This window comes from Ictalurus punctatus, chromosome 4, assembly GCF_001660625.3.
Source record: "Ictalurus punctatus breed USDA103 chromosome 4, Coco_2.0, whole genome shotgun sequence".
Taxonomy (NCBI): Eukaryota; Metazoa; Chordata; class Actinopteri; order Siluriformes; family Ictaluridae; genus Ictalurus; species Ictalurus punctatus.
Genome location: NC_071284.1, coordinates 12,443,236 through 12,515,324, shown reverse-complemented (window position 1 = coordinate 12,515,324; position 72,089 = coordinate 12,443,236).

The following is a 72,089-nucleotide window of genomic DNA, read 5'->3' as shown; positions in this document are numbered from 1 at the left end:
TAAGTCTCTTCATTTTCCATATATCACTACTGTCAAAGCTATGCCTCTCAAATACCTCCTCAAGGCTCTTGAAAATTTTCTTCACATTTGAACGGTTAAAGATTGAAGCTCGCGCCAGACTAGTTGCTTCCGTACATCTCATGGACAGTTTCATAAAGGCAGAGAATCAATATAGATATTTCATCTAAAGACTGGGGGTGTTTGAGGTTATACTCCACTGCTAGTAACCTTGACTAACACTGTCTGACCTTTTATCAAGATGTCAGCAGGCACACCCCTGTTTATGTTCCTTTTCCGCTGTGTATACCGTGTAGAGCTTGCTTATTGGCATGTGGAAAAATAAAGACGCTAGAAATGTCCTTCATCAGTGGGAATTAGTCGTCACACTGTTTTCAAAAGTGGTACAACTATTCCCACCCCTGTCAGATATTTTATTTGCCATTTAGTTTGTTTTTACTAGCTAGCTAACAAAGCTAACGACAGTACTGAAATAGTTTTGATTGTAATGCCATATTTTGGCAGGTGTAGCTACAGAGATAGTAGATACTTGTGCTAAGCTGTGACGCATTGTGCTGACATTTGTGACACATTCAAGCTAGCTTAATAGCATTATACCATTTATTAGAGTGTTTGCAGTTCACATACAGTATAGTATATTCAGAGATTGTGGCATTTTTAATCAAAACATAGAGATCGTGTTAGGACATTTTAGTAGTTTTGGGCCGTTCTTCTTTGAGGGAATAACAACATATCAAGCAATTTATTATTGCTCATAGGTTTTTTAAAATGGTTAAGCACCATGCAGCATTCCTACCAGCATGTTTTGGGAAGGTGGGAGGAAACCAGAGGACTTGGAGGAAAGGCACAGGGACATGTGGAGTACATGCAAAACTCCGCATAGACGGTAACCAGGATCAAACTGAGGACCGTGGAGATGTAAGACCTCTAAATTCCTCCTAGGTGTGAATGAGTGTGTGTGTGTGTGTGCGCGCGCGCAAGTGTGAATAGTGCAATGCAACCAACTGTTGTCTCGCCCTGAGTGTATTCCTACCTCACACCCAGTGTTCCCGAGAGGTTCTAGATCCACCTCTGCACTGACTAGGATAGAGCAGTTGCTGAACTTGACTGAATGAAATTTCCATGTGCAGTAGTACATTAAAGAGACAGTTTAATCATGGAAATATGAAATGGTATGGAGAGAAGCTGCAGGGATGGATTAGAAGTATATTTGCTCTGCTTTACTAAGGTCAAACTTACAACAAACTGCTTCATTCCCCTGTCTAACATTGCCCCATGGTGTGAATATCTGAATGAACAGCATGCGGTTAGTCTTGGTATGAGTCTAGCAGACTGAATAAGAAGACAAATTGAAGAGAGAGGTCTCTCTTTTTTTTTTGTTTTTTGCTCAGCCTCACTAGATGTCTAAACTAAGTGCATTCTGAGCATGTAAATAAGGAGAAACTGTGCAAGACTACACTATCTGCAGCCCAGTGGTGCATCAGTCTGCTCAATGTTGGCCAGCACTGCCTACTGTGACCCATGCTAGACCATCTGCCTATCTATATGTCAGGGGACAGGCTCTGAAGTGACTTCTACTTTGTGACATCTGACCCCTGCTGGATCAGGGAGTGCTGTATCAGCCTTCCCTGGCAGGGTGGAGGTTGAGCAGGGATCCTCAGGGGCTGACATAGCACTCACTAAACCATCAAATATGTTGTACATTGTACCTATCTGTTACCGTTTACTGCGTATTATTCAGAAATACAGTATGTATTTCATTTGATAAACATGAAGAAAAAACCCACATACCAGATTTGCAGACTGAGCAAGTGATAGAAGAGATATGAGGAAAAATATGGACTATGAAATATAATATAAAAGTTCAATCAGTGCAAGTGCTGCACAACAGTCTGGCTCAAGTTGAAATCGTCTGTTTTATATAATCGCTTGGAAAAAGGGACAGTTTTGTTCAGATCACAAATCATTCTTTATTATTCTGCAGATTCATAACCAATGGAAAATATTGTAATGAGTCGCAGCTTTTTTCCATACCTTGCAAGGAAGTGGGTGCTCATTTTTCAGCCATAAATTTGCATAAATTCCCATATATTTAAGCATGTCCTGCCAAAAGTGATAAAGAACACCCTTTGCAGTGTACCATAGGGTGGTGCTTAGGGATTGGGGGGGGGTGTTGCTTTGAGGAAAACTAGAAACAATGCAAAGTAAATTCAAGGGTGAGGACCAGCGTGTAACAGATCTAGATATGAAAAATATAGAAGGAGATGTGCGTTTAGAGTTGGGGAAGTCATAGTGACAAAGCTGGGCAGGGCAAGGGAGGGGAGGGCGATGACATGCAAGAGTGAGTGAATATGTGATAAAATAATGAACAGGAGGGCTTATCAGGAACAAGGAGGGAGAGACAGTGAAAGTGTGAAGCAGGTAGATTTACAAGGTGTAGACAGGGGAATGGGAGTGTTGGAGGGATAAGTGGAAGAATGAGTATGGCACTTGTTTTTACAGCAGCACTTAAATCGAAGCGCTTGAAGGCAGGACTTTAAATTTTACTGCAAACGTGTGTGTGTGTATGTGTGTGTGTAGGGGGAGTAATTTGTTAGTATGTATTATACATTTGGCCTTTAACCCTTTCATGCATGAATTATGAAATCCTGAGGAAAAAAAGATTTTTTTTTCTGTGTGTTTTTTACTCTTCTTTAGGCATAAAAAAAAATAATATTACCTTCATTTTACTTTTACATACATTTTTCAAAAAGTGTCTACAGTGGAATTAGTGTCCACTCTAGTGGCTGTTATGCAGTCGATCCCCCCCACACACACACACAAACAGGTCTATGATGCCGGTGTTGTGTTAGTATGTATCAGGATGGGTGGAGTGTCTTGGCTACATGTCTGTGTAGAGAAACACTCACTGGCCACTTTAATAGGAACACCTGCACAGTACAGTACCTACAAATATTCAATCGGCCAATCATGCAGCAGCAGCACGGTGCATAAATGTTTACATCAAACATCAGGATGTGAAAAAAGTGATTTCAGTGATGTTGACTGTTGGTGCTCCTGTGGGCATGGATTCACCAAAACCAAACATTTGAAAATATGTATAAAGACCAGGTGCCCATTTTTAGTGAAGCTGAAAGTGTTTTTTTTTTTTTTTTAAACTCTTCAAATTCTCAGAGCTCATCAGTAAGTCCATACTTACATTACACATTCTTATAACTACATACCTTACCTATTATTTTTTTCTGTAGCTACTAAATATTTGATCACAGTCACTGAATAACATGCTTTGAGATGATTTGAATAATAAGCTGAGATTTTATGGGGTTGACTCTTTTCTACATCTGCAATCAGTCTCTGCTATGCTTTACCAGCATAAATATATAACTATCCATTCCTCAATCTTTACATAGTGTATATTTAAATGGTTATTAACCCTTGTGCCAGTGTAGGTGGTATGCTGCTACATGCCCACTCTCTCCCTCCCTCCTTCTCTCTGTCCATCTCTCTATATGTGTTAGCTCTTTTCCCCCCATCCCATTCTGTAGATGCCTTTCGGTGTCTACGTGACCTGGACATTCGAGCGAGCTATCCCAGCATGGAGCCATTTCAAATCAGACTCCTCTCATCAAACAAAGAAGGGAGCAGCAGGAGAAGAGGAAGAAGGTCAGAGGGAAAAAAAGTGGGTACTGATGAGTATTTGATCCTCAAAGAAATATAACACAAAGAGGGAAGTAAGGGCCTACCACAGGAAAGAGAAGCCTGAGGAGGCACAGCAAAAAGAGTGAGAGAAGATACTCCTTTTAGATAAGTTGGACATTATCAAACTAATAGAGCTATCTCCATTTACATTTTAAGAGCCTCTAACCCTGGCTGGGAGAGCATGTCTAAGGAACTGTTCGTAGGCGACAGGAGACAGGTGACGTTTGAATTGCGAGTGTGAGACACAACTAAATTGCCCAGAGACACAAACTGTAACAACTAATAATCTCCTCCATTTAAAGTCTCGTCTCTTTCTGACTATGCCTGTCTAAAGTAGGTCTCCAGTGGGGTCTGGAGAACTCTCTTTTCCAGTCTGTAGACACACTTCCTGCTGCTCTGATGGAGACTGGCACTCTCACTGAGAGTACTGACGATGGCAGGTCCCTGTGTGTGGGTCAAGAGACGCCTCTGTTTTTCCTCCAGTCGTCCTGACAGGCAGGTGACAGAGATTAATAGCCCCCATATTGAATGAGTAACTTGCAGTTCCTTATCTCTGTCGAGCCCGAGCTTGGCCCGAGAGCATGCTGCTGTTATTAGAGGTATAATTGTGGAGACATTTAAAGCGTTTTCCCTCCGGGGACGGTGGAATCCAATAAAGCTTTCATAAGAGCTAAGGCAAAGCCAGCTGCTCCAGTGTGCTCTGAACGAACATTCGCGCACACACACACACACTCCAAGCAAAGGCACCTAAAGCTCAGAAAAAAGCCCACAGAGTCATTGGTACTGAGAAAATGAGTGATTTATGGTACGTCACACAACTTCAGATTACTTGTTTTATTAAAACCACATGAGGTGAGGCTATAGATATGACAGCAGATCTGCTCGTATTGCATCAAATAATCCCTTCAGAATACATGCTGTTACAGTGTATGCTTGATTGTATGTAATTTATGCTTTTATGATCTGCAAGTGGTTGTAAGCAAGTAAATGCATCCATAAAAATGGATGGATTCATATGAAAGTACAGACTAACACATAGAGTAGGGTCTGAGATGCATATTGTTTTATGAAACTGATACAAATGTACAATCTTTTTATTCAAAGTAAGCAAGTAGAAGCAATGATATGTGCGGACAGTACTATCAGATGATGGTTATTAAGAGAGGACAGCAATTTGTCTAAAATATATTGCATCATGACCTAGCATTGACCTGTGTCAGCATGATATTCAGAGATATCTTATTTTATTTATTTATTTATTTATTTTTACATATAGATAAACTCACCATGATTTGCTTCATGTGGGTTTTTTTTTCCCCCAAAATTATTTATTTATTTATTTTTAAAATGTTTCTTTGGATAGATTCTTAACTCCCTAAAATGTGTCTACTCATTTGTAAGGTTCTAGGTAGGAACATTTATGAGTTCTCTCAGATTGTAGGGATGTATATTGTAGGAGTGTGCATTGTAGGGGTGTGCATTGCAGGGGTGTACTTTGTAGGGGTGTATACTGTAGGGGTGTACTTTGTAGGGGTGTACATTGTAGGGGTGTACTTTGTAGGAGTGTATATTGTAGGGGTATACACTGTATAGGTGTACTTTGTAGGGGTGTACATTGTAGGGGTGTACTTTGTAAGGGTGTACATTGTAGGAGTGTACTATGTAGGGGTGTATATTGTAGGGGTGTACTTTGTAGGGGTGTATATTGTAGGGGTATACACTGTATAAGTGTACTTTGTAGGGGTGTACATTGTAGGAGTGTACTATGTAGGGGTGTATATTGTAGGGGTGTACTTTGTAGGGGTATAAACTGTATGGGTGTGCATTGTAGGGGTGTGCAATGTAGGGGTGTACTTTGTAGGGGTGTGCTTTGTAGGGGTGTACTTTGTAGGGGTGTGCATTGTAGGGGTGTGCATGGTGGCTTAGTATTTAGCACGAATGCCTCGCACCTCCAGGGTTGGGGGTTCGATTCCCGCCCTGTGTGCTTGGAGTTTGCATGTTCTCCCTGTACTTTGGGGGTTTCCTCCCAGAGTCCAAAGACATGTATTGTGGGCTGATTGGTGTCTCCAAATTGTCTGTAGGGTGGGTGTGCAATTGTGCCCTGTGATAGGATGGTACCCTGTCCAGGGTGCCCCCTGCCTCATGTCACAAGCCCCATGGAATAGGCTCCAGGCTCCCTGTGACCCTGTGTAGGATAAGTAATGCAAAAAAAGGATGGATGTAGTGCAGTTTTAATATAAATATATAATATTTATTATAAATATGAAACTCGGAATACCAAATGGTTTCAATGATTTATACAGACATAGAAACACGGGAAGCCTTTAATTGATACCATTAAAAAAAAGATAGTTGATTAAATTAGTGCTTGTGATGCTTAAGTTTAGGTTTAATTCATTCTCTTGTGCCTGTGATTAAAATGTATTTTATGTTGGTAACGGTGAAGACTATGGTGGCTATAGTCAACCAGATAAAGATTCAGATAAAGCTGTACAAAGACCAAGGTACGGAGCTCTAAATAATGCTTCATTAAGTAACTGACCTGGCAAAATATTGTATTCATTTTAAACAAATAATGATCATACTCTGCATGTATGACTTGTGTATTTCCATGTATTAATATGTGTTTGAACGTGACAGTTTCTCTCTCTGTTATTTGATGAGCATATGAGAGGATATGGACAGAGGGAAGGCTGCTGAATATGCAAAGCTACCTTGCTTGTGCATAAATTGAAGTTTGCTCTGTCAGGGCTAGAGAACCAGGGGTCAACATGATACCTGTTCCCACCATAAGCACCTAGGATAGCGGAAACAAAGTGGAGATTGTGGCCTTGTCTCCTTTCACCCATCAGCCAGGTGTATGATCACCTCTCTGACCAACCAGCTTACTAAACAGACATCCACACTTTGAGCTCATGATGAAATATCCAAAGAAAATCATTTTAAATTCTTCACAAGGTCACGTGTAGGACCGAATTTTCTAGTCTTCACAGAGACGTGCCTTCACCATACTCCACATTCACCTTGTGTTTGCGTGGAAAAAAACAAACAGTGAATGTAAAACATTGAAAAAGATAAGGTATGCATGTGTCTGTGATTGTGTGCTGCTCTTTGCTCTGATGAGTAAGACATAACAAAACAGAGGAAGAGAATGGAGACAGCGCAAGCATCCGACCCTGCAAAACAAGGCACCAAGATAAGGTACAAGAGTTACACTATATTCTTTCCTTACACAGCAAAGCACAGAAGGCTACTTACGCAAGCACTTATATTCATTCCATTAATTCAAAAACTCAGAGGGATAAATGTGTTATTGTCCCAGCTAACAGAGAACATAATAAGAATATTCAGTAATGTAGTCGACAGGTTCTAAGAAGGCTAGGATGCAACATTACATAAAAGGGGGTGTATCTGAGACCTATTACTGACTACTCAGACTGTATTCAGAGACAGGAAGGCATCATGGCATGTCTGATTTGAACGTTTTCATTGATGCTGCCTGCTGAGATCCCATTTATCTGGCTGATTATTGTAGACATGTATGTTTCACTTCTTCCTATATATCCACGACCCAGTGTATCAGCTCGGATGCAGCAGCACATCTGGTCTGTGAAGAGGGAGTGACAAATAGGTTATTTTTGTCACAGTATTTGGCTTAAAAACAAACCAATAAACAAACAAAAACCCTGACAAGGAACTGACATGTAAACATTATCTGACAAGCAATGTTCTGAAAGCAATTTCGGTTCTTCCCAGAATTTTCTGAAAATGTGTGACACAATTCTTTGAACGCTGCTCACACAAGCAGACAAAAACATTATAGAATCATTTGTTGTCCAAAATTGGAGGAAGATTATTTTATATATGTGGCTTAGAGGATAGAACATTTGTCTCGCACCTCTGGGATCCACCCTGCACCAATGGAGCTTATATGTTCTCCCCGTGCTTCAGGGGTTTCCTCCGAGTACACTGGTTTTCTTCTCCAGTCCAAAGGCATGCATTTTAGGCTGATTGATGTTTTCCAAATTGTCTATAGTGTGTGCATGAGTGTGCCACCCAAAACTCTGTGTAGGATAAGCGGTACAGAAAATGGATGAATGGATATATATATATATATATATATATATATATATAAATCAAAACTCAACACGTTGAATACTATAGAAACCTACAGTAAGAACTGTAATGTTCAGAAAATGTTCTGACAGACACCCACCCATCGACATACACACACACACAAACACACACACACAGTCTCATTGCCCCAAGGTTTAACAATCACTCTCCGTAGCTCATTTCCTAGGCAGTGATGGTGAAATGCATTGCTTCGTAATTTCTCTTTAATCTGGTTAGCCTGTGAGCTCTGCACTGACCTTGTGAAGCTCCTCACTGCTGTCATTCCAGTTCTGACAGAGGGTGAGGAGTCTGGCAGTAATGCAATAATCACTGTGTGTGTGAAGTGCAGAGAGGCAGAGCCATACATTAGGACAAGCAGTGTGCAAGTTTATTCCGGTGAGTGCCACCTCGTGTTTGAGCTAAGATAGACACAATCAATCAATCTGAGAATGTCAGCATTTGTAGTTTTGGCTGCTCCCTCTGTGCTCTGCCTGTCAGATCTTGTCTCATCTTCTCACACTGGCCTGATGTCAGAAACAGGTAAGGTTTGAAGGGGAGAAAGTGAGTAATTTGGGGTCAAGAACGATGATATTAGGAAGAAAAAAACTAACAAATGAGGCTCAGGCTCTGCACTGAAATGTCACAAGATTCGCCTGTATACTCTCTCTCGAAGACCCCCCCCCCCCCCCCCCCCCCCGACAAAATCAGATGTGACTGAGAAACCAGAAAGCACAAAATAAAGACTTTCCCATGTCAAGATACCTGCTGACTGTTACAAAGCACTGACACTTGAGACTCCTTCCATAAATGTCTTTATGAGTTGTTACTATTTGAACAATAACATTAATTATAAACCCATCATTTATGCTGTAGTCAGAACTGCTATCAGAGCTGTTATGAGTAGTGCAAACCTTCTGATCTGAGAATTCAGCCACGCTGTGGTATAATAGGAACTACCAGGTAATGTGTTCTTAACTGATACAAATGCAGAGCTGAATAGGAGGCCTTACTTTGGCTGAGACTAGAGGTGAGTGTCAGGACTAGAGCCCCAGAGAGCAGGAGGTTTTTACTTTCATGCAGGTGAGTGGTCAGATATGAAGTAAGTGTGACTAAGAAAGAAGAAAAGCCACATTCATTCACATCCCTGAATGTGAGTCACTGTATGATGCATTAAGTGTTCATTCATTCATCCTTAGTAACTGCCTGGTCAGGGTCATGGTGGTTTACATTAGGCTGCTAGTTTATTTATATTTAGGGAAATAGAACCAGCTAAATTCATTGGAACATATGAGCTAGTACAAACGAAAATAATAATCGTGTGAGCAGGATTACAAACAACCCCGTGTTCATCTCTCAGGTAACGTAGCCGAGGTTGAGAAACTGTCAGAGCTAGAATTTACAGGCTGTGCATAATGGTGTTGGCATTTCTACATATTGGTACGGTTAATTTTAGGGGCATAGTGGTAGGGTTAATATTTAATTTAGAAAATCCTTCAGGTTTAGGCCACTCCCACTTTGGGTTTAAATACAAATATAGTTACAGATATGAATATTTGGCACACTAAATAGATTCAAATACAGATTGTGGCATTGCATTACACGATACAAACATGCAAACCTGCATAGGCTGCCATCTTACCCATCTGATGTTTCAGGGCAATACTGTCAGATCTACACCAGAAAAAGCAGGACAATTTAAAATCTTACATACAGAGATGATAGGAGAAAAAGAGCTGTCATCACCACCTCCACATTTCTCAGAAAAGAAGGCACACACACACACACACACACACACACACACACACACACACACACACACACACACCTACCTGCTAGTGAGATACACACACTGGTGGTTCTGCTTGGGCAGTGACAGATGTGGAGATACATCAAGGCCAAAAATAGCCCAATTGTTGCTATACACCTGCTTTCCATAATATAAAAGCTGAGCTACACCAGTGTGGTCCTGATCATTGCTCTATTCTGAAAAGCACTTCCAAAATAATAGATTCCTCTGTTTCTGAAATTTCTGTGCTCTGGTAATACCTTAACTCACTGAGAAGAGGTGCTGTTATCACATCCATCCATCCATCTTCTACCGCTTACTCCTTTTCAGGTTCACGGGTAACCTGGAGCCTATCCCAGGTAGCATCGGGCACAAGGCAGGGTACACCCTGGACAGGGTGCCAGTCCATCGCAGGGCACAATCACATACACACTCATTCATACACTACGGACACTTTAGACACGCCAATCTGCCTACCATGCATGTCTTTGGACTGGGGGAGGAAACCTGAGTACCCGGAGGAAACCCCCGCAGCACGGGGAGAACATGCAAACTCCGCACACACATGGCCCTGGCGGGACTTGAACCCCGGACCCTGGAGTTGTGAGGTGAATGTGCTAACAACTAAACCACCGTGCGCCCTACTATTATCACAATTCACAGGAAAAATATTGGCAAGGTAAATATGAGCAAAAGTCTGAGTTTTACTGGGACCACAAGTTGTTTTTTTTCCCATCATGTCAACACTTTCAGGATGATTTTAAGCTGCTATAAGGTGTCAGGCAGACTTTTAAAACACTAAACAAGGAGACCTGTGTTTTACACAATTTAAAATGATTAATGCCAGCCGTAAGGAAATCAAAAAATGACATACGAGGAATGAGATTTACAGGAAAAAACGTGGAAATACTCGTGTCTTATTGGCTGACAGTCTCTCAATTCTGCCAAACGCTAGCTCGCACGGTCAATGTGAGGGAAAATGGATATACAGCGATTTTCTTTAAACCAGTAAAGGGGTTGAAACTGAAACAGTAACATCCTCTGATGCTGTGCAGGAAAACAAGGTGTGTAAATGTCTATACGATTCCAGTTTACATGAACATGATATGAGCAGAGCATAAGGAAAGATAACGCAAGATACTTTGCATGGCACTGTAGTAGCTAAACCCAGACAATGATAGTTTAGTTGTGCCTCCCCTTGGCCAGCGACACTAAACTGGCCTAGATAGAAAGGTTTTATATTTTATTGGTCTGGTAGTCCGACAAACAGTTACAACACCTGAGGCAAGTTTGATTATAAATCCAACTTTTTCTGTTCATGACATACATTGACACACACTAAAATTATTGAAAGAGCTACGAGTTTTACTTTGTAGTGTATTTTTGTAGGTTTGATAGTTTTCGAAAGTAACTTGAAAGTAAAGTAATTAGTAATCAGTAATGTAATCAGATTACAATGTTCAAGTAGTAACTAGTAATCTGTAGTGGCATACTTTTTTTTGAGTAAGTTACCCAGCACAGTTCATCACACATGCTTACACACATAACAGGAGAATGTTTACTTATTCACTCATCCACCATCGACCCAACCTAATTATTCTTTTAATTAAGGACAAAGTATGACAGTGAGAAAGCATAGAGACGAGAGATGCTGGAGACCAGAAGATCACTTGTGAAAGAAGAAAATAAATGAATGAGGAGTTATAAGTAATGTGAATGCTTTCTGGTCCAAAAGTAGTGCACAGTGAGGAGAAAATCTGATCAGAAAATAGATAACATGCACTCACACACCAACTCACGTACATTCACACAGAGAAAAGACACAACAATGATGGGCTAAGTCAGGACGTGCTATATTTACTACCTGAACCAGTCTCCTGCATCAGTTCTCTTTGTGAAGGTGATCTAATGCTGTGTTATATCATCGTTCCTCTGTCTGCCCGCCAAATGATGACTCAATTAAATCTGTGATGTTGCTAGTGAAGAGCTCAGGCCATCTGATGGCTAATTAAGCCACAAGCACTTAACCGCAGGAGTTAATGGCCTTTAATTATAAATGAAGAGCTGGACAGGTCGGTCAATGGGTTGAATGAAAGCCCTGATGATCACAAAAACCTCAATGTTTTTCAAAATCTTCATCAGTGAAGCAAGAGACAGCTCTCTAATCCTCAGTAGTGAACTCTGACTACCTGACTATTGTGTTAGAGCGCACTTGAACTAGCACCAATAATGTGCCAATTACTGTTGGGGCTAAAAACACTTCTTATATTTTATAGATGACAGCATTGAATGAATGGCTGTTTGTGTACCAATTTGCTTTGTCTGATTGATTACAGTGCTGAATGTGATGAAATGTATTCCTATTATTTTGTTTTTTGTTTCCTGAGTGATTTGTACTTTGTTACTATACTTAAGTATTATTTTGGTGTATTTATACTTTACTTGAGTATTATTGAAATTGAAAACTGGTACTCTTCCTTAATATCCAAGAAAAAAATAAAAACTTTTAGCTCCTTACTTTTTTTATTTAGACCTTCAGAGTACACATTATAAATCTCGAAGGTCTGTTCTTCCTTCATCCAGCAGATGAAAAGAAGATATATATGCTATATATCAATTGAATGGGCTCAGTTTAGCATCAAATCATTTCAGTTCAGCATCCATCAGAGTAAGAAAAACAAACAAAAAAGAAAGTTCAAGCTCTTTATTTGTCATATTACAAGAGTTATATAGTGTATAATTCTTGCTGTGAAATTCTTGAAGGGGTCATGACATTGACATCATGATATGACGTTTTTTTAAATTTTATTTTATTATCTTTCTCTATCTTTCTCCAGGGAACTTTGGGCACAAGGTGGGGGACACCCTGGATGGGGTGCCAACTTATCACGGCACAGCACAATCGCACACATACTCACAAACTACACAAATGCCAATCCGCCTACAGCACATGTCTTTGGACTGGGGAGAACATGCAAACTCCGCACACACAGTGAGATTCAAACCCTCAACTCTGGAGGTGCAAGGCAAATGTGCTACCTACTAAACCACCAGGGCTCCCACTTCTGATTAATTCATTAGCAAATGGTGCAAGATTAGCAAACCATTAGCAAAAATATGACCAGCAAACCTTTAGAGACTGAATTATGTTTTCTGGCAAAATGGTTTAGAGAAGTAATACAAGTTTTAGTAATAACAGTTTCAGATATTTTATCAATATTTTTCACATGAAACCATGATATAACATGAAACAGAACATCATCTGTAAAAAGCATTTACTTTTTATATTTAAATACCTTTATACATTAAAAATCTTTTTTTTTTTCCAGCTTTACTTTCACTTCAGTACATTTTAGCTTCTTCCCATTTAAATTTAGTAAGACTTTGACACATTATCACTACTTTTCAATGAACTTGAATTTCTCAGTATTTTCCCACCTCTGTTTGTTTTATACCGGGGTGTCAAGCAGGAGAGACAGTGACAGTTGGGGAAAATGCTTTATTTTAAAAAATACTGGCAATCACTCTATCTGATCCAAAAACACTAGACAGTCAACAACATGGACAACAACAATAATCCACTATTAACCTGATTAAGATGATACTCTAATTAAGAAACTACCATGTAAACAGCAATTTTTAATTACCTTAATCCGATTAAAGTCATACTTGAAGTAAACACAAATCGAATTAAGACAGGTGGAGTACTCCCTGTTTTAGTCGCATTATCGACGTGTATTACAGACATGTAAACACCTTAATCACACTATACACGTCATGTGAGAGTTTTCACCGCATTTTGTGACAGGACACATTCACACACGGCAGTGCTCAACCGTTTTACGGCAAACAAGAGAGCACGGCTGCGTTAGAGCGAGCAGAATTCTATATCTAACGACCCGTATATAAAATATCCAACGAAAATGATACGTTATTTTGATCCTTTCAGTCAAATTTTGCAATGCAAACATCAATGACAGCTTTAACTTGGCAGTGCCGGTAAGTGACCATGGTATAATATCATGGGATAATCCGCGGCTAGGTGTGAATTACATTCTAATTTTAATGCACTCCGCTTTGTGTCAGGTTGTTCTTTGAGACCACGTCGTGTTATGCACACCTAGACGTGGATTATCCCTTACTTAAAAGCATGGCTTGAGGCAGGGTGGCACAGTGGTGCAGAAAATAATGTTGCTGGCTCACAGCTCCATATACCTGTTTCAATCCTGAGGTCAGGTTACTGAGTTTGTGTGCATGTTCTCCTCCGTGTCCATTTGAGATTTCTCTGGATTCTCCAAAAACCTGCAGGCAGGCTGACTGACTACATTAAATTGCCACTAGGCATGAATGAGTGTGTGAATGTGTGTCTTGTGATGGACTGGCTTCCAAGGTGTATTCCAGTCTCATGCCCAATTAGTCTCAACATTCACCAGGACCCTGACTAGGATAAAGTGCTTACTGAAGATGAAGGAATTTAAAATTTAAAAAGCAGACAGCACTGTTTCACTCCTACAAGAGATGTCATGCATGTGCGCATGCAATATATATTTTGTATATTTTGTAACACAATCACGTTCCACTTTACATCACTGGATGTTTTTCACTGGAGCAGTATTTTCTTAAATACTCAAACCAGACTATCTGGTACCAACAACCATGCCACAGTCAAAGTCACTGAGATCACATTTCTCCCCCATTTTAAGGTGTGCTGCTGCCACATGATTGGCTGATTGGATGCTGATTGGATAATTGCATGAATTATAAGTATACAGTCATTCCTATTAAGGTGGCAAATGAGTGTCTATAGATGCAGATCAGATTCACAAATAAAGTTTAATAGCCCTGAATTTTTAAGTCAAGAAAGTATCTCGCAATTATGACTTAAGAAAAAGATATTATTTTGACACATCACACTTATCTGGTGATGTTCTTCTATTAGATAGTTGAAAAGCCAGATTGTGGAAAACGAAACGAATGTCTAGCTAGGCTTTCCGTGCCTTGCATTTTTACGCGTGACCCTGTAGTTATTGTTTGGAGAAATGTTATCACCGAAGCACGGCTGTGTAGATGTTGCAGTTCTTATGAACAACTGACACACCGTTCTTGTCTTTGAGAAAACATTTCAGGGGACACAATCATAACGTCTGATTTATGATGTTTGTCAGCAGTCATACTTGATATAATATCAGGCAACAGCATTATGCAGAAATAAACTGAATTACATGCTCAAGTCACCCAGATCAATTACACCCAAGCATAAACTCACATAAAAGGAAGTGGAGGAGAGAATCTTACTGCAAGAGAACTGCTGAAATCAGCTACACTCGTGCGTGATTTGTCAGCATGGAAGTGTTCTATTTGCAATCGTAATACATTTAGGATTATTATGCTTTGTTTTATAATAATCATTTTCACAATGTGTTTATGAGCTTTTTTCCTCTTGGTATTCATATGATTGAATTTCTCTAGTTTGAAATCATGTGATCATATTTTTGTTACTGCAGTGCTGTTGCACGATTGTTCGCAATGCTGGTTGGAATACTGCATTGCATTGCAGGATGCCGCAGCATTCTTAGTGTAAAATCAAATTCATTAGGGTTTCTTAGTGTCTACCAGAACAACAGAAAACATTTAGCAATTATTTTACATGTATTCATGGGCAGCCCCCCTCATCTCCATCTCCATCTTAAGGGCAGCTCATACACTTTATTAGCTGAAGTGAAATTTGTGAAAAGACCACTTCAGTCTCTGATTTCTGGTTTTCAGGCTGTCTGGTCCAAACCTGTGGGGTTTGGTAGAAGCTAATTAAAATGTGTAACACCTGGGTGGGCTCATCTCATCAGCTATATAAGCTGGTGGACTCATTAACTTGTGTGCTCTTTTCTTGGTGTTTGATGTGTTGTGGTTTAGTTAGTATTGTGTCTAGTATTTTTTTTATACTGTGTACATTGGTTTTGCTCATACATGCAGAGTATACACCACTGATGTTACTGATTTATGCGTATCATTACATTTTTATTCTAATTCTGTTTTGTTAAATAAATGATTAAGTTTAAGTTGTGTGGTCTCCTCCCTTTTTTGTCCCTCCCTTAAGCCAAGTTGTGGCAGCCGCTTCAGTCGCCATGTTCAAGGAGCAGAACTTGCTAAAAAACACATTGTGGAAGCTGCTAACCATAAAAAATCTGGGTGAGAATAATTTGGTTCAGGAAATGTTTATGATAAAAGAGGATGTGGTTGGGGTGGGTTTAAGGCCACCATGCACACACACATTCACATTTAGTGGCAATTTAGAATAGCCAATCCAGCTAGTGGCATGTTTTTGGTAGATGGGAGAAAACTGGAGAACCCGGAAGAAATTCACATGTGCACATGTAAAACTCCACACAGACAGAAACCTGAGCTCAGACTCTCTACCACCCAACCAGTCCCTCCAGAATTTCAGGATTTTGTGATCGCAGAAATTAATGCAAAATCAAGCAAACTCTGCAGTATTCTGAGGAGCTTGCAATTCTTCAAAATGACCACAGATTTGGGCCAAGACGCATCATATAACATCATCTCAAGGCGCATTCAACCAAAGCCCTCTTCGAGTCATGTGCATCAAACATGAGTATAAGGTCTCATTTACCAGCAAACATCACTGTGAAAGACCATACAAAACAATTTTGTGCAATTGCAATTTCGCCAATGCAAGTAATTTTTCGCAGAAAATCTCAAAAACCTTGCAGCAAAATCAAACATTTTAGGCCGCAACGAGCACAAAAAAACTCCTGTATGGACTGATCAGTGTTCTTTCAATTTCTTAGTTTTTACTTTAGTAATGATTTTAAAAAAGGCTAAACAACAGTTCACTTTTGAATTATTTTGTTTTCTTTTGAACACCTGAATTTCAACTGTAGATAGCTTCCTATTTGTTGTATGAAGGTTGAAAAAAAGGTACTGATTTTTCTCCACTTTAAACTAATATTTATATTTTTGTTCAGTAATCTTTTTAACTTTTTTAACTGGTGTTCAGTATAGTCCTGGGCCATCCTTTTTGCACCCATCTTTGTCAAACTACCACACAAGCTTTTATTTAAACCAACTGCTCCTTATTTCCTATAGCATCATTTGCAATGCAGTACATATGCTACCTGATTACTTGTTTACCTATACAATATAATTTACTCAGGTTGTATGAAAGGATATGATGGGTAAAGCTTAGGGTTAGGTTTGGGGTTGGTGTTAGAGCAACTTCTTACACCTTCATTTTTTATGAAATCAAAAAAAAAATCCCGCCATGCTTGTTTGCAATCATACACATTTCTCATGAGATCAGGTTTGACAATGTGCAAGACTGAGCGGAGACAGGGAGGAAAACAGTCCTGAACTAATTGTGTGTTCATTTACAGCTGGTGCAGTTCATGGGCCTTTCCATCTAGGGTTGGCGATGGGCATACACCATGAACATGGTAGCTTCCTATGGCTCTGCCTATGCAATGCCATGCTCAGGCAGATATGTGAGAAATGAATATTCCCTAAATTTAAACTGGGTTTTTTCAGCCTTTTATTAAAGTCTCCCAACTATACATGAGAGATGCACTGTGGCATAGTTGCCTTGCACCTCCAGGGTTGTGTGCGCGGAGTTTGCGTGTTCTATCAATGCTTTAGGGTTTTCCTCATGGTACTCCGGTTTCCTCCCCCAGTCCAAACACATGTGTTGTAGGCTGATTGGCATTTCCAAATTGTCCGTAGTGTGTGAATGTGTGTGTGATTGTGCCCTGCAATGGATTGGCACCCAGTCCATGGTGTCCCCCACCTTGTGTCCCAAGTTCCCTGAGAAAGGCACCAGGTTCCCCCGTGACCCTGTGTAGGATAAGCGTTACAGAAAATGGATGGATGGATTAATGGAAATGATTATCCAACAAAATGTTCTGTCATTTATGACATTTATGCATATTTAATTAGACACAGCCTTAGTTGTATAAATAAATGTATATATTTTAGTTCTGATACCAAAATACTTATTATCAGAATATTAGCAATCATCTGCCGAAGCTTGTTTGATATATTGTTTTAAAGATACATCTATTATTTAAAAAAATGACCCTGTTCACCTGTAGTATCTTGCCTTAAACATTATATTAGCATAATATCTTTGCTGCCAAATACACATGCTGAAGCAATCATTACTTCCTGTTATTCCCTTCTTCACTGTGCTCCTAGTGGCCACAGGTGTTAAAAAAGCATTAGGATGCAGGACCATTTGTTCTCAGTGCCTGGTGGAATTTCCCAAGGACTCCTCTCCACTGACGCTGCTCCATCCACATGTTAAGGCATTGGATAAGTGTATGTATGTGTGTGTGTGTGTGTGTGTGTGTGTGTGTGTGTGTGTGTGTGTGTGTGTGTGTGTGTGTGTGTTAGATTTAAGTGCAAGCATACTATATATTAGCTGTATTAATAATTATATCAATGGAGGGTCATCACAAGAATTGTCATACAAATGTGTGTGTGTGTGTGCACATGTGTGTGTGTGTGTGTGTGTGTGTGTGTCTGTAACCTCAGTATCTCTGTGTGTGAGCACTGCTGGATTACTGTCCATGCTGAGAGTGGAGTGTCTTGTGATTTAGTGTTTTTTCTCCTTCTTTGAACTTCACAGGTCTGTTGGCTGCAATTTACTGACACTAAAAGAAAAAACAATACCTGTCGTTTGTCAGCTTACATAAGAGTGTGATGTCTCACACTAAAAAAAAAAAAAAAAATCTTTCAAATCCTTTACATGTGTCCTTCACATTTTGACAGAGGGGGAATGGCAACAAAAAGCAGCCAAATTCGACCTGACACATATTTCTTGATCAGTGAATCATTCATTAAAAAAAACACACAATCGGTTTATTTGTATTGTTTGTGTTAAGCTAATATGTGTATATTTGTATATAGGATATATAGTCCCATTGTTGGGAAAAAAAGATCGGCCCTCACAAGACCGACCCATCGGGAAAATTCCCGATCTTCCCAATGGCTGGTCCGCGCCTGCGTTTGGATTTCTCTCATGGTTGACATTTGCATTTTGTTCTTTGCACAATCCTTGCTCTGACTCTGCCTTTCACTGTGCAGTTCACTCTGTGAGAAAATCACTCTGTGATTCTAGACCTTACGATCAGTGTAAAAGGTCCAAAGTCAACGAACAAAAAATATGTGTAATGATAAAAGAATGGCAGAAAGAAAACCTGATGAAGATGACAGACATTATAACAGTGACAATGATACTCAACAGAAATGTATTCTTGAACACATTACAGAGAGACAGAAATGAGAACAACACTGGAGGGCAGTGAAGCTCATGGCATCTTTAATCAACTTATACACACCCACACACACACACATAATTTATAAATACACCACAACACATAGAACCCACACTCGACATACAGTTGGGGCGGATCAGCTGTCAGGAAGTTGAGGAAATATCAAATTATTATAATTTATAATACAACACAATTATTATTATTGTTATTATTTTTTGTATTCCCTTGTCTATCACACACACTCTCAAACAGGTGACACACACACACACCATGTAACAGGTCACCACTAGGAGTCTTAAGATAGGTTCAGCTATCAATTTCCTGTGTTTTTTGACGCATGTAGAATGTGGAGAAAATGGAAAGAAAGTGGAAAGTGTAGTGCAGTGCAGTGCAGAGAAAGTGCAAGATAAAAAAGGATAAAACATTTCAATTCCAAAATTCGGCTGCTGGTGATTGTGACGATGGGGAGAGCAGCATTGAGAACGCAGGTGCCCAAGCTAACTAAGGCTAAGGAGTGATAAGCATTCTTTGTAAATCTTTCTCTTCTCATTGTTTTGTCTCTCTGGAAATGTACTAATCTACTTACAGGGAAATGATAGCTAGCAAGAGATGACTAGCTGGTGAATATAGTGCTTTGATGCTACACTGAACAACTAAGATTAATCATGTCAACTAGGAGTTATTTTCATTCATCTCAACACAGACAGATGTAATGTTAGGAATGAAATATCCATCCATCCATCTTCTATACCGCTTTATCCTTTTCAGGGTCACGGGGAACCTGGAGCCTATCCCAGGGAGCATTGGGCACAAGGCGGGGTACACCCTGGACAGGGTGCCAATCCATCGCAGGGCACGCAATCACACACCCACTCATACACTACGGACATGCCAATCAACTGGGGGAGGAAACCGGAGTTCCCGGAGGAAACCCCCGCAGCACGGGGAGAACATGCAAACTCTGCACATACAGGGGTATGCAGGTAGGAATCGACCCCCCGACCCTGGAGGTGTGAGGCGAACGTGCTAACCACTAAGCCACCGTGCGCCTGGAATGAAATATAGTTCTCTCAATGTTACATGTAATATGGGAAAACAGCAGACAAGAAGAGAAACAACAGTAACAGACCTTGCAAAAGTAAGTACATAGTAAATAAATAGAGACAGTACAATCAACTGTAAACTATATATTGTCGCGATGGACCGACAGCCGGCGCGCATGATAAGAAAATCGCTCCTTCCCCGACTGCCGCGCAGGCACGAAGCAGACAGCCTTGTGCCAAACACACCATCAGCCGGAAGGACCGTCACGGTGGGGCGGGACCGTAGACGCTACACCGGCCGGCGATTGGGGAATCCGTTGGGAAAATTCCACCACTCAGGTGATGGCGGAAGAGTATAAAAGGACGCTCTTCCGCCCATGCAAGGAGAACGGCTAAGAGACAGACTACATGCGCGCTCTTCAGCATCATAGAGGTATTCCAACCTTTAGCACGACGGTATCCTCTCACTAATCTCTTTCTCTCTCACTCTCTCCTTCTCTCCCCGAAGGTTCGAGTGCGGACGAGACCGCCGGATGGTGAGATCGCGTTCTACGGTGGATGACAGCACGGGAAACCCACACACACCTCTTGGGAACCCCGACACGCCCTCGCGAACGTCACAACGCCAGCCACACCCCCACAAAACCCCTCACACTCACACACACTCGCCACCTCACTATATATATAAATAAAACCCCCCGTATCGACTAAAACCTGTCTCTTGTGGGTCTGTGCTCCGCCCTTCCCCGGGCTAATTCCCTTAGACTGGTGGAGGATGCGGGCATAGAGCACAGACTCGCCAAAAACAACAACAACAGCCAAAAACCCCCCAAAAAAACAAAAACAAAACAAAAAACCATGGACCCCGCACTGAAACACCTGCTGGAGACTAGCATACAGCAGCAAGCAGTGACACAGCAGCTCGCCGAAAGCCTTCAGGTCGCAACCCAGACGCTGATTGACTTGAGGATCGAGGCCCCCGCTGCCTCCATACCCCTCCCCGACCCAGGACGCGAGATCCACCGCCTGCTTCCCCCCCTCGCCCCGATCTCGAGGCGTACTTCGAGGCCTTCGAGGGTATTGCCCGCCGAGAGGGATGGGACCGGGACGACTGGCCTTGCGCCCTTGGCCCACTGCTCACGGGAGAGGCACGCACGGCCTACTATGCCCTCGAGCCGGAGGAGGCTGCCGACTACGCCTGACGGTGTGGGTCGAGGGGAGCCCGGTAACCGCCCTGCTGGACACCGGGAGCACGGTGACCCTCGCCTGGCCCTCCATTCTACCCAAAGGACATCGCCCATGGGGGGTTCTCACCGTAACCAGCATCCATGGGGTCACCCGGGAAGTTCCCGCAGCGGAGGTCCGGATCCAGGGGAAGCCGGGGTCTGGCCCCTCCAGGTGGGTCTGATCCCCGAGCCCCTGCTCCTTGGAAGGGACTGGCCAGGATTCCCGATGGGTCCGGCGACCGAATCCAGCAGGCCGCGGCGACGCATGAAGAGGACCTGGGCCCGGCAGGCCTTCCTGGCCCAGGACGACGGAGACGCCGCCATGGAAGGTAAGGCCCCCCAACACACTAACACTCTGTCTTCTCTCTTTCACCAGGTTAACCGGGAGGGGAAGTTTGGACCGGAGCAGTAGGAAGATGACCGCCTGAAGCACTGCTGGGCTCAGGTGCGAGTGATCGAGGGAGTCGACCAGAGCCCCAACCTGAGACTCCCTACTTCGTACTTTCTCGTCTGGAACGGTCTCCTCTATCAGCGGGCCGCGGGGAGCAGGTAGACCTACTGGTGGTACCCAAATCAAAGACCCAAACACTAATGCATCTGGCTCATACCCATCCCCTTGGCAGCCACCTGGGGCCACGAAAAACCCTGGAGAAGATGAGGGATCGCTTTGTGTGGCCCGGGATGGACGCAGAGGTCCGGGCCTTCTGCCAGCAATGCCCTCAGTGCCAGCGCACTGCCCCACGGAGGAGGCCCCCGCCGGCGCCCCTTATCCCTCTGCCCATTATCGGCGTCCCCTTCGAGCGAGTGGGCATGGACCTTGTGGGCCACCTTCCCAAGTCTGCCCGGGGCCATGAGTACATCCTGGTCATTGTCGACTACGCCACCCGGTACCCCGAGGCGGTGCCGCTGCGCAAAGCCACCTCCCACAACATCACCAGGGAACTGGTGCTCCTGCTCAGTCGGGTGGGGATCCCAAAGGACGTGCTGACTGACCAAGGTACGCCTTTTGTGTCTAAACTAATGTCCGATCTGTGTCGACTGTTACAGGTGAAGCACCTTAAGACGTCGGTCTACCACCCGCAAACCAACGGACTGGTCGAGTGATTCAACCAGACACTCAAACGGATGCTACGCCGGGTGGTGGACGAGGAAGGGAGGAATTGGGACCTCCTCCTTCCCTACGTGCTTTTTGCCGTCCGAGAGTGCCCCCAGGCGTCCACGGGCTTCACCCCCTTCGAACTCCTTTTTGTACGGCGCCCGCGGGGACTGTTGGACATGGCCTGCGAAGCCTGGGAGGAGCAACCGTCCCCATTCCGCTCGGTTGTTGAATATGTGCAGGAAACGCAAGCAAAGATTGACCGGGTAGCCCCAATAGTCCGGGAGCACATGCACGCCGTGCAGGAGGAGCAACGAAGGGTATATAACCACCCGGCACAGCCCTGGGAATTCCAGCCGGGGGATCGAGTCCTCCTGTTAGTCCCCAGCAGTGCCTGTAAGTTCTTGGCCCGGTGGCAAGGCCCATATACGGTCCTCGAGCGCCGAGGCCCCGTCAACTACCGCCTGCAACAGCTCGGTAAGCACGTGGAGGAGAAGATCTACCACGTGAATCTTCTAAAGAAGTGGGTGGAACCGGCACCGGTAGTGTCGGCGTACGCGGCCCGGGTCACAGGTCATGGCAAGCATACCTTGGCCGGTTTAGGGGAGGACCTTACCCCCGACAGGAGCTCACCGAGTTGGTGGACCAATTCTCTGATGTGTTTTCGGCCTCCCCAGGGATGGCACAGCTGGTCCACCATGAGATCAAAACTCCTCCCGGCGTAGTGGTAAGACAAAGGCCCTACTGTGTTCCAGAGGCCCGGCGCAAAGCCATCGAGGAAGAAATTGGCAGAATGCTGCGGGATCGCATCATAGAGGAGTCCAGCAGCCCCTGGTCCAGCCCCATCGTCGTCGTGCCAAAGCCGGACGGGAGTATGCGGCTTTGAATGACTTTTGGAAACTGAACCAGGTATCGGAGTTCGACAGCTATCCCCTCCCCCGAGTGGATGACCTCGTGGAGCGACTGGGGAGGGCCCGGTTCATATCTACCCTGGACCTGACCGAAGGTTACTGGCAAGTTGCGCTAGCACCGGAGGCAAGGCCCAAGACGGCCTTTAGCATGGCCACCGGCCACTGGCAGTACCGGGTTCTCCCCTTTGGGCTACATGGGGCACCCGCCACGTTCCAGAGGTTGATAGACATCCTTCTGCGGCCCCATCGCATGTTTGCAGCCGCCTACCTGGACGACGTAGTCATCCACTCCGCCACGTGGGCAGACCACCTGTTTCATCTAGGGGAGGTCCTAAAGGCGCTCCGGGAGGCCGGCCTGACAACCAACCCCAAGAAATGCCACCTAGGACTGACTGAGGCCCAGTACCTGGGATATCGCATTGGCCGGGGGATGCTGAAGCCACAAACAAAGAAAATTGAGGCTGTAAAGGGCTACCCTCGACCCACGTCAAAGAAACAGGTACTTCTTGGGGTTGGCGGGGTACTACCGGAGGTTCGTGCCTAATTTCTCTGCTGTAGCTTCCCCCCTCTCAGATCTCACAAAGAAGGGCCAGCCAGACCGGGTTAAGTGGTCAGCCGAAGCGGAGAGGGCCTTCCAAGCCCTGAAATGTGCCCTCACCAGCGCGCTGGTGCTGCTCAACCAGGACTTCGCCCTCCCATTCATGGTACACACCGATGCATCCGAGACCGGGCTTGGCGCAGTTCTCTTACAAACCTTCGACGGAGAAGAGACACCCGGTCCTCTATATCAGCTGGAAGTTGTCCCCCGCTGAGAGGAAATATGCAGCCGTCACGCGAGAGGCCCTGGCAATAAAATGGGCCATCGAGGAGCTGCGGTACTATCTGGCTGGTTGGCACTTCGTCCTCATAACGGACCACGCCCCCCTACAGTGGATGGCCAAGGCCAAAGACACGAACGACAGGGTAACCCCCTGGTTCCTCACCTTGCAGGACTTCTCATACCAGGGCCAACACAGGGCGGGGGCCCAACATGGTAATGCAGACGGGCTCTCGCAGCAAGACACACTCTGGGCCCGCCATCGAACGGCAGTAGGCTCGGAGCTGAGGGGGGGGTACTGTCGCGACGGACTGACAGCCGGCGCGCATGATAAGAAAATTGCTCCTTCCCCGACTGCCGCGCAGGCACGAAGCAGACAGCCTCGTGCCAAACACACCATCAGCCGGAAGGACCGTCACGGTGGGGCGGGACCGTCAACGCTGCACCAGCCGGCGATTGGGGAATCCGTCGGGAAAATTCCACCACTCAGGCGACGGCGGAAGAGTATAAAAGGACGCTCTTCCGCCCCTGTGAGGAGAACGGCTAAGAGACAGACTACGTGCGCGCTCTTCAGCAGCATAGAGGTATTCCAAACTTTAGCATGACGGTATCCTCTCGCTAATCTCTTTCTCTCTCTCTCTCTCCTTCTCTCCCTGAAGGTTCGAGTGCGAGTGCGGACGAGAAAGCTAGCACTTTGCAAGGCACCTCTGCTACCACTGGTGTGTGTGAATGGGTGAATGAGACACAGTGAAAAGCGTTTTGGATAAAAGCGCTATATAAGTGCAGACCATTTACCATTTATGGGACATATTATACTTCTTGGACACATGCTGCATACAGCAGGCACTTGGTGTATATTGGAAAGACAAATACTTTTTTTTTTGTTAGCGTTGGTGCTCCTAGCTTTCTGAAACAAGAGCAAAATCTAATTCTATTTATCAGCAGGGAAATTGCTTACAAGTCAGTCAATGCTTTATCAAAGAAATTATTGAAGTATATAAAAATGAGCTGAATAATTTGTTACGCCTTTGGCATATTGCCTATTTGATTCCTGGTGTTTATGTGGAAACTGGTATGGTCATGTCGCTGTGTGTCTTAATACTAGTTGATGCAGTTTCATTAATATTATCATGGACCTATGTAGGGGGCCATTTGAAAGCAATTTCCCTGGCAGATTTTTGTACCGGTGTACAGTCAACAAGCACATGAAATTACATGCATTCTCTGACTCACATGAACTTATTTTCAGGTCCATAAGTATTTGGATTTTTGTAAATTTGCCTCTGTACACCACCACAATGGATTTGAAATGAAGCAATCAAGATGTGATTGAAGTGTAGACTTTCAGAATTAATTCAAGGGCTTTAACAAAAATATTGCTTTAACTGTTTAGAAATTGCAGTCCCTCCATTTTCACAGGCTCAAAAGTAATCAGACAAACTAACATAATCATAAATATTAGGATTATTTTAAATATTTGGATGCAAGTCCTTTGCATGAAAACTGGAGCATGTGGACATCACCAAATGTTGAGTTTCCTCGTTTGAGATGCTTTGCCAGGCCTTTACTGCAGCCACGTTCAGTTGCAGCTTGTTTGTGGATCGTTCTGGCTTCAGGTTTGGTCTTCAGTAAGTGAAAAACTCATTTGTGTTGAGGTCATCGGACATTTAAGAACATAAGAAGAATGCCTTTGCATTCAATTTCTTTGCTTCCGTGGTATGTTTTGGGTCATTATCCATCTGTACTGTGAAGCTCTGTCTTATCAGTTTTGCAGCATTTGACTGAATCTGAGCAGAAAGTATAGCTCTATACACTTCAGAATTCATCCTGCTACTTCTATCAGCAGTCATATCATCAATAAACACCAGTGACCCAGTTCCATTGGCAGCCATACATGCCCATGCCATAACACCTCCTCCACTCCACCATGTTTGACAGATGATGTGGTATCATGAGCCCTTCCTTTCCTTCTCCATACTCTTCTCTTCCCATCATTCTGGTACAAGTTTATCTTGCATCAGCACTGGTCAAGCTTTTTTAAGAGGTTTAAAAAAAAAAAGAAAAAAAAAGTCTAATCTGGACATTCTGTTCTTGAGTGTTAACATTGGACTTTGACAATCAGTACTTTTTTATGGACAACAATAATCCAATATTAACCCGATTAAGACAATACTCTGATTAAGAATCTACCATATAAACTGGAATTTTTTATTATCTTAATCCGATTAAAGTCATACTTGAAATAAACGCAAATTGAATTAAGACATGTGGAAGACTCTTGTTTTAGTCGCATTATCAAAGTGCATTATAGACATGTAAACACCTTAATCACATTATTAAACAAACAAGAGAGCACGGCTGCATCCGAAACCACGTACTTACCTACTATATAGTAGGTGAAATGCATGTATCTCGGTTATTATATGGTAGGTAAGTACGTGGTTTCGGACACAGCCCATGGCTTCAAGCAGTCATATATTTGCATGTATAGCATGACAAATAATTAACTGCACTTGAAGCGTTCGTAAAAATTAAAAATAAAACACCCAAAACTCTATACGGTACCATAACGAAGATGAACTGTATGGTGATACATGAAATTCTGGAGGGAACGTCGGACGGCTTGGGGACGTAATGATGTGTACCGTTAATCGAACTATGTTCTATAACGTGTGAAACGGGGACATTAAAGGAGTATTCTAAAAGCAACTCATGTAAACAATATTGTCTTATTCAGAATAAGGTCAATAATTAGATTACTGCTGTCCATGTAAACGTAGTCACTGATATGCCTACCTCCTCCAGAGTGTTCTTGACTTGGCTAGGTGTTGTGAAGGGGTTTTTCTTCAACTAGGAAAGAATTCTGCAATTTAGTTGTCTTCTGTGGTCTTCCAGGCATTTTGGTGTTGCTGAGCTCACCAGTGCATTATTTCTTTTTAAGAATGTACAAAATTGTTGATTTGGCAACTCCTAAAGTTTCTGCTATCTCTCTGAGAGATAGGTCTGTTTTTTTTTTTTTTGTTTTTTTTTCAGCTTAATGATGGCCTCCTTCACTTGCATCAACACCTTTTTGGACACCATATTGAGAGTTCCCATGAACAGCTACCAAATGCAAATTCAACTCTTTGAATCAACTCCAAACCTTTTATCTCCTTCATTTGTCATGAAATAATGAAGAAACAGGCCACACCTGGCCGTGAAACTGCTTATCAGCCAATTGTCCAATTACGTTTGAGCCTGTGAAAATGGAGGGACTCTGAAACAAATGGCTGTAATTCCTAAATTATTACTGCAATATTTTTGTTAAACCCCTTGAATTAATGCTAAAAGTCTACACTTCAGTCACACCTTGATTGCTTCATTTCAGAGCCATTGTGGTGGTGTACAGAGGCAAATTTACAAAAATTGTGTCACTGTCCAAATACGTATTGACACGACTATACATGCGCACTCTCAACCAAACCATATCATGTGTTTTAAACAGGAGATAACAGTTATGAAGTAAAGTCATGTTTAAAAATTGTACTTGTGTGTGGCATTAGCAGTGCAGCTGCATGACCATGCATTGGCCATTCACACATGTAGACTTTGCCATGTGAAACAGAAAAGTGGGGCTATACAGGAAAACATATATTGGTTTTGATAAAGGGTGCACTGAGGAAAGCAGACAAACACTTTAACTGACAAATGATGGAGTAGCCAGTGCCACCCTAATCACACCTCTGGATTCACCTCTGGAGAAATTTTCTCTTATTGCGGTCTCTTATTGTGTTTGTGGCATCAGTTCAAGTGTTGAATAGCTTCTTTGCTTGAATTAGATAAAACATCTGCATAAACGCACAGCAGAATATCCAACCACCCATGCACAAAGACAAATAGCCGCAGACACACCTGTGGCACACTACTCTCTCAAACAGTATGCCGTCGGGGTTGCCACATGATTCTGCGCATTGAGAGGTGCTGGTCCTAGGCTAGGGGTCTGGGGACAATGTAACCCACACACAATTAAATTAACCTGGCACGTTGCCCCAAACCAGCCTCCCTGCTGATGTAATTTCCTCTGCAGCTCTGTTGAGAGTCTCTCCACTGCCCCTCGATGACTGTAACACACACACACACACACACACACCTACAACATGATTGACATGCAGCAAAAGTAAAGTAGAGCTTTGTTTTATTAAATATGCTTCCATTCCCATCCATGTATTCTCGCATCTTTCAAAATAAGATCTTAACAACAATTCTAGCGATGGCTTCATAAACTGTCCTTACTGAAGCTGCTCGATGGGTGTTGGAGCAGAAATATATATGGAGGTAGAGGCAGAGAGATGGGAGAGGAATGGTGCTCATGATCAAAAAGGTACTGGTGATGAAGTAGGAGCAGGAGGTACAGCATGAGAGTGGCAATTGGCTCACTCTGAATGACTCCACTATAAATATCAGATGCAGGACACATACACACATGCCGGTGTACACACACTCACATAGTCAAGCACACTCATAATGTTTCACATGTATATAACATCGGTAAAACAAATATAAATTCCCACACTTTCACTGTTTTCCAGTCCTGTCAGGCCTTTTCTATACCAATGCCATCCATCACAAAACTCCCAAACTCCTTCCAGTGTCACTTTGTTTGCCTCGCTCCCCTCATCCTCTCGTTCATACAAAGACACATACGTTCCCTCCACACACACATATAAACTTGCCCAGATGATGGCATTAGTTGGACGACTTGGCTGGTGTCCAGGTGTCCCAGTGTTCTGCAATATTGCCTTCCACATATTTCACTTCCACTCTCCTGAGCTCTGCTGAGCAAACTCAATCAGTATCCCCTCCACATCCCTCCCAAGCACACCCTGCTCCTCATCACCGCTATACACATCTGAGGTGTGTGTGTGTGTGTGTGCTGTGAACATGTACAGACTGATGCCATACGTAGATGGTGTTTCTTATTTTGATGCGTCTCCATTTTGCATCTGTGTGAAATATGAATTGTATTGCGTCTAAGAGTGTATATGTGTCAGAAAGCATGAATAAAAAACTGAGTGAGAGAGAGAGAGAGACAGAGAGAGTGAAAATGATGGGGGGGGGGGGGGGGGGGGGGGTGTCGGGGACACACGTAGAAATGTGTCTCAAGATAAAAGTACAAGGATGTGACCAGGTGTATTAAACAAAAACATAAAGATCCTTGCTTATCAGCATCTTAATGAGTGCTTAACATGACTGAATGGTGACAACAGTTACCTTTCATGTTTCACCATTAATAATTAGTTAGAAGCCTTTAAAGAAGTCAATTTGAAGTGTTTTGATTGTAAGTGGTACTTCAGTTCACATCAGTGCCCTGGACTCTGAACAGATGGGATATCCGTTTTGAATTTCACACAGTCAGAATAAACGCATACTACTTTGTCCATTCATCGTTAAATACTATGTTTTTGTTATCGACAAAAGTCATGACATGTCTGTTCTCTAATAAGACCAGAGACCGTATATAAAATAAAAATCAATGCAAATCTGTAAAAATCCCCCCCTCCCCTTCTGATGTCATATATTTAACACTGTAGCTAGTCTCTAGTTCAATTAACTGCTTTCTGTTATATAATTTACATTATACCGGGGTCTGTCTGAATACTCGATTCTGATTGGCTGGAACGTGTGCATTCAAACTGTTGAATGCACAGGTAGCTTCAGTCAGTTTAATCACAGTTCTAAATTAATGCACTGCCTATAAACAATTGTAACCATAGTAACATATAGTTACAGATGCATACAGTGGTTAAACTAACAGCTCTTCATTATTAGTAGAGACTCGGCACAGACGCAGGTAATTCACACACATAATCTCTCTCTCTCTCTCTCTCTCTCTCTCTCTCTCTCTCTCCCTCTCTAATAACTATTTATTATAATTCATTCAAATAAATGTAATCTTATCACACGACTTTATCTCTGTGTATGATTTAGAGCAGGATGAATTCTGTATATAAAATAACTAATGAAAATGATCCGGAATTTTTATCCTTTCAGTCAAATTTTGGACTGTAAATATCTGTGACAGCTTTAACTTGTCAATGCTGACAAGTGCCCATGGTTTAAGCGGGATAATCCACGCCTATGTGTGCGTTACACAATTTTAATGCACTCTGTGGCGGCAACCCATCGTGCGTTACAATTGTGTAATGCACACCTAGCTGTGAATTATCCCTTACTAAATGCATGTGATTGGTTAACTCGTGTTTTCTTCAAGTATGTTCAAGTACTTTGCTTGTTTTTCTAAAAATACTTCTCTGGCTTTGCATCTGGACTACAGCCCACCAGTTGACAACCCCTTATCTATATCATAAACACACACATAAAACAGAAAGAGAAATGGATTTTCTATTACAATACCAAGCATTTAAAAAAAAAACTGTTTTGGTACTTTATTTTCATGTATTATTTAGAGTGATGCTTAGGCTCTACACTAATGTTATGATCTATGATTAGTCTATTTGGATCTACACATGGAATTAAACTTTATCTGGGGCTATCTATAGGTATTACAGTGGCTAAATACTGCTACTATATTTAAACGTTGTCTTATCCTCAGTAGACTTAAGCAATCCTTTCGTCTCTTGCAAGGTATCATTTTGACAATTATGAGAAAATTTTCTCACGTGAATGAAACATGTTTTTATATCTCCCCATCATTGTTAGACCATTGGTTGACATAGCGCATATAACATACTTTTCTCTCTCTCTCTCCCTCTCTCACTCACACACACACACACACACACACACACACACACACACACACACACACACACACACACACACACACACACACACTCACAAACATCAAAAGCCTGGCTTCATCTGCACAGGGTCGAGCAGAATGACCCTGTCAATCAGACACATCTGGCTTGACAGCCCAGATGTTCATTGTAACCATGGGAATAATGGTTCTGCTGAGGGAGCATCTCTCATATTTCCTCATCAGATAATTCAACTGATCAGTTTCATAATCATATTCGTACTATAGGGATTGTGAATAGAATAATTATCATAAACATGTGCTAGTAGTTGATTGTATATATATGTTGCAATATTGAACAACATACTGTTATCGTGTACACCTACACAGACAGTGTTTACGCTAATGCATTGGAAAATTGATACTCTTCCCAGCACAGGGAATACCTTGACACAGTAAAAAAAGAGATCTCCATGAAGGTTTCTGAAAGATGACAGATGCAGCACCTTTGGCTTGTTAGACACTAATAAACATGTATTAAAGACGATACATTTCATCGTAATATCATAAGCTGTAATAAATTCATGAGCATAATTTTGATATGATATAAAAGTGGCTTTGTTGAAGCACAAGTTTGAGAGTCCCTGCAGGATTTAGCAATTTTGCGATTGCAGAAATGAATGCAAAGTCAAGCAAACGCTGCAAAATTCAGAGGAGCTTGCAATTTTTCTAGACTACCTCAGATTTTCCTCAGATTTGGGCCAAGACATGTCATGTGATGTCATCACAACGTGCATTCAGCCAAAGCCCTCTTCGATTCACGTGCGTCGTATATGAGTACAGCTAAACAAAAATCACATTTACCAACAAACATTCCTGCGAAAGACAATTACAATTACAATTTTGCAAGTTCAAGTAGTTTTCCTGAAGAAAGTACAAAACACCACAAATTTTTGAAAAAAAAAGCTGCAGCAAAATCAAACGTTTTTGGCCACAGCAATCACAAAAAAACATTGTGAAATCCTGTATGGACTTTTTTTTTTGGGGGGGGTGGGGGGGGTATTTCCCCCCTCAAAACTGATAAATATAAAAGTACAACCATTTAACCCCTTAAAGTCTTATTATTCAGTTATCCATCTTAAGGCATAATTGAATAATCACAATGTTTTTTTCAGTAACTACAGTGAGATTGCTTGCATGGTGGCAGCTCTAGGATCCCTAGTTCGATACTAAGCTTGGGTTACTGTCTCCTGTTTGCTGTTTCTCATGTTCTCTCCATCTCCATGAGGGATTCCTCTGGGTTCTCCCTGTTCAAACTGCATCTATGTGTGGACTGGCATCCCATTCAGGGTTAATTCTCCCACCTTTACACCCAGTGTTCCTGGGATAGGCTTTGGATCAACTGTGACCCTGACCAGGATAAAGTGGTTACTAGAAATGAACGAATGAATGAACACAGTAAAACTAATAGAAAAGTTATGTCGTTAAACAAGTACAGAATAGCCTGGCTCCATCCAGTGTGGCTGTCTCAGGGGCTAAAACACAATAGTCTTGCCTAATTACAATATGTCTCTGCTGTCTCTATGTCCAATTCAAACTCTCACAAGCATCACAAAAGTTAAATATTGATCTAATTTAATGTAATGTAATATTTAATAATGATAACCACACGAGTGCCCCTTCAAACTTGGCAGAGATACAGAGCTATAACTAAAGTTGTGTGTCCATCATACTCTGATCACGTTCTACTAAAAAGCACAACATTGAAGAAAATGTCCTCAGTTTATGCTAAAACGGGCATCATGGCGAGGATACAATTACATTGGGGATGTGTTTACTTTGCTGTGTACAAACAGTTTGAAATGGTTGTACCTTGAAGCTCTTGTAAATGCACTTATTTGTGTGTGGGAGTTTGTACGTGTGAGACTGGGTTTTGTTTCACAGCGCAGCGTTCACAGCACGGCTTGGGAGAGATTCAAGCTGCAGGAAACCCAGACTGTTCCTGTATATCTCTTCACAAAACAGATGCTGACTTTTATTAGAGGGTTTGCATATGTGCTTGTGTGTATGCGTGAGTGTGAGTGTGTGTGTGTTCATGTCCGATGACCTCTGACAGCACCAGAACCTTTTGTGCTGACCAGGCTCTCTTGATACAAAAGCTGTTATCCTAGCTAAAACGTCCCGTCCCCCTAACCCCCTCTCGCACATATGCTCCAGAAACACATGCCAACTGGGATGGACATCGAATAATACACACCTACTCTCTCTCCTTCCTCCAGTTCCTCTCTTTCTCTCTGTTTGCTGAAGAATATGGTAAAATAAATGTCAGCAACTCCCTCACGCAAAGCCTTGTTTTTTTGTTCCTGGATCCTATGTAGAGATTCAATCACTAGTTATATTATTCTTTCTCTTTCCTTTTCCCTTTTTCCTCTAATTTTTCTGTCTCAGACCCCTTTGCAACCATGCATGGTTGTGCAACACACAACACACAGATTCCCCTCCCTTTTAAAGTCTCTTGCTTTACAAACAGAGAAGTAGTGGATTTAAAAAAAAAAGAATTTTTTTTTGAAGGGCAAAATAGATCCAAAACTGGTGTGCAGCAGAAACCTGCAGTTATATTTATGCATTAATTATTCTTTTCTTTTTTGTTTTCTTGTCATCTCAAATGTATTTTCTCTCATGATCTCGATATAACAAAATAGTTGTTTTCTCGACTTCATTTTTCAGGGTACTCGAAATAACGTTTGTTTTTATTGTTCTGGATGCGCAATCTTGCAGCATCATGGATGAACGGATGAACTGTTACTTTGATCAGGGACTCACTCAAGCTGAAATAGCTCTATGTCTGTCAGTGATAGACAACTTCCACATTAGTGTCCAACACTTGAGAAAAAGACACCCTTCTCTCTTAATGCAGAGATGAAGTCCATCTCTACAGTGGGCATTTATTAAATTTAGCTGTGATCATGAGAAAACAAGAAAGGAAAAAAAATAAAATAATGCATGGCCCCTTAGGGCTTCCATATGTAGTAGATGGAGCTTTTGCACCACTGTCATGGTGAGGCCATGAAGTCAATTTCTTTGCAGGTCTGGGTTATGAGTGTTGCTGAAGCTCTATTTAATGAGGCCAGGAGCATGGCTCGCCATCCTGCTGTGATGTAGGTGGTCTGCTCCGACTAACTGCGATGAGACTATCCTGCAATGCTATGCCAGAAACACTCTCTTCTGAGAACACATATACACACCTACACACCTGGATAGGTTATGATAGAGGGAGAAACACAAGGAAGAAAAACATGTTATGCGTCATTAGCAAGTGTTTGATAAAGCCGACCCGAGACACAAGACACTGAATGAAGCGGCTTCCCTCTGTCTTTTTATGGTGTAATCTAATCCAGCTGGCTCATAACAATACACTAGCATATCCAACCTCCAGACTGAGCCCTAACTACCACACTTATTGTGCTCATATCTAATTTTCACTGTTGGCTCTGCAGCAGTTTGATAGTGAAGTGTGAATGAAATTGAATGTCTTTATCTATTTATTTATTTTTTACTGATGTTTTTTTTGCTGGCGGCTCCGTAATTCTACTACAATTTGTCATGGCTGATCTGGCTGGTGCTGCTCATTACTGTTGATTATTGTTTGGTAGGCAGGCTTGTCTCCAGTGAAACACACACCACTGCATGCAACAACTATGGAACCAGGGTGTGACGTTAACAAATGTCACTAATGCACACTGACAGAAAACAGGGTATTAGTCAGAGACTGGCATCACTCTACCATGGACAACATGACATTATACATACCACTGGCAAAGCTCTGGGCAATAGTCAATGTGAGTGCATGAAAGCACACGGAGTATTGGATGTGCATTTGCACTGGGAAACAGTCATACAAATAGGATTAGCATGCAGTAGTCAGGAAAGTGCAGTGCACAGGCATGTACAGAATGCATCGGTTTAATGAGTGCTAATTCAGGTATCACTTCTAATCATTCAAGTTATGAATGCCTACTGATACACTATATGGACAAGTTTTTTGGACATCTGATCAGAACACTCATATGTGCTTTTTGAACATCCGATTTAATATTTGATCCCACATTCCTCTTACTCTTTACTCTTCTGTGAAGGTTTTACACTAAATATTGCAGTAAAGCGTGGCAGTGGGGAATTGTGCTCGTTCAGCCTCAAGAGCATTGGTGAGGTCGGGCACCAATGTCGGCCGAAGAGGCCTGGGGTGCGGTTGTCATTAAAATTCATAACAAAAAGGTGTTCAGTGGGGTTGAGGTCAGGGCTCTGTGTGGGTCACTCGAGTTCTTCCACTCCAACCTTGGCAAACCATGTTTTCACGGACCTCATGAATTGTCATGCTGGAATAGGTTTGGAATCCTTAGTTCAGTTTGTAACATTATACAAGGACTTCCTATACAATTGTGTGTGTATCTAACAGTTTAGGGAAGGCCCACATGTGGGTGTGATGGTCAGGTGTCCACAAACGTTTGGCCATATAGTGTACTTTAAAAAATCATTCCTGAATGACTTGCATGTTAATCATTATCATCTTTATAATGTGATGTTCAGTGGTGTCTATGATTTATTTTGTAATGAAATTCTGATTGCTTTAGTTTAGTTTATACTCCTTTTAGTGACATGTTGGTGTATTTTCACTTTGTTAAACAGTTTCCTATATTACCTACAATACAGTTGGACTACATGAAGATAGGGGTGCCAGTCTACACTAGCAGTGCTGTAGTCCTTCCTAGTCTGTCCAGTCCTATCAACTCCTCATCTGTACACTCTGCTCAAATACACTATATGGCCCAAAGTATATGGGCACCTGACCATCACACCCATATGTAGGCCGTCCCCAAACTGTTGGCACAAAATTGGAAGCACACACTTGTATAGGATATTGTTGTGTGCTGTAGCATTATTTCCCTTCATTGAAACTAATAAGCCCAAACCTGTTCCAGCATGACAATGCCCCTGTGTACAAAGCGAGCTCGTTGGAGACATGATTTGCCAAGGTTGGAGTGGAAGATCTCGAGTGGCCTGCATAGAGCCCTGACCTCATCCCCACTAAATACTTTGGGGATGAATTTTAACACAGACTGAGCCCAAGGCCTATCTCACCCAACATGATCTTGAGACTGAATGGCCAAATCCTCATGCTATGTTCCAAAATCTAGTGGAAAGCCTTTCCAGAAGAGTTGGGGAGTTTAAATATGGAATAGGACATTCAAAAACCACATAAGGGTCAGGTGTCCACAAACATTTAGCCATATAGTGTAGATGGCATCATGAGGCATGAGGATTATCTAGAATACTGAAGCATGATCATAATGAGTCTTTATTGGTCACAGCACAGTGAAATTGTTGTCTTCGCATACCCCAGCATGTCAGGAAGCTGGGGTCAGAATGCAGGGTCAGCCACGATATGGCTCCCCTGGAGCAGAGAGGGTTAAGGGCCTTGCTCGACCTTCCAGTCAGTAACCCAGAGTCTTAACCACTAAGCCACCACTGCCCCTACAAGATCATATATGACATAAGCCGGAAAAATAAAACCTGGTTGTAACTGGGTCTTCCTGTAAGACTATGATACTAAGCATACCTCCAAAGTTGTAACAAAATTACTTAAAGAAAACATTGTGAAAATACTGGAATGTCCTGATCTAAATCCCATAAAAAAAATTGCAGACTAAATTGAAAGAGCAAGGAGGCTTTGATTCTAAGTTAGAATCAACTGAACACAGGAACACAGGAAATGTGCTGTATGGTAACTTGAAATATGTTGTGAAAAATTAAGTTTGAATGCCTTTAGCCTAGGTGTATGGAAACATTTGGCCTCAACTGTATCAGCGAAACCTGACTGTTATCCTTTGTTTTTGAGATTTTGGAATATATTTCTCCTATTAAAACCCATGGCACCTGCACTAGCAATGTCACCCTGTGATGTAAGAGTGGCAAACAATCATAACTTCTCACAGGAATAATGAAAATATAGCACCACCCAAAAATGAGGCACCAGGATTTCTAAGCACATTCCAAATCCATCCATCCATCCATCTTCTACCGCTTATTCCTTCTTCAGGGTCGCGGGGGAACCTGGCGGGGTACATTCCAAATAATGAAACATAAATATATTTAATGTGTTTCAAGGTGGACATTTACATTAAGTACTTTGTATGGCTTAGCTGTATGTATGTTCTGATGAATAACACTAAATGCTACCTCTAATAATTCAGTAATGTTCACACTGACTTATGTTAATAGATGTAAAGTCCTTTATGATTTCGCCTAGACATTTTTACAGATTTTTTTTTTCTTTTTAAGTGGCAGGATTTGAATCAACAGTACATAAATGCCAATGCTGTCACTCGTTTGCCAAGTGAGCCTCATTTAATTCAGTCAATTTCTGCTAATTCACCCATGGTAATATATCTGTGTGTTCTGTCAGTTTCATTTTGGCCTAGCCGGTAGTGTCTCAAAGCAGCTATCACCCATTAGCAGCACAACAGAGTGGAATAGGCTCAGGAGTGGCCCTGCACAGCTCTCTCAGTGTGTGTGAAGAGCTCTGCAGGTGCATAGTTTTGGCTGCATCACACCCTGCTGGGTCAGTCCCTTAGAGAACTCATTCAACAGATGGCACCACGGCTCTGGCCAACGGACATGGCAGCACCCCTCTGCTCACCGAATCCAGCACTAGACTCAGCCTGAACCTGGATCCTCTACCCACACCACTAACACACTTTAAATCTCCTATTTTCCACCATGAGGACACCTGAACAGGCAGAAGCCAGGCGAACAATGGTGGCGGGGCAGCACGGGCATCAGGGTATAGCTGGACATGGGGCTGAATGTAGATAGGAGGTTCAAGTGATCTAGCGAGGATAAAAGTAGGATTTTCCTCATGCCGTGCTGACGATTTGAGACCTGGGCTGCGGTAAACAAACAAAACTGCATGCTGAGAGAACGGGAGAAGGGATAAACATAGAGAATCAGAGAGATAAAGAGAGAATGTTGCAGCATGGAAGGGGGTGGGGGATTTTGTATCATTTCTGTAATCAAAGAAACAGAGCACGTCTTTACAGAACAATTTCCAGTTCACCAGTTTTCAGTTGGTGACTAATTTCCTTATTTGGCCTTAAGCTTGTGTGCATTGGTGAGTATCTCTGTGTATGTGTGTGTGTGTGTGTGTGTGTGTGTGTGTGTGTGTGTGTGTGTGTGTGTGTGTGTGTGTGTGTGTGTGTTTCACAGTAGAACAGATGGACAGGCTAGAGCAGGATGAAGAGCAGGAGCAGACAGAGGCTTGGGGATAGACTGTAGCTACTGGCAGAAGGACTGAGAGAGAGAAGGAGAAAGCAGATGATGGGAAGAGATGGGAAAGAGATAGATAAATGCCAATATACACACTAAGTGATGGCGATACTCTTTCAGAGAGAGATATATTCACAGCTATTCTGGAGCAAGAGGTGCTGTGAAATCACAGCAGCCTTTTTACATTATTCGGAATGAAGAGATAGTGTGTTCTTCAATGGGTACAAATACAGGTACACAACAGAGGAGGTTAGCTTTTTATTTTATAGGAGAAATTGCCAGTAAGGTTCACAGTGCATCTAGTTAAGACTGTAGGTGTGCTTCAGAATTGAGATCCTGTGGGATACTACAAAAGATTCAGGCCAGCAAGAGTTGTTTACTTTCATACAGATGCAGGCAGCAGTCAGATTTTCTTGGAAATGGAACGGAATCTTCTAGAAAGCATCATGGGCAGGTGCAAATAAATATAATGACTGTGTGAGCGGGATTAAAAAAACAGTTCTCCTCACATCTCTACTTGAGACCAATTGATGCACATCATGCTGATCATGCTGCTAGTGTGACATTTTACCTCTGGAGTTTTTGCAGTGTTTTCTAGTGTTTTCACGAGCACAGTGGTTAAAAAACAACCTTCAGGTTTAGGCCACGCCCACTTAAAAATCCAAATAGAGATGCTGGTATGTGGAGCACTAACCAGATACAGTGTAACATCCCTAAGTATTTCCAAATAAATATTTTTGTGTTTAAAAAAATATTTTACGTCATTTTGGTTGCTTAAAACAAATTTTTTGTTTATATGTGTGTGTGTGTGTGTGTGTGTGTGTGTGTGTGTGTGTGTGTGTGTGCATGGATGTTCTGGTAATGAGTGTCCCACCTTGTTGCCGGGGCTTGTGGGTGTAAGAGTTACTGAGGGCAGGAAGGCAGGATTAGGCTAAATGAGGCGCATTAATAACCTGTGTCAGCAGGTGGAGGGAGGCACAGGATGAGCAGGAGCGCAGGGTTACAGAACACATGTCGCCTCCCCCACACTATTTACGGAGGCTTCAGTCTGAAATTTATAGGACTCTGGGCTATTTGCACAACAAAAGACGGACGTTTCACACTTTCTTCGCACATATAACAACAGGCTAATTACAGCTCAGACAACAACACCTCCCTCTCACTTTTCTATGTCTCCATTCAGATACAATTATAATTGACATTTTTTGTTTAATAGTCTACACAACTCAAATCTGTCCTGCTGATGCCATTTAAATCTATAAACCATCTCATTTAGTCCTAAAGCCTGTGTACTGTAGCTATTTGTGCACATGCACCACAGGGATCTTTGGAATCTTTGGGATCTCAGATCTCTGGTTTCCTCCCACCTCCCAAAAACATGCATGTAGGTGCACTGGCTATACAATCCAATCCATCCTCACCTTGTGCTTGGTGTTCCTGGGATAGGCTTCAGAACCAACATGACCATTACCAGTATAGATCATTTACTGAAGATGAATGAATTATATTCATTAAAAGATAACATCGATATACATTGGTATTGTTAGGTTAAACCCCAACATGAACTCCATTTCTAGCACATACAGCGGACTGAAAACATACACACCACGCTCGCAGTCACTGGACGTCTAAGGGCAATCACCTGTTCTCATTTGCATACTCATCTGTGCACTTTTATAAGCCTCTTTTTGTTGCAGCCTTACTGCGAAATAATTGCTCAGTTTCCTTTGTGTTCTGTCAATAGCAAGCTGTTTGTTTTGCTCATTGCGCTCTGGTTTTGATTTTTGCCTTTGCTCATGGTTTGGGGTACTGTTTTGCCTTAGCTACCCTGTTTGCTGATCGCTCGACTTTGGACTGTTCATCATGCTGATTTTGCCTTACGTCTTGGAATTTTCTGCCTTCTTAATAAACTACACACTTACCTGCACTTACATCCTACTCCAAGTCTGTGTACTACCAGGTTTAGGTCAATTTTCAGTTCACAACAAACCAACCAACAAGCAAACATTTAGGTATGTATGATCAACTAAGATCATTTTAAAAAAGAGCTGCAAAATCAACAGAGATGCATTAAAGACAGTAAAGAGAGTGACAGGAAACTGAAATAAATGTAATTTGGTTTTGATATTTATTTGTACTCCCCCAGACGGACAAACCATAGAACACTCGTTTCTCTAAGAATGTATTTTACATACATTTTGGTAGCATTTTCCCAAGCAGATTAATTTTAATATTCAAGGCAATGGCTTTGACTTCAATCAATTATCATCAATTAACTAATTATAGTGTGGTCTAAAAATAACATTGTGCGGAGCTTATTGAATTGTAGTTTATGAATGTGTAAAGTCAATATAATAAGCAGAAACTTCTTTAGACATGATAATCCCTTCTCTTTGTTTACAACAAACAAAGATATCCAGGACATGCAGGGAAGTGTTCATTAGAGAGGATGAATGGTTTCACTCTGCACAGTTAAGCAATATCCTACCAAGCCCACCTCCTGGGTTTCATGAAAACACAAGAGTGTTTGATTTCCTATCATATCCACATTACCCATATTTTGTTTCCTTTGACAAAACTATTGATCACCTGCGCAGCAAGTCACATGTACATGTGGCATTTCTCTTTACACATTGTTAGATGCTAGCAGTTTCTCACTGCAGAGATTTCATCAGGACCAGTAAACACTTGGATCCTGTAACTTGAATTAATGTACAGTTTACTTGTCGATATAATCAGCTGATGAAGGACAGCAAGCAGCATGTTAGCCTCATGGTGCTACAACGTTTCTGCCAGACATCATCTGGAATGAGTCTTTATACAGTACGGATCAAATGGTGAAATACACAGGTTGGGTGACTCATGGCTACATGCTGATTCATCTCAGACCTGTTCTGTTGCTGTTGAGAGCTCTTCTGCCAAATAGTGAATTGCATTAATCAACAACTGTAGAATTGCAATAGCAGACAATAGATGAAATTAACATCCTGGCTGATTTGAAATAATATAAAGGCAAAAGTCTAACAATATATACACAAATACAATAGCATCTACAATTGTTATCAGGAACCAAATGGAGGATTCCAAGGAAGTCTCAAGGACTCCTTCTGGAAAGGTTCATTGGGCCAATTGGGATTATCCTTATAACATTACAAGTTCTCAAGCTCTGACTAAAAATTATACATCTGCTAACAGAGAAAGCTGATGTGATTGACACGGTCTGCAGGAGGATCTTGAAAATCGCTTCTTCCTATAAAGCTTATGCCAGTGTTCATGATGGTATATTTGTGTGCATGAGTGTCATGTAATTGCTAATCTCTAGGGAACATTTAGGAAATGCTTAAGCAGTGGTACAGTAATATGCATGAGAAAAGCAAATCAACTCTGTTTTCTGTGTAACTGGAACAACCATAGCCCAAAAAGAAACTATAGCCTCTCTATTCCTCTCATTCTCTCTCTTCTCGTACTTTTCCTTGCTGGTTCCATGCATTCATCAAAATCTGCCTTTCATATCACTATATAGCTCTTCTTGTAGGGTTGGACAAGACCACAGAGGAACACGTGAGTCTTGGGGTTTTGGTGAGTGCAATATCCATGTGGGACCATCCACAGCATTCACACTTGTTTTTTAACAGGGCAAACATGAGGTAAACAGTACAACAATGACAGGCAAAGGAAACACACACCAAAAAAAGTGTAAGGGTCAATAATCACAAAAAGCCAGCAAACGAAAAATGAGAAAAATGGGAAACTAAGAGTATAAACAGATAATGGTGGCCAAAAAACAAACAAACAAACAAACAAACAAACAAACACAGAGATGTGAAAACCACAGTAAAAGAAATTAGCCGTGTAAGCCAGGATAGTAAACAATCAATGGAAGCTGAGGTGTATTTATCCATTCAGTAAACCTTTACATCTTTAGTACGTTACACCACCTCTCAAACGTTCCCTGAACTATTCATGAACTTACTAAATAGACTGCAGTACGAAAGCGATTTTGTTGAATTTTAGTGCAATTAAACTGTTGCTTAGGAAAACATGGCACTATGGTGCAGTAGGTAGTGTTGATGCCTCACAGCGCTGGGGTTTGGTCTGCGTAGGTTACCTTTGGGGAGTTCAGTTTCCTTCCTCATCCTAAAAACATGCTGGTAGGTTGTTTGGCTGCTCTAAATTGCCTCAAGGTATGATTGAATGTGTGTGTGTGTGTGTGTGTGCGTGTGTGTGTGTAGGCAATATGAGGGAATGGGGTCCCATCCAGGCTGTGTTGTAGCCTTGTGCCCGGTTTCTCAGGGACAAATTCTGACTCCACAACACCAACCAGGATAAAGTGGATAACGGAATGAATAAATGCTTGGAGTAGACATGATTTCCCATTTTAGAATATACAACCCCAACTCTAAAAAAGTTGGGACGCTGTGTAAAATATAAATAAAGACAGAATGCAATGATTTGCAAATCTCATAAACCCATATGCTATTCACAATAGAACAGAGAAAACATATCAAACATTTAAACTGAGGAAATGTACCATTTAAAGGAACAAAATAAGGCATTTATTAATTTTATGGCCGCAACACGTCTCAAAAAAGTTGGGACGGGGGCAACAAAAGGCGTGAAAAGTAAGTGTTACTAAAAAGAAATAGCTGGAGGAAAATTTTGCAACTAATTAGGTTAATTGGCAACAGGTGAGTAACATGATTGGGTATAAAAAGAGTACCTTAGAGAGGCAGAGTCTCTCAGAAGTAAAGATGGGATGGAATCTGGATGGAAGCATATGTTGCTCTAAACCTGTATATACCTTTCAGCATTGATGGTGCCTTTCCAGATGTGCAAACTACCCAATCCATAGACACTAGTGCACCACATACCATCAGAGATGCAGGCTTTTGAACTGAGCACTGATAAAAAGCCGGATGGTCCTTCTCGTCTTTAGTCTTCTTTAATTTAGTGGACATGGCGTCCAAGGTTTCCAAAAAGAATTTCAAATTTCGATTCGTCTGACCACAGAACAGTTTTCTGTTTGCCTCAGTCCATTTTAAATGAGCTTTGGTCCAGAGAAGACGGCCGTGTTTCTAGATCATGTTCACATATGGCTTCTTCTTTGCATGATAGAGCTTTAACCAGCATTTGTGGACGGCACTGTGAACTGCGTTCACAGACAATGAGTTCAGGAGAGTAATGATGCTGTAATTTCCATTACAGAATCATGCCTGTTTTTAATGCAGTGCCACCTGAGGGCCCAAAGATCACGGGCATGCAATATTGATTTTCATTTGGGTTGTATATTTTTAACAAATGATTTTCTGCATAGAACATAATGTACTGCAATTGCTTAAAAAGCAGCAACAGAATTAGGGTCTGTATTTGCTGTAATTCATGTGCATATTCACCTGTGCACCACCTGCTGTCCGATGTAATCTTTGTTCAAACAGTAAATGAATAAGTATAGGCAGTGGGTGCATGCTTCAGATGAGAGAGTGAAAGTGAGAGAGGGGCATTAGGTTACAATTGCGAGGGCATGGCTTTTAGAGTGCTGGTGTAAGTGGAGGCTGGACAGGAGCTGCATTTCTCTGATGTAAACCTTTGATGTGCCGAACACAGGTGTGCACACAGCTGCTTGCAAAAGCCAGCCTTCGTGTTCTACTGAGCTCTGATTAGCACCAGTGTCTATGATGCAATTGACGCAAAAAAAAGAAAAAAAAAAAAGACTGGGGTGCATCCGAAATCGCATACTGTGACAGTACGTACTAACTTCTATTCAGTACCTACTGCTTGGCTGTTGATACAGTATGTACTTTTCAGTATAAGTGGTAAGCATTACAATCCAGACGTACTATGCGGCGTCTATGCAGGTCTTCCACACCAGTCCCGTTGCCTTATGGGATAGCACACTACCCACAGTGTTCAATGTTTCCATATTTCAAAATCTCGGTAGAAGCAGTAGGTCATCCCAGAATTTATTGCCTACTGTTTGGCGTACTGATTTTCTCCTACTATATAGTAGGGTAGTAGGGATATTCACATGCAGCCAGAGTGATCTAATGTGAAGGGATATGGATACAGCCCCGATACAATTAAGTGGGAAGCACATACACATAGACATAACCACAGATCCTAACAGGAACAAGCCACATAGGAGGCCACTCAGGGAAATCGGAAATGGAGGGCATTCTGGAGAGCACAGGGTCAGTGTTCTCATTGCCCCGGCATGCTGTACTTCATATGATCATAAGCATCTGAATGAGTCTTATTCACCTTGCTGCATCAGTGGCATTAATTACACTGCAGAACTCTCATAGAACCAGCGCTGAGAGACATGGCCTCAGTCAGCACAACCACCCTTGAGGAGAAAGTCATTTGCATTCCATGTAATGTGCATTTGAGTGTATGTGTCTAGATAGGTAGGTACCCCCCCCCCCCCCCCCCCCCCCCTCGGAGCTCATTACTGAGAGTCTGCAGCACAGAACACAGTTAGTGAGATTCAGTATTGCCTTAGTGGAGTGTTCAGTCTGGCAAAGGAAATGAAGTCTCAGAGCAAACACCTCAGAACTTCATAACCACTGTGGCATTTTATGGGGGCGGGGGGTGGGGGGGGGTGTAATAAAGATTTCAGAGCTGTATTACTAAAACAGTAACCAACCCCGCCCCACCCCCACCCACCAACACCACCATCACCACCACTGCATGCATACATAGAAACGATAATAAAATTCAGATCCATATGTTCTTGCGATGACTCTCAAGACTGAATGGGAATCCTAAAATAACATTAATTTCATCAGGAGGTGTGGAAGCACCCCATACAACAATCACCCACTCATTTCACTAATAGCAAATGGCGCTTGTCTTGAACAGCAGCCTTTATGTTTATTAAAGCTTGATTATGAGGTTAGCTTTATTGAGTCAATAATGGGCATTCAGGGAGGTGCGATGTGTGTGCGTGTGTGTGTGTGTGTGTGTGTGTGTGTGTGTGTGTGTGATGGATACCTTTCTCTATCCCAGCGCACCTGTTTATGTAAGATGGGGGGGGGGGGGGGGGGGGGGTGTGGTGGAATGTCTAGGCACAGAAAAGTCTGTCTTTCTGATGACAAAGCACATTTTTCATGACTGGACCTGGTCACAATGAATCACAGCTCTCTGTGCACAAATAGCTTAGCTTCACCAATCGTCCCTGCAGTCACACACCTTCATACATGAAGGGCTGCAACAGACACTGAACATATTGTTCAAGATACAACATCATTAAAAGACTGGCAGTAAGAGAATTTTTATTGTTATCAGCCAAAAAAAAAAAAAAAAAACCCAAAACAACTTATCATAAACCAGCCAATGAGGGTGCTATATGCACACCTTCCCGAATTTTTCTTGTCCCTAATTCTAGCTATACTTGAATGTCCTGAAAAAGAAACCACTGGTGTACTAACCACCAGTCACAGAACACAGTCAACCATGGAAAACAACAACAGTTGATGACGGTGACATTACCAACAACCTCCATAAGGCAGGGGTGAAGGTATCACAAGCCACCATTTGAAGAAGACTTCAAGAGCAGAAATATAGAGGCCATACCACAAGAAGCAAACCACTCATCAGCTGTAAGAATGAAAAAGCCAGATTTGAATTTGCAAAGTTCTGGAACCAAGATTAACCTCTACCAAAGTGATGGAAAGGCCAAAGTGTGGAGAAAGAAAGGATCTGGGCATGATCCAAAACATATGAGCTCATCGGTCAAGCATGGTGGAAGTACTGTAGTGTCATGGCTTGGGCTTGCATGGCTGCTTCTAGAACAAGCTAGAGAACTGCATCCAATCTAGTTAGGAGGCACTTCGTCATGCAGCAAGACAATGACTCCAAACACACTGTCAACACTACAAAAGACTTCATCAGGGGGAAAAGTGCAAGGTTCTAAATTGGACAATGCAATCACCAGCCCTTAACCCAGTTGAGTGTGCATTTCACCTCTTGAAGAGGAGACTGTTCCTATACTTTCGCTAAAAATTGGGTGCTGTGCCACCAAAGGTGCTAACTCGTTTAACATATCTAGATATAAAGATCAGGAAATTAAAGCTGACATTCTGTTCTATTGTCTCGTATTCATCTGTTGATATCAAACCCAAATGTCTTCAGTGTATAGCAAAAACAAGGAATTGGCCTTGCTGTTCCAATACTTTCAGAGGGGACTGTGTATCCAGACTTTAATACAATCATGGAACTAGACCTATATCATAATAGTCAGTTTCAACCATGTTATGCCACATCTGCAATGTTTATACACACACATTCACACATACACAGACTTTAGAACACCCTGGAACCATATCCAATAATCACATTGAAAGCAATTCAATCCATGTTATGCTGTAGTATCTTAATCGACTTTACAAAAGATGTACAGTAAATGATGCTAAAACTAACCCTCTTTTTTTCCCAACAAAGCTAATTGTGTATTGTGCATCTAGGCATTTCTATAAGCAGCTCACAAAGTCTTTTTTACTATTTGAGGTTGAACACAATTAGCATTTTGTTTAGTAATTACAAGATCATAATGCAACAAAGTACTCCTGAGTCATCACACTCTCACCACCAGACTTAATCACAGGTGATGCTTTATATTAAATAAAGTGTTCAGTTTTCTGCAGACATAACAAGATTCAATGTGACTTTGCAGCCAAACTCCTGTCTAGAGGTTATAGGATGTTGAAGACCTATTTAAAAATTATGCATATTTTACACTTTATTTTGTTACCCTCCAGGCTAACATATTCTGAACTGGAATATCTAAATAAAATTTTACTATCAAAAGACTGGCATTGACACTTTGAACTCCGCAATTTATTTATACACAAAGTGTTAACGTATTTATTACTGGCCTCTTCTGGCCTTTTAGAGTATCCTTTTTTTAAAAATTATTATTACTTGTGCATAATACACAGTTTATTTTAGTTATTTATTTACTTTTGTAATCAAGTAACTTACATCAGATCGAGTCTCAGGCAGCAGCGCTCATATCCAAGTTGAGCCATCTTATTGTCGCATTCAACAAGTAAAGTTAAGATACTAAAACTGGACAAGATCAGGCAATTTTTTTTATCTACAACTTTTCAGTTTTAGTGCCACTGTATTCTTAGATTCCTGTTCTTTCTCTGACAGGAGTGAGATCTAATGTGGTCTGCAATTGTAGAGGCTTAAGGTTCAAAATGTTGCGTATTCTGAGATGCTTTTCTGCTCACCCTGGTAGCAAAGAGTGGTTATTTGAGTTACTGTAGCCTTACTGTCAGCTCTATATGAGCTCTATATGTACTTGTAAACGTGATGTGTCTGTCTTACTCTCAAATTATCGATGAGTTCAAAACAAGAAAGCCACGCAACCTAAATTCTAGCAAGGTTGTTCAAATAACTGGAAACCAAATCAAAGGATGATTCCCAAATGGCCTCCCATAGTATAGTACAGAAAGGAGTAGGATGCCATGTGGAATGTTTTTGGTTTAATTAATTTAGCTATAGCTGACTGATTTTATACAGTACCTAAATCTATAACTACTGTATATAAGTAACACAGATAAAGCTTACTGACTTGCTTTCAGACTTGACAGAAATGTTACTATACTGAAACAAAACTATTACAATGTTCAAAAAATAAAAAGGATTGATCCAAATGATTGAAATGGTACCTTTATAAATAATGTTGGACTGCTTTTCATTGTATAGCTCTTCATGATCTAGTAAAGAAATTTTAAGATACTCAAGAGAAAACTCAAGAGAAATTCAGTATACCTCACTTTTTCTCCAAACACACCTCTGCACAAGTGAATGTATGACATGGCCTTCAAAAGAAGAAGTATTTTATCAGCGTTGAGAACTGACAGGGGGTTTTAATTGACAAGGCTTGTGCGTTTCAGCCCCACTGGAGCACAGACAATAAACACAATAAAGACAGAGTGATCCATAAAGAAAGGCCTTGTTTCCTTTGATCATTTTATTCCCTGGGCATGTCACCAAGTCAGTCTATAACCAACACACACACACACACACACACACACACACACACACACACACACACACACACACACACACACACACACACACACACACACACACACACTGACTTTGCACCTGTATCAGTTCTGACAGACATTTCCTGATTCCGTTACATAAAAAGCTGATTAAAGTATGCTAGTCCTTTCACTTCAGAATACATTAGGATGGCTTATGCAGTTAAACTCAGGCTTTCTGACCAAATAAGGATATGCGCAACATAATTCAGGCAGGCGGATGTGGACAAGGTGAGGCCTCTTTTCACTGTTAGAGTTAGTGTGTGTACATGTGTATAGACATTGTGGACAGGATGAGAGTGTGGGCGTATACTATTCAACTGAAAATTGAAAAGACATGAGTATAGGTATTGTGTAGACTCCAAGGACATCAGCAGTACACCCTTTAAGTGAATGTTTCTATTGATGAACAATGCCGCTTTCACGAGGTTGTTCATCAATAGAAAAGTACTTGAAGAATTTGACATGGGTAAAGTTTCATGGACGTACTGCTTACGGTCATGACTATTCAGTAATGCTTCAGGAATGATAAAATAGAGAAGCTTTATAAGGCGCTATTCTGCCGTGTTTCTGCACTCCACAGAGTTTCGGTGCCCTTCAAGAAAGACAAAAACTCGCATTCCTCTCACTCGGCAGAGCCAAAACACACCTCTGAAAACAGGCATGCATTCAAACACAACACACTTTTTCTATCACTCTTCCAAACACACATTTTTTCTCTTATAATGTCTGCTAACACATTTTCTTCCACCTGAATCTAACACACACCTACATGTTCTCTTAGCACCTTCACGGCCTGCTTCTTCATGTTTGACATCACGGCTAAAAATCAACGCTCATACGTAGAAAGGAGAAAAAAAAAGCACAATTTCAATTGTATGTTAATTCTTCAACAACATGACAGTGCACAGAAAGATACTCCACACACACACGTCAACAAGCACACTCTTAACAGACAAGAATCCATACCATTCATATTTTACTAATATAGCAGTAGAATGATGTAAAGGCATCAGTTTTAATGAAGGAAAGCAAATAATGTGTTTGGAACAAAAAGCACGAAAAAGGAGGAAATGACAAATTTAAGCTCATAGTCAATGTGTGTGTGTGTGTGTGTGTGTGTGTTCAGTTTGGGAGGATGCAATATTCATGATAACCAAACCATCATATGATTAAATTTTTTTTTGTTGCTCAGGATATATTAGTCAGAATGTACTGCAAAATATTCAAGTTTGATATGTAAAATATTCTTACTTCAGAACACTCCACATTATTATCATTATATTTTAGACAAACATGTTCTACTAGAACACTGCCTCATTCCAGAACAGTTCATAATCATTAAAAGAGCCAGTGAGAACCAGTGTAGAATATTTATAGAATAAGAACAGAGAGTACACCTCGGTGAAGATGACATTTATATATTTCGCTCAGATTATCACTATGGTCACGGGTGTTATGCAAAGAAGCTGATTCCATTTGGTCACAAATAGTCTCCTAATACCATGGTCCTCCTGTAAGTCCACACATTGGTCATATCAATGAAGTAAAGCCAGATTTTCCACGAGTTGTACAAGGTGCATGAATGATTAAAAAAGTGTGATTGGAATAAATTGTGTTTAGTTACCTGTTCATACAGACAACTGCCTAGTCCAATTGGCAAGAAACTTGGGCTGAACAATCTAGCTACAAACAACTGGGTAACATTTATTATATACAATTTACTAGAAGATCCACAGATAAGCAATAAATTAATACTTAACTAACGCTTTATAGTGATGAATTAATACAGGCACTAATCCTGAAAACCTCGGAAATAAGCCACTGAGATATATATGTACTGCCATTAATAATTGTAAAAGTTAAGTATTAACATCTTATTAAATCCTTCTGTTAATTGAAATCATGACTTTCACGGTATTAATAATGATTATTTTTTGTTATGAACGTGTATTTGAAAATAATCTATCTTAACTCAAATTACAGGCTATAATGTAAATATGAGACCCTTTTGAATATCTGTTTTCCAGCACACTCAATTCTAAACAAAACCCTAACACATATATTAAACATAAAAATGCAATATACATATACTGTATCTCACAAAATTGAGTACACCCCTCACATTTTTGTAAATATTTGTATAACAGTGTAAATTTGCTGTCCCCTCAAAATAACTCAACACACAGCCATTAATGTCTAAACTGCTGGAAACAAAAGTGAGTACACCCCTAAGTGAAAATGTCCAAATTGGGCCCAAAGTGTCAATATTTTGTGTGGCCACCATTATTGTCCAGCACTGCCTTAACCCTCTTTTGCATGGAGTTCACCAGAGCTTCACAGGTTGCCACTGGAGTCCTCTTCCACTCCTCCATGACGATATCACGGAGCTGGTGGATGTTAGAGACCTTGTGCTCCTCCACCTTCCGTTTGAGGATGCCCCACAGATGTTCAATAGGGTTTAGGTCTGGAGACATGCTTGGCCAGTCCATCACCTTCACCCTCAGCTTCTTTAGCAAGGCAGTGGTCGTCTTGGAGGTGTGTTTGGGGTCGTTATCATACTGGAATACTGTATACTGAGCATGCTCTGCTTCAGTATGTTACAGTACATGTTGGCATTCATGGTTCCCTCAATGATCTGTAGCTCCCCAGTGCCGGCAGCACTCATGCAGCCCCAGACCATGACACTCCCACCACCATGCTTGACTGTAGGCAAGACACACTTGTCTTTGTACTCCTCACCTGGTTGCCGCCACACACGCTTGACATCGTCTGAACCAAATAAGTTTATCTTGCCCTCATCAGACCACAGGACATGGTTCCAGTAATCCATGTCCTTAGTCTGCTTGTCTTCAGCAAACTGTTTGCGGGCTTTCTTGTGCATCATCTTTAGAAGAGGCTTCCTTCTGGGACGACAGCCATGCAGACCAATTTGATGCAGTGTGCGGCGTATGTATACATATACATATATATATATATTTTTTTTTTCACTTGTGCTATAAAACATACACTTTAAAATACAGTATAGTGCAAGAGTGAGAATTATGTCTAGACAGTCTTTAAGAGCTGGATTATGTAGAAACATTGTACACCGTTGTGACACCTATTTGCAATAAACAGTGCAAAATAATAGAAAATTGAAGGATTTCACTTGACTCACCCTTATAGAATCAACTCAGAACTCAATCTCCAGCCTGATCATCACTGATTAAGTGGAATGATTTGGATCATGTTGTCTCTAAGCCACATACTGTCGTTAGCGGTGTTGGCTTCAGAAAACAAATTGCTAATTGTCCAAAGTTACTCAAATAGAATAATGTTTTAGTTAACCTACACTGTGTACAAAAAGACAATGTAATTGTAAGTGTAAGTCATAATATTAATGAATAGAATGAGTTAACAAGCCATTATTAATGGCTAGTCATATAAGACTCAGTTGGCTGTTAATGTATGGTTCATTATTTCCTGGTGGACTGTTAAGTATTAGTCATTATGAAGGCATTAGTTTAATATTAATATATTGCTTATTTGTGGACTTTTATAGTAAAGTGTTATCAGCTTTGTTTAGCAAGGCTCTAGCCTTCAAGCCAGACCACTTGGTTTCATTAGAAAGTTGGGATCACCAAACGTAGCCAAGAACCACTTAAATCATTAGAAAGATGACTTTTGAGTGATATTGCAAATGGGCAGCCAGGTTTTACAGGCCACTTGGTGTTTCAAAACAATATTGGCCTTTTTTATGAATGTATTCTAGAAAAATTAAATACTATGTCCTGCTGCAGTAAAAATTCACCAGCTATATTTCCAATTTGTCTATCATCTGAAATGGCAAAAGAGTTACATAATTTTGCAAAGATAGTAAATATAACAAATATAATATCAGTATTTGCGGTAATTTCGTAATTGCAGTTACACACTATAGAAAAAGTGAAAACACTAGGATGCACTGAGCAGAGATGATGGTGTTACAGCAATTCACTCCTCCAAACTTCTCATAACATGTCATAATCATTGATCTCAAGGAAGAGAGTTGGTGACCAGTGCACTAGTGTATTTCACTTCAAATATAGGTCTCTACGTAGACTTGATAGTATATTAAAATTAACTCCCACCTCACAAAAATATGCTGGTGTGAATGAACGTGTAACTTTGTGTGTGCTTAGTACCCGCCTGACATACTATCATGTATATATTTTGTATATGTATATTTTGTAAATGTGTTAGATTTCCACTCATCTCAGGAATCTCGGCTTTATGTCTCCAGATCTCCGTCATGCTTTCTTTAGCCTATTCTACAATTCTACAATTATTTACTTCTATTAACTTTTAGTTCTGTGCTGCTATGAGCTAGAAAGTGTGGTTTTCCTCAGAGCGTTTCAGGCCTGGGGAGTCTAAAAGAACACACACACTGACACACATGCGGTTCACATAGACGTCCGGTTTATTCATTCAAAACAGGATTATTTATACATATTGATAAGAAGCAGTGCGTGGACAGTTTCTACTGGTCCAAGTGTCAGACAGATTTAACCAAAACACACAGCACATAGTCATAATACAGAACGAGTCCTGTGTCATGTTGACACGAAAATACATGTGCATTTCCAGGATTATAATCAAGGATAGTAGTTGATCAGCTTATTCAAAGAGATAATTAAATGAATACAAGGTAATTAAATTAATACATTCATCATAGGTATTTGATAGCAGTTCATAATATAAGAGACTTTCCTTTCAATATGTATATATCATTTGATGGTAGATGGTCTGCACTTATATAGCGCTTTTATCCAAAGCGCTTTACACTGTGTCTCATTCACCCATTCACACACACACCAATGGTAGCAGAGCTGCCATGCAAGGTGCTAACTTGCCATCGGGAGCAATTTGGGAGTCACGTGGGCTGGGAATCGAACCGCCAACCCTATGATTAGTGGACAACCCGCTCTACCACCTGAGCCACAGCCGACCATATTTGATATACTATCATGTCTAAGTACAGTGTTCAAGTATATCAAAAGTAAACTTTACCTCTCTCCAAATATACAGTACATTAGTATGCTTCTTATAAATATAGTTACTTATACTTGGTAGAATATTAACCCTTCATTTATGTCTTTGACTGGTCTCCTAATGCCTACCTGATAAAGTTCTGCCCATTTCAGCAGGAAGTATACACTGCACAAGTCACACACACAAGCATGCACAATTCCATTATGGAAAAACTGAGACATCCAGGCACTTACAAAAAAAAAAAAAAAAAAAAAAACTGGGCAGAGACACATGCAGATTCAGACTCTTATACAAGGACAAATGCATGCACTCATTCATACATATCTACAATGACACATACACCCATTTTTGTATAAAATGATAGCAGAGAAGCATTAAGGAGTTATGCTCCTTGCATCTCTACACTGCTCCCATCATTTACGAGGTCATCTGTGATACATCTTCATCTGGAAGCTGGAGCGTAATGCAGGGAGCGGTATTCCCACCGGAGCAAGAGATATAAGAGCACTGTCACAGAATGAGGGTCACAACACACAACAAAATAAAGAGGAAAATACCTCTAATTCATCAGCAGGTAGCAGGAGACATTAGATAATAACTGATGGGGCCAATACCAAGTTTACACTGGACTGTATAGTATTCAAGGTTAGTCTGGGTAGATTGTGTTTCACAAACAGCTATTGTTCTTCTGCCTGGTGGGTTTCTCTTTAATGAGGTACGACTATTTAACTGTTAGGACACATCATGCCCCTCTTGGTGACTGATAAGTGCTCAAATGTTTCAATTTTTATGGGCCTTGTTAGAATGAGAAATAAGGCATGTATACCAGTTTTCAGACATTTTGGACTAATGGGGCAGAGGGAAAATCACATAGACTTTGGGCGTGGTCTGTAGCGCCACCTATGGGCTCATGTGGGCCATTTGTGGTGTGGCATTTACTCATGACCTGTAGTATCAATGTGCCAAATAGTAAATAATTTTTACCATCCAGGTCTTGGATACTTTAGGGAGATAGTAATAATAATAATAATAATGATGCTAATAATAATAATAATAATAATAATAATAATAATAATAATAATAATAATAATAGGTTTCCTACTGATGTAGGAATCCTAACAATAGGTTTCTTCCTGCCGGAGGATACCCAATAATAAAACATAAATTATAAAATCGTTCTGGAGATTACACAAATCTACCTGGGAAATGAACCAGGTCAGTCTATAAAGACAAAAGCAAATGTCTCAGTTAACTCCATCACCTTGGAATAATAAGAAAAAACAGACGAATAGAATGTGTGTATTAAGGGATGCCTTGTATTCCTTGGTTCTATAGCTCAGACTAGAAGGCAGGTTGCATGTCTGGCTCCCAGGGAAAACTGAGTCTTGCTGCATATTGACATAGAGCAGAGTGCCGTTTTCCTAGCAAATTGAAATTCAATTCTAATCTGCTGGAGAATTATTTGCTTTGCTCTGTATTGTATGGCTCTTTCCCAGGGAACACAGAGCCAAAGTGTGAGCTTGGCTGGCCAAATGTTTTTGATAACAATTTATTTTTGTCATTCAAACCCAAGGCATTACAAAGACAGGTAATAGCTTTATAGGATAAACATAATTAGTACTCAACAGACATATTGAGAAGTAAAAGTGTGAGGAAGATTACATTTTTTTTCTTGTCTGCATTTCTTGTCAGTATTACGGTGTCAGAAGGAAAGCTGTGTTGTTTTGCTATTCTTGTTAATCATAGACAGCTCTTGAGCAGCTTGTCAATCACATGGCAGTTCATGCACTTCAGGGTTGTTATTGCTTGAATGTATAAGCTGCTTCCTTCTAGCAGGCCAAATACAGTGTTATTTAGACAGATCTTGACTCTGATCCCCATCCCAGTAACACATGTACATGCCACAGAAAGGGTAATTAGCACTACTGCCAAGAGGGGACACCACACATAGTGACTCTTCACCAGGACTGTTTCACCTTTGCTCCGCATGTGCCTCACGAACATATACATACACCGCCTTCACACCCCTGTACTCCCCTGGAGCGGCCTCTGAGAGCACTCAGCCATGACTGCATTGCTTGTCAAATCACCCCCCAACCCGCTCCTCCATACGCACGCAGACACGCACCCCACGGCGGACAACCCAACGAGGGATGACAGGACGGCTGACATGTGTTGGTTTAGCCTCGCTCTCTCTCCCAGAACGACATTTCGCCCAAGAGACTGAGATGGAACAGATAGGCTCCACTGGGCCGCAGCCGAGCCCCGCTATCACACATTGTAACCGTGATGGAGTCCTGGCATTTGGACTGCATTGATCAATGACACAGCACGTAAAACAAAAAAGGGATGAAAATGCATTGTGATATTTTGGCAAGTTAGAAAGGGGTTGGAAGGAAGAAAAGAAGAAAGAGGACGCAGTGAAGTGAGGGAGCAGGAGAAGGAAATGAGGAAAGGAAGTGAAAGATGTTGAAATTAAATGTGTTTGAGGCTGACATCAAACAAAGGAAAGCCACACACACACACACACACACACACACACACACACACACACACACACACACACACACACACACACACACACACACACACACACACACACACACTCCGTTTTATATTCACACTCAGGCTCAGTGATTGACAACCTTATTCAATGTGAGCATGGTGACACCTTTAATAGCATAAATTCTGTTTGCATCAGTGTGCTGTTTGAGTTTCAGTGTATGCATGTCTCTACCTGTTAGATGTTGGATTACAGTCTCTGTCTCAGCAAATCTGAGTCCCAATCATGCTATGTGCTCCAAGCATAACATCATCTATTACCCAAAGTGCCATTCTTATCCCAGACTTAGTAACAGTGGAATGTCTCTTCAGTCTAAAGTCAATGTGATGTTGCTTCTTTTGTTTAGAGATAGAATCAGTGGAGTCATAGAGACTCATAAACATGCTGCATTTAAGGGCATTTTCACACTTGCTCTGTTTTTTGGAACCCAAGTCTATTGGCATTGAGAGCACAGTACTATTGGTCAAGAGTGAAAGCCATTTCCAAACCTGGATGCAATCCTTGGAGCTGATCTTTAGTCAAACTTAAAATAGTATCCTGAGATACGCTTCAAGTAAACGTAGGTGTGGACAAACTATGTGTAAAAGTGATACCCTCCTGCGGCTGGCAACTATTTCAGGTTTCACAGGTTTTGGCAAATAGGAAAATGAATGCCTCCTAGATAAATCATGTGAAGAAAATATAAAAAAATGCAAATGACTACAATCCAAATGAGATTGTTTATATATGCAGTTGAGGCCAAAACTTTACATAAACCTTGGAAAAAGGTCTCAGTCTCAAACGCAGTTTTTCTCACATTCCAAACATTTCATGTTACCATACATTTCTTCTGGCAAGTCAGTTACCACCTCTGCTTACTAATTGATTAAGGACAGATTTGTTTCTGTTTTAATTCACTATATCACATTATAGCAGAATTCCAGTGGGTCAGATGTTTACACATACCAAGTTGACTATGTCTTTAAACAGTCCGAAAGATTCCGGAAATTTATGTAATTTTTTAATAATCTTCTGATTAGTCAATTGTCATAACTATGAATTAATTGGGAGAGAGGGACTTCATAAAAACCTCTAAAACTTCTTAGGAGCAATTTCCAAACAACGGAAGATACTACAAGCATCTGTGCAAACAATTGTATGCAACTATAAAAATCTAGGTACTGCACAGAAAGTGCATAATTTAGGGAGGAGACACTAAATGCACAAATGAACTCTTAGGACTGAATAACCCTTGGTCTGAAAGGTTCAACAGAACCCCAAGACAACAACAAAAGAACTAGTGAAGGTGTTGGAGGCATCAGGTACTAAAGTATGTACATTCACCATCAAGAGAGTCCTACAATGCCATGGCCTGAAAAGCTGTCGCACAAGAAAGAAACCCCTATTCCAAGACCAGCATAAAAAAAGCCAGACTGAAGTTTGCTTCAGTCTGACACATCATGTTATGGGGATGTTTTGCTGAAAAAGGGATGGGTGCACTTCGGAAAATTGATATCATCATGAGGAAGACAGGTTTTCTAGAAATGCTGAAGCAAAACCTCAAGACATGAACCAGAAAGTTATGGCTTGATCACAGCTGGATCTTCCAGCAGGAAGCTGTCACACAAGGAAGAAACCCCTATTCTAAGACTGGCATAAAAAAGCCAGACTAAAGTTTGCAGGGGATCAGCAGCATGACCTAGCCTTTTGGAGGAGTATTCTATGGTCAAAAGATATAAAAATAGAATTTTTTGGCCAAAATGATCAGCGTTAACTATGGAGGAAAAAGGGTGAGGCTTTAAAACTGAAGAACATCATAACAGCTGTGAAGAATGAGGGTGGCACATCACGTTATAGGGGTGTTTTGCTGAAAAAGGGATGGGTGCACTTTGGAAAATTTATGTCATCACATGGAAGGAAGATTATCTAAAAATGCTGAAGCAAAACCTCAAGACATGAACCAGAATGTTACGGCTTGATCACACCTGGATCTTCCAACAGGAAAAGCATCATCCAAAGTTGTAACAAAATGTCTTAAAGGCAACCAAATGAAACTACTGGAGTGTCCATCAAAAAGCCCTGAACTGAACACATAGGCCAATTGTGGACTGAACTGAAAAACTTTTGCCTTGACTGTAGGTTAGAATAGATTCTGTAACTTCAGGTATTAATCCTATAGCTATTAATCCAAACCACTAACATTGTTGAACAAAACTAAAGAAATACTTATTAAATAAATATTTTTTCAATTAAATAAACATTCATAAGTACCAATAAATGCAGCATGCTGGTGCAGTGGGTTGTGTTGCACTGAATCTGAGCTCGGGTTACTATTTGTGTGGAGTTTCACCAGTTCTCCTGTGTCTGCTTGGCTTTCCTCTAGGTTCTCTGGTTTATAGGTGGATTGGCTACAGTAAAATTGTTTCTAAGTATGAATAAGTGTATGGATGTATGAAAGTATGAATGTGGGGGGTGGCTCAGGTGGTAGACCGGGTTGTCCACTAATTGTAGGGTCGGTGGTTCGATTTCAGGCCCACGTGACTCCACATGCTGAAGTGTCCTTGGGAAATACACTGAACCCCAAGTTGTTCCCAATGACAAGTTAGCACCTTGCAGGGCAGCTCTGCTACCATTGGTGTGTGTGAGTGTGTGTGAATGGGTGAATGAGAAACAGTGTAAAGCACTTTGTAGAACCACTAAGGTTAAAAAAGCGCTATATAAGTGCAGACCATGAGTGCATGGTGCCCTGAAATGGACCAGAATCCCATTCATGATGTGTTCGTGCCTCATGCCCTGTGTTCATAGGATAGTCTCCAGATCCATCGCAAGGCTGACTAGGAGTATTGATAATGAATGAGTGGGAAAAAAAACATTAAACAGATGCAATTTCTATTTTGCAAAGATATTACACACAGTAGAAGTGCAATCAAACACTCTGCAGTAGATCTTGCAGTTGGTGGTTCTAAAGGAATTTGTCCATGTGAAAACAAACCTGCAATGATGACACGTTTCCCAAAATGAACTCAGAATCGGCTATGACCTCAAGTGTGAAAACGCCATAGATTCATCACAGCAGGACAAGGAGAAGCAGAAGGTTAAGAAAAGACTTTTGGGTGACGCTAAGATGCCCTGCCTGGCTTTTCCAACCAGGCGGGCTGCAGGAGAGGTGGAGGTGAGTCTGCACACACAGGTCTGAGGAATTGAGTCATGGGTTACTTCACGAAACTGTGAATTGCATGAGTCATCTTAATCATTACGTACACAGCCATAAAGGTGCCATTCCACCTCACAGAATGTTAGCATATCAGTCCATTAGAGCCACACATTAAGACATGCTAGATCAGAGATGTTATATCTTTGAACAGCATAAGACATGTCATAAGACAAATTCTCCAGTGAAGTCTTTGCAAAGCACTTTGTAGAACACCAAAGGCGGCCATTTTAACATGATTGCAAATTTAACTGATGAAAAAATAATCAACCAACACTTTGGACCCGAGATTTTTTAATTTTTTTGCACTGTTAGTACTTTACTGGAAAAATTGTATACTGTAACTAACATGCAACAGCATGCAACTCGCATCTAAAAGGAATAAAACAATTCAAACTGCTGTTGCAGTAACATTTCTGATTGAATTATAACAGGTAAATGAAATTGGCCAAGTTTTTACTGTTAAGTCCATCAGTAGATCACAGATTTTGGCTTGAACTAAATTTCATATCAAATAGGTGTTACTTTTGACTCCTACAGAGGGGGATCCTCAGAGATTCATGTGCTAATTAAATTGCTAAGGTTCACCAGAAAGAGTTGTCTACCAAAATGCCTGACCAAGAACAAAATAGACTACGTATGGTGGCCATTATACCAATTATTAGGAACATAAAGACTAACACCACAGGGACCAAGGAACTCTCACTATTTGCCTAGTACATGGACTACAGGTACTAATTACAAAATTAACAGCGTTGATGTAGGTGATAATGAGGAGAGGGTTGCCAGCAGGAGACAGCAGGAGACGACCAGTCAGGGATGGAGGAGCTCATATGGAGTCTCCCAGACTGACAGCATGATTTCACAGATGTCAACAGTAAGATGTTTTAACAACAAAATGAGAGTACAGTGGTTCATTTATTAGAGTGTGCAAAATACTATTAGTTGTGTTTATATTTATGCACTACCTAGCCATGCAGAACCATACAGACCTGCAGAGCCCTCAATATACTTGGAAGAGAAAACAAATGGCTTCACTTTACCAAGTAAATAGTGTAGCTGTTTGGCTGAATATCACCACTATCATAAATGAGGGAGAATAACATGAACATTCATCCATCCTCAGTAACCCCCTTATCCTCCTTGTGCTGGATTCAGAGTCTATCCTGGGAACACTGCAAGTGAGACTGAAATACACCACGGTTGGATTGTTAGTCCATCATAGCATAGGGCACCATGCATACATACAGACATTCATGTCATACAGTCTTGCACTCATTCATGCCTAGGGACAATCTAGAGTAGCCAGTTCACCTCATGGCATGATTTTGTGAGGTACAGTGAAACCAGAGAATCCAAGCGAAAACCACATGGACAATGGTGGAACATGCAAAAAATCACACAGACAGTAAGCCGAGTTCAGGATAGAACTGGAGTACTTGGAGCCCTTGTGAAGCCCATAACATGAATATCAATGTACGAATATGATCCAGTGCATTGAAATCAATAATATTTGATTTATTGTGCAACTGTACATGGTGTAAGAGCCAAATTAGGTACTGCCACTTTAAAGCATGTTGTGTAGTTAATGTTATAAAAGTAATGCACCCCGCAACCCCCCAATTGCCAGTCACAGTCATATGGCTTGTATTATCTTTTGTAGCAAATAAAAAAATCTCATCAAGCCCAACAACAGAGAAGAAGCACTGCAATGGCAATGCTCAAATTCTGTCTTTCTCAACCCAGTATCTTACTGGTAATATGTGATGAAGTGTCTAATGTCTAAGCATTTGGCAGTTGCTCATATAAGATATGACATCTAACCACTTTTAAACATGATTGATTGACTGACATAGAGTCTGTTGGCTCAAACAGACGCAGTAAACTTTTCATTTGAAAGAGACAGCTGGGCTTTTGTATGTCTGTTGTCTTGCTTTTAAAGAAAGCATCAAAGTTGAGTCTTTGGGCTAGTAAATCCTGTGTATGGGCACAAGCTCTACTGGCACAGATGTTTATTGCAGTGAAATTGGCTGCCTTAATGTATAATCCAGGGAAACAAACCCAAATAGAGTCTGATGATGTCGGGGCTGCTGGCAGCGGCAGAGTCTCAATGGAGCAAAGATTTTATCTGAATCTGGTGCTGGCCAAGTCTCTGGGGAGAGATAGTTCTGGAGTGAGCAGTGGGGTCTGCTGGCTGTGGCGATCCTGTGGTCAGTTCAGTGGGGATTAGTGAGAAGTTTCCCACCAGGCTAGAGATTAATGCTGCTCATCTCCTCTCTGGAGGAGATTAATGAGGAAAGGTCAAATCGAGTCAGAGAGCCAGAGTTCCAACAAGAAACTCACTTATACATACACACACACACACACACACACACACACACACACACACACACATTCAAACATACTGTACATGTTCACACAAACACGAATAATGAAAGTGCAATAATGTTTGTTCTACTGCATCTCCTACTCTCATAGTTCTGGACTCAGTAAGCGTATGAATGCTGCTCAAGCTGTCTGTTACAAACCCTTTGGTCGCTCACTCTAAACTCTTACAGAAATGCCCTTGAGAATGGAAAGAAATGTGAGAAGAAGAAAAAAAAATACACTGAAAGGTCCAGGGAGGTAGCGTGAGCTGGCAAGCGCAACCATGGCAACTCAGTTTACCTTGAACCAAGAGCAGTACATAGAGGCCAGGTAGAATTCAAAAGATAAATCCACATCTTTTGTGGTGTGTGATGTGCGGGTTGGTAGAAACCTCCATATGCCATGTGGACTGTATGCTAACAGAGGGCACTCAAACTCTAAACACACTTGTGTTCTTCCAGTCAATCTTCCATTTTGATCCAAGAAAGCACTTTTAGGTCATGCTTAATTATCCATTACATATCCCTACTGTGTTCTGAACAGAAAAAAATAAAATAAATAAATAATAAATTGTGATTCTCCATTATTGTTTTTGTTAGGTAAGGTATATATTCTGCCATTACACGCTGACTTACAAGCTTCTGAATGGTTTTACAAGTCAGGAGAGAATTGTCGGAATAAGAGCACTGATACTCCCGATATCACGGCATGCAATGTACAACATATACGTATTAGGATAAGATTCAAAATTCTTTATGGACACCAGATAACTTTTTACCATGTTAAAAATTTCAGGTGCAGATGGATTTGTACAAAAAAAAATCCGTTCTCTGGAACTAACCAACCATGTTCCAGCATGACAATGTCCATCTGCACAAAGCAAGGTCCATGAAGACATGCCAAGGTTGTAGTGGAAGAACTCATTTGGCCTGCATAGAGCCCTGACCTCAACCCCACTGCACACCATTGGGATGAACCGGAACACCGACTGAACCCAAGGCCTCCTCATCCAACATCAGTGAATGACCTCACTAATGCTCTTGTGTCTAAATGGGCAAATTCTCACAGCCACACTACAAAATCTAGTGGAAAGCCTTCCCAGAAGAGTGGAGGCTTTTTAATGCATCAAAAGGGGAGCAACTCTGTATTAATTCCCATGGTTTTGGAATGGGGAAGTTCAAAAAGCATATATGGGTGTGATGGTCAGGAGTTTGGCCATGATTTAATTCACAATGACCAAAGAGGACGTGGCTTTTTCTACATGCTTTTGCAAGGCAAAATGAATACAAGCATCAAATTATAGCAGAAAGTATATGGAATTTTTATTTAGATTATAATTATATGGATCTTCATCCAGTCGTAGCTCATACTGCTGTTATGCTTATAATCAAATTCTTTGTTCTTTCAACCAGTGCTCTGTTTTGAGAAACATACCTAACACTATCAAACATAATCCTCATGTGTACCATTAATGACACAATCTATTTCATTTACATGACGCATTGAGGCATCTCCCCTGCTGGTTCTGGATCTGCCATGCAGCAGAATCTTCATCACACACTTGCTGAGCTGGGGTGCGAGGAAAAGGGTGTGAAGCAGAGAGGAAGACGCTTGTCACATTCTTCTGTGTGAATGCTTAAGGCTGCATGTGCGAGGCTCTGATTAGGCCCATGAATGTTTACACACGAATGTTAAAGATTTGTAGAGAGAGAGAGCGTGAGAGCGAGAGCGAGAGAGAGAGAGGAGGTGGCTATGCGTGTGTCTGTGCAGTGTGCCATTCTGCGTTAACAATTAAAAAGAGATTAGAGCTTTATTTATGTTGTTGCTGTGAGGTAAACATCTTGTCATCCATGACAATATCAAAGTATTTCCTTCGGAAGCCCTTCAAAACATTTTTTTTGTCTCAAAATCTCACTACATATTACAACATAGAGACCAGTATGGTAAAAGAATTTAGTATTTTAGTACGTTTTATCCATTTTGTGTGTGCAAAAAAAAAAAAAAAAAAAAAAAAACAAGAACCACAAACAATTTTGAAATAAAGAACAGCTTTTAAAACATTCTGACATTCTGTGCACTGATAATGAGATGGTGAGTCTAGGGGAAATTTTAATACTTGCATCTTTAATGTATTGAGAATACTAATCTTGACTACTAATCTATTAGGATAACATTATAACGCGGAGACCATTCAGACTAAAACAATTTCTTATTGTTACTGTAAAAATGTGTGTAGGACCTTATGCAATATGTAGAAACAACATTGTATTCTTCTTCTTATTATTATTCGGTAACAAAACCACTGAAAATTTTTAGGTTTTAGTTCATTTATACAAAGTCGTATGGATACTAAATATAACTTTAAATATACAGTGGGGTCCAAAAGTCTGAGAGAACTAGTGAAAATGATTCTATTCTGCATTCTTTTCTAATTAAGGTATTTGCTAAAACTATGTTTACACCTGAAAAACATCATTCAGTCTCTGTAAGTTTGCTGCTTATATACATGGCTAATGCTATGTAATTTGATAATAAATAAATCAGCCTTGCCAATTTATCTTAGTTTCTGGAATTGATGCTAGTGTGACCTGGCATTAGCAAAGAAAGCAGGCTAATGTAGTTAAATATAATCAGTTAATGCCAGAAAATTAGCAAAACTTACCTCAACATGTTTTTTCAAATTAGATGCTGTTTATGTCTTCTAGGGAGGCTTACTCCATCATATTGAAGCATTTTACTAAGGTAGGGCTCATCCACAGGTTCAACACTGCAGTCTGGTGTCTTATTCATATTCAGATGCATACACATGAGTGGCTATAGCATTAACTACATTGTGTAGCATGATGATCACTGCAGATGATAAACTAGCATGATTTTTGATAGTTTTCTTTTTACATTGATGAACTTGATTGAATGCTGAACTGAGTCAATTGGATTGATATATAGTGTACAGTCACTTCAAGATTTGTCACAAGTAGATTGATGGTCTAAAAAAAAATTGCTTGAAAATGTAATGAGGTAAGAGTGCAAGTGTTCAATTTCAATAATATTAAAGTAAACTACAATATAAATACACCAAAATACTAGTATGGAAACAATGTACAATTACTCAAGTATTAATCAATCCTTGAAAGAAATGTACTGTAAATGCACAAGAACACACAGACATATTGCTATTCTTTCTTTCTTTCTTTATTGCTTTCTTTCTTTCAAGCTTAATGTGCCACAATCCATGAAAATTCCCTCTATGTAAAGAAATGTCTCCATGTCAGGCTAACATAAACCACTAGTACAGATCATTAGTGAAGAGAAAGTAAGTAATGATGATGATGATGATGATGATGATGAGGATGATGGTGATAAATGAGGCTGTGGTGATGAGCTGTAGGTCTGTCTGGCCCATTTCTTCAATATTAGATACTTTATCTTAGACAAACAGAAGCTCTTGCTTACATCAGCCCCTTTCGACTCACTGTTCATTTAAAAAGGGAACAGGCACTGAAAAACTGGAGCTGAGGTGAGAAAATAGACATCTTCCTTCAGACAAGTTATACAATTTTCTATCCAATGGGGCTTCTATTAGCCACATAACCTTTGAGATGACAAGACCCTGTCTGCTTGCTCTTTGGGAATGTATAAAGACAAATCTGAACCAGAAGAAGGAGACATGGGCGGAGAGATAAAACAAAAGGAGAGGGAGAAAGTGTGTCAGGGATAGAAAAAGGGAGAAAGCCATAAGGGGGTGAAGTGAGGATGAAAAAAAGAGAATAGTATAATGAGTGAAGGATAAAGGGAAGTATATATACTTTACTAATCAGTGACAGAGACTGCAGTGTGGAGAGTTTCTGCTGCAGGCTGTATGCTGAATAACTTTTCAGTGTGTACTCTTATATGTCTTTATTAGATAGGTCAGTCGCAAATGCTTTGCGTGTATGTGTGGACTCTGTTCCTGTACACCGTTTCAGAGGCAGCAAGGCTGTGGCACTACACAGACTGACACACACACACACACACACACACACACACACACACACACACACACACACACACACACACACACACACACACACACACACACACACACACACACACACACACACACACACGCATGCACACGCACACACATACACATGCACAAAGAAGACACACAAACACTCTTGGGAACAGGAGCTTGTGTTTGCTCGCTTTTCAACAAGCCTAAGACTCAACCTTCAGCAAACAAGAGAGACAGCCCAAGGCCAGTGTGGAGGAGAGAGAGATAATGCTGTCATCTCTCTGCTTTCACGCAGCCTCTTATTCTTCCCCTATCTCCGTTCTTTATTAGAATATTTCTCTTCTTTTCCATAGAAACTTAATCAGAAAAATACATTGGGTAATATTTTTCATTTTATTTTCCAATGCATTGAAAATGCAGGAAAAATTACACAATACTCTACTTTATATTAGATATAATTAAGTGTGGTGCATGTCATATGCACCACACTTAATTATATCTAATATATTCAGCAAAAAAAAAGAAACGTCCTCTCACATTCAACTGCTTTTATTTCCAGCAAATTTCTTAACATGTGTAAATATTTGCATTAACATAAAAATATTCAACTGAGGCATAAACTGAACAAGTTTCACAGACATTTGATGAACAGAAATGGAATAATGAGTCCCTGGACAAAGGGGCGGTCAATATTGAAAGTAACAGTCAGTATCTGGTGGTCTCCAGCTGCTTTAAGTACTACAGTGCATCTCATCATCATGGACTGCACCAGATTTGTCAGTTCTGGCTGTGAGATGTTCCTCCACTCTTCCACCAAGGCATCTGCAAGTTCTCGATCACGTCTGGGGGGGACGACGACACATGGTTACATGTAATTTTCTACTGCAAGGACAATCAGCTGTCCTTCCTGTCTCCCTGTAGCACTGTCTCAGGCATCTTACATTACAGACATTGCAGTTTATTGCTCTGGCCACATCTGTAGTCCTCATGCCTCCCTGCAGCAGGCCTATAGCATGTTCACACAGGTGAGCAGGAACTCTAGGCATCTTTCGTCTGGTGTTTTTCAGAGTCAGTAGAAAGGTCTCTTTAGTGTCCTAAGTTATTGTAACTATGGCCTTAATTGCCAACTGCCTGTAAACTGTTCCTGTCTTAAAGACTGTTCCACAGGTGCGTGTGCAATAATTGTTTATGGTTCATTGAACAAGCATGAAAAACAGCGTTTAAACCCTTTCCAATAAAGATCTGTAAAGCTTATTTGGATTCTACAAAATTATCTTTCAAATACAGTCCCCTGAACAAGAAATGTTTATTTTTTTGCTGAGTATTATTATACGTAATTATATATAATATGTCATATGTATACGTTAATTAATAGAATAAATGATTCTATATGAACCATTCTGACACAGTATGCCAAAACTAAACACCAAGAAACCAAAATGTAACAGTAAGAATGTAATGCACAAGACTCAGGAGAGGTTTATGTGTTTTTTTTTTTTGTAGTTTCCATCCATGTGTTGGAGATTTATTTATTAGATGACAATCCAATACACAATATGATAGTCAAGATTGTATGGAGGGTAAAAGTCAATACACAATTGAGCACAAAACACGAATAGCCAAAATCTGAAGAGTCGTCAAATAACGAGGCAAGAACCAAGACACATGGAAGGTACAAGACTCAATACTTACAAACACTCAAGAGTTAGCATGACTTGTAAGTTTGAGTTCACTTTAATCTACTGTGTAAAGAGGAAATAATTGTGAAATATATATTTACAGTGCATCCGGAAAGTATTCACAGCGCTTCACTTTTTCCACATTTTGCTATGTTACAGCCTTATTCCAAAATGGATTAAATTCATTATTTACCTCAAAATTCTACAATCAATACCCCATAATGACAACATGAAAGACGTTTGTTTGAAATCTTCTCAAATTTATTAAAAATAAAAAACAATGTACACACATTGTAAGCACATGTACATAAGTATTCACAGATTTTGCTCAATACTTTGTTGAGGCACCAATTACAGCCTCAAGTCTTTTTGAGTATGATGCTGCAAGCTTGGCACACATATTTTTGGGCAGTTTCACCCATTCTTCTTTGCAGGACCTCTCAAGCTTCATCAGGTTGGATGGGGAGCGTCGGTGCACAGCCATTTTCAGATCTCTCCAGAGATGTTCTATCGGGTTCAAGTCTGGGCTCTGGCTGGGACACTCAAGGACATTCACAGAGTTGTCCTGTAGACACTCCTTCGTTATCTTGGCTGTGTGCTTAGGGTCGTTGCCCTGTTGGAAGATGAACCTGGAAGTATTCACAGCCTTTACCATGATACTCAAAATTGAGCTCAGGTACATCCTGTTTCCACTGATCATCCTTGAGATGTTTCTACAACTTGAATGGAGTCCACCTGTGGTAAATTTAGTTGATTCTAAATGATTTGGATATTTTTTGTAACACTTTTCCATCCTTTTGTTGCCCCGTCCCAACTTTTTGAGACCTTTTGCAGCTATCAAATTCAAAATGACCTTATTTTTTTTCCTTAAAATGATACATTTCCTCCATTGAAACATTTGATATGTTTTCTATGTTCTATTATGAATAACATATGGGTTTATAAGATTTGCAAATCGTCGCATTCTGTTTTTATTCACATTTTACACAGCATCCCAACTTTTTTGGAATTGGGGTTGTATATACAGTAAGATCCACTAGTTTAGTAATACCACACATCTGGGAAAGATACAACAAACTACATCAATATCAACAAAGTTTTACATGCTGATATAGCCATACAACTTGCCCCAAAGCCTAAAAATAAAGCCTCAAACTCTAATTGCCCCATATCCCAAATACTATATAATTGCCTCCTGACTGCTAATTGCCCAAAACCTTGAAGATATCTACATTTTCCGCATTGACTCTGTCAATCGAATAGCTTCAACCATTCTCCACACTGGAAAAAGTGTAAAATGATATTCCATTGTTTATATTTGTACCATAATAAATCCAAAGTTGAAAAGAAACTCTAGCGGGATTGCTAGCTGCAAGATGCTCACTATATAATATTAGCTAGCTACCTTGCTTTAATGAAAAAGAAAGAAATATGGCAGATTTCCCAGAATGTGACATTACTTTTGTGTCATAAGCCCTATAGAGTAATGTATATTTGTTTCGTATGATATCAAATTTTAGTTATAATATATATATATATATATATATATATATATATATATATATATATATATATATATATATATATACAACAGCAAGTTGTAGAGGGATTGCAGTGTGTGTGTGTGTGTGTGTGTGTGTGTGTGTGTGTGTGTGTGTGTGTGTGTGTTTGGTGCACACACACACAGAAGATTGATTGTTGAGAATAATCTTAGATTGAGGAGGCATCTGGGAGTGGGGGCATGGGGATGCAACATTGCTGTGTTCTTCAAAGTTAAAACAACAGCCAGCACCAACCACAGAATTGTGTATCCCTCTCTGCACGCTCCACACATCACAGTTCCTGCTCTCCTCTAGCATCCCTGCTCTTTGTATGTGCTCTGGCTGTTCTGTCTTCAATCTCCACGCTCAGCATGAGACCACAGCAACCATGAGCACATCACAAACCTTCGTCTGCCTTGCCTCCCGGTTTCAGGATCGAATCCCTCTCTTGTTTGCTTTGCAGTCCCTACTACCGACGTGGAGCAGATGAGAAATCTAAAAGCCCCAAGACAAAATAAGTCATCAGAGAGAGACAGAGAGTATGTGTGTGTGTGTGTGTGTGTGTGTGTAAGTCAAAATCTTTCAGCAGCTGTTCTATTCCTGCTCCTGCCACTGTCTATAGTTCTCACAGGTGGTCGGCCAGGTGCAATACTGCCTTTATCAAAGAGCAGTCAGAAGCACCCTTGCCTTGCAGACAACATCGGTGCCAGGAAGTGTGTGCTGCTCTATTTTCTCTCTAGGTGTTCGCTTCCAAAATCACAGAATCGGGGTGTCTATGTGCTCAAATCACAGGACAGTAAACTGAAGATTTAAAATACTGCCTCACTGCTTGCTCTAGCTTGAGAGTTCTATCAAGTTTTTATTTCTGTACCTGCAGAGATGGCTCGATGGGCCTCATTTATCAAGCTGGATATGAATACATTTGTAAATCGTTTGCAGGTGCATTTAATGCGGTATTCATTAAAAAAAAATCTAGTTAATTCAGAAAAGTGTTCATATCCTGTGAGAGCTCCTGAGCTTGTGTAAATTGATCTATTAGGAGACTCATCAGTATGAACCTTGACTGATAGGTTTCAGATTGTATAACTGGGCAGAATTACTGAAATTTTTGTCAAGTTCAGATTGCTTTTTGCTTGCTTCTTTATTTAATTTTCTTTTTTAGAACAAAAGAAATGCCACCATATATGTTGTAGCCAATGTGCTGAAACAATTAAGCCATTTTGACATTCTCATCTCTCTGTGAGCTTTGCCTTTTATGGACTTTTTAAAAAATTATTATTATAGGCATCATTAAATGTAAATCAGCAGTGCCAGGAACGTGCTTGGTTATTTATGGGTGATTTGCATTTATTAACATATGCATATGAGTATGCAGAAAATAAGCATTGCTGAAACTTCATTTCTGTTTGTTAAGCTTGGCTTATAAACATATTATACACAACCAAAATATTGACAAATTTGATGTAGGTTAGGGTTATTAAAGTGTAATATTTAAAAGGTGCTTGGGCTATTTATGAACATGTTCTTACATTGGTTTATAAAAGCCAACAGCGAAAAAATGGATCAGGATGAAAAAGATGTTTTGTGAGCAGAGAAAGCCTTTGCCAACATAACAGAAAGCAGACTATAGCTAGTCTGTCCTGCTTTGACAAATGCCAGACTCTTTTTCATTCCCTTTCAACACTCTTTCAGCTGTGTATATATGTATATGTATATGTATATGTATATGTATATGTATATGTATATATGTATGTATGAGAGAGCACCCTTGTTATAGAAACTCCCTCTCACCTACCAGGGCTTGCCAATCACATGCCAACGTTTATGCAAATTTCACTTGGGTAAAGATGCTCTGCATACAGAATTCATTTCTGTTTAAAAATTATGTCCTCAACCCTCCCGAAATATTCAAAACCAGCAACATCTCCTTCAGCTCTGTTTGGCTATTTCTAAAGCCTGATTTCTGGAGTTTGCAGGATTTGGGGAGGGAGGGTGAGAGAGAGAGAGAGAGAGAGAGAGAGAGAGAGAGAGAGAGAGAGAGAGAGAGAGAGGCTGACCCACTAGACTACATCCCGTTTACTGCGCAAAAGCAGAAAATAAAATTCTGCCTCACTGCTCCAGCAATGACCCTTGATGCCTGTATCACAACACAAAGGTTGCAGCTCTGTTTCACACTCTGACATAAGCTGCACTGGGGAGCCAGGGGTGACCTGCCTATTCCTCATACTGCATAGAAACAGCAGCAGCAGAGTCCTACACACTAACCTCTCAACACAGTATTTAGGGGAATCTACACATGAACATCCAGTAGAAGTTTCTCTGTAAGGCTGGTGGGCGTTGGGAGAAGCTTGCTTTAAAACCTTACACTGCTTTTTAAAATGCTTTAAAAAGAATCTGAACTGAATTTCCAACAAAAGATGTGGCAGAATCAGGCTATGTGCTGCAGCTCAAATCCCACTCTTCTACTCTACAAAACCCGTAACATTCATTGGCTAAAAATTCCACTTTTATGAAGAGCACTCACTCGGACAGTTGTTAGTCAGACATAAGTTTTACAATTTGCAGTAGGTACCCTATCACATTAAAAGAAGGCTAATGTAATGAGAGTGGGATGGAGACTCATATGACATTTTGAAGAAAAAAAAAAGTCTGTCTCTATGCAAAAGGATAGAATTTTCAGTGCTTTTTACAAAATAGACTGTCTCAAACAGCTTTACAGACATGAGTGCCTTACTGAGGAGAAACTCACTAGAATGGAGACAGGCAAAGGATGAAATGTTGGGAGGACCCAAGACTCAGCAGGATCCTCCCCTTTCTGGCACTGGCATAATGAGGTGTTTTTTTTGTTTGTTTGTTTTTCCGTTTTAAATAAAGTGTGACACAGTGGTGCAATGGACAATGTTACCATCCCTGATTCAATCCTGAGTTTAGGTTAATGTCTGTGTGGAGGTAATGTGTATGGTATCCTTGTATCTGCATGGATTTCATCTGGGTTCTCCAGTTTCCTCCCACCTCCCAAAAAACACGGTGTAGGTCGACTGGCTAATCTAAGTGTGAATAGGTTGGAATGTGTGTGTGTGCGTGGTACCCTGCAATAGACTGGTGTCCCTTTCAGGGTGTATTCCTGCCTCATGCTCAGTGTTTACAAGATGATCCTGATCATGATCCACCGTGGCTCTGACCAAGATAAAATGGTTACTGAAAATGAGTGAGTGAGAGTGAAAAGGTATACATTGATCAGCCATGACGTTCAAAAATCTGCCTAAACTTGTGTAGGTCCTCCTTGTGTCGGCAAAAACACCTCTGACCCATCAAGGCATGGATTCCACAAGACCTCTGAAGGTGTGCTGTGGTATCTGGCACCAAAACATTAGCAGCAGACCCTTGAAGTCCTTTTAGTTGCAAGGGGGGGACTCTGTGGATCAGACTTGTTTGTCCAGCACATCCTACAGACGCTCGATCGGATTGAGATCTGGGGAATTTGGAGGCCAGGCCATCACCTTGAACTCTTTGTCATGTTCCTCAAACCATTTCTGAACAATTGCTGCAGTATGGCAGGGGCATTATCCTGCTGAAAGAGGCCACTGCCATTAGGGAATACCATTGTCATGAAGGTATGTACTTGGTCT